Source organism: Saccoglossus kowalevskii, chromosome 5, assembly GCF_978046115.1.
Source record: "Saccoglossus kowalevskii chromosome 5, keSacKowa6.1, whole genome shotgun sequence".
In the NCBI taxonomy this organism is placed as follows: Eukaryota; Metazoa; Hemichordata; class Enteropneusta; family Harrimaniidae; genus Saccoglossus; species Saccoglossus kowalevskii.
Genome location: NC_140645.1, coordinates 30,978,421 through 31,050,509, shown reverse-complemented (window position 1 = coordinate 31,050,509; position 72,089 = coordinate 30,978,421). Strand labels below are relative to the sequence as shown.

The 72,089-nt window shown below is 34.7% G+C and overlaps 4 protein-coding genes and 2 long non-coding RNA genes across 6 annotated transcripts in view; 1 reads left to right on the top strand and 5 right to left on the bottom strand.

Moving 5' to 3' along the window:
- LOC102805504 (limbic system-associated membrane protein-like) overlaps nucleotides 1-7,932 on the bottom strand; it is a 9,808-nt gene extending 1,876 nt beyond the window's left edge. Inside the window, exons 1-2 of the mRNA XM_006814747.3 lie at nucleotides 7,584-7,932; nucleotides 5,938-6,207 (exon numbers count right to left, since the gene is read on the bottom strand). Coding sequence (XP_006814810.3) covers nucleotides 5,938-6,207; nucleotides 7,584-7,932 — 619 coding nt within the window. The remainder of the gene's footprint in view (nucleotides 1-5,937; nucleotides 6,208-7,583) is intronic.
- Nucleotides 7,933-15,631: 7,699 nt separating this feature from the next.
- On the top strand, nucleotides 15,632-18,952 carry LOC144358551 (tetratricopeptide repeat protein 22-like). Its single transcript, XM_085499311.1, has 2 exons — nucleotides 15,632-16,063; nucleotides 16,741-18,952. Exons 1-2 carry the CDS (start codon nucleotides 15,662-15,664, stop codon nucleotides 17,881-17,883), a joined length of 1,545 nt encoding a protein of 514 aa, XP_085355437.1. The 5' UTR covers nucleotides 15,632-15,661; the 3' UTR covers nucleotides 17,884-18,952.
- A 15,232-nt stretch (nucleotides 18,953-34,184) lies between these two features.
- On the bottom strand, nucleotides 34,185-35,347 carry LOC146746042 (uncharacterized). The gene is made up of 2 exons (XR_014929441.1): nucleotides 35,260-35,347; nucleotides 34,185-35,016 (listed from the first exon to the last, which is right to left on the bottom strand). It is a non-coding gene; the product is annotated as an uncharacterized LOC146746042 (long non-coding RNA).
- Nucleotides 35,348-36,904: 1,557 nt separating this feature from the next.
- Nucleotides 36,905-46,416, bottom strand: LOC102807349 (B-cell receptor CD22-like). The gene is made up of 9 exons (XM_085498914.1): nucleotides 46,377-46,416; nucleotides 44,734-45,048; nucleotides 41,041-41,328; nucleotides 40,657-40,935; nucleotides 39,948-40,214; nucleotides 39,591-39,851; nucleotides 38,238-38,525; nucleotides 37,611-37,910; nucleotides 36,905-37,227 (listed from the first exon to the last, which is right to left on the bottom strand). The coding sequence occupies exons 1-9, from the start codon at nucleotides 46,414-46,416 to the stop codon at nucleotides 36,905-36,907; spliced, it is 2,361 nt and encodes a 786-aa protein (XP_085355040.1).
- A 4,762-nt stretch (nucleotides 46,417-51,178) lies between these two features.
- On the bottom strand, nucleotides 51,179-53,561 carry LOC146746041 (uncharacterized). The gene is made up of 3 exons (XR_014929439.1): nucleotides 53,510-53,561; nucleotides 53,296-53,394; nucleotides 51,179-51,656 (listed from the first exon to the last, which is right to left on the bottom strand). It is a non-coding gene; the product is annotated as an uncharacterized LOC146746041 (long non-coding RNA).
- Nucleotides 53,562-54,496: 935 nt separating this feature from the next.
- LOC102807459 (protein turtle homolog B-like) lies at nucleotides 54,497-61,686 on the bottom strand. The gene is made up of 9 exons (XM_085498913.1): nucleotides 61,617-61,686; nucleotides 61,106-61,450; nucleotides 60,178-60,453; nucleotides 57,862-58,140; nucleotides 56,819-57,100; nucleotides 55,955-56,221; nucleotides 55,456-55,752; nucleotides 54,924-55,181; nucleotides 54,497-54,648 (listed from the first exon to the last, which is right to left on the bottom strand). The coding sequence occupies exons 1-9, from the start codon at nucleotides 61,669-61,671 to the stop codon at nucleotides 54,497-54,499; spliced, it is 2,211 nt and encodes a 736-aa protein (XP_085355039.1). The 5' UTR covers nucleotides 61,672-61,686.
- Between the last annotated feature and the right edge of the window lie 10,403 nt (nucleotides 61,687-72,089).

Here is a 72,089-nt window from a genome sequence, read left to right as displayed (position 1 = left end):
TGGAAGAGATGCATGTGTATACATAATATAGAATTTGAGAAATGTGATAATAATAATAAATTAATAATATTGAACAACTCAACAACTGAATTTACAAGAAGAATTTGTGCGAGATAGCCAAGCACATATATGGAGCACACTGTGTGCTTAGGTTCACTATTGTTATTATATTGTAGCATTATAAATACCAGTGAACTTGCCTATACAATAGGTCATTGAGAACAAACACAGAAGACAGCTGAAAGTTGCATTGCTGCTGGCTCTGAATTATACAGCATTCTCGAAACGTAATTGATTTTATTTAAAGGGGAACTAAATAGAGCCTATTTTGGTGTTTGTATTTATCAAGTTAGGTATATTGATTATAAATTTGAAAAAAAAAAAAAAATGATTATCTTCAGAGTTATGATGATTTAAATATGAGAAACCATAAACCTGCGAAGGACGTCCGTTTGCGCCATCTTGCCATAAAAAAACGCCCTCATGAGGTATAAACAGGTAAGGTAACAAAGCATGATGACGAAATAGTATCTGATTAAATATAAGCAACATAGGGAGCCATAGCTGGCTAGACTGGTGAATTGCCTTCTAGTCTAGGTTGTTTCGACTTTTACGTTAATGTTATTTACAAGCATATCAACATACAAACATTATGGATGTCTCGATTGATCGAGACAGGCATTTTGTTTTGTTTTTTGTCTAACTGTCTAATAAATGCTGTTTCCAGTACTGCACTGTGCGGCGTGCAAATTATTCAAAGTATGGATGCTGGAGTATGCAATCGTGAGTTCGTAGGGTGGTGGTGGAAACATTTTCGTCCATGTATTCACGGGGCTGCACTGGCAAATCATGGGACAAGTGTCACAGGAACACCAAGCAGATTGTTCACAGACTTCCGTGTAATTTGAAATAAAACTTTCATCCGAACAAGGGGCATCGTCGACTATATACTCTCATCACTCACACTGAACTGATCTGAATCGTCACAGTATACCGTACATCCCTGATCATAAGCCTGAAGGCATGAACACGTAAAGGAAAAGTAAGGGATGAGCTTGTACTCGAGGACCAACTCAGAAAAAGCCGGGCTCGGGAAAATAATACTTATTTTTGAAAAAAAAATGCGTCATTGATTTGAACGACACTTACAATGAAGAAACAAACATGTTAATAAAAAACACACACATTTCATTACAATACGATTTACATACCGTCTGAATTTACGGTGAAATAATGGGTTGGGTCTGTGAGGAAACAGTGGACGAAGGCATTTATCATTATTTTCGTTTTGGTATGTTTTCGATCGTACGCAAACTCTCGACGCAAAACAATTTTCCACCATGAGGTTTTTCAGCACGATTTGACCTGGAACAACTTCCTTTGACATAACAGGTCATGTCTTTCATTAACCAATCAAAATGATGTGTCGTAATGATGAAATTTTCCGATTATTGACGATGATTTTTTAGCGCAATGCGGAAGTGAATTACCGCAATGTTAAAATGCGATCTGTAGCACTGATTGCAACGAAAAAACGATGATTTTTTTTCCCTAAAAACTGGCGATTCGCAATTTCCGAAATATAAATGACGGTTATTAGTAACCGTGGGTAAACTGAGTGTGGAGGAAGAATTTAAACACCTTTCTCGGTCGCCAACATGTCTCATCGTTCAAACCCTAGGCCTTTCAAGATAAACCATGCCCAATAACCAGGTACACGCCTTGACGATCACATTTTTTGGCTTTTCGAAGGCTACTACTCAAAGAAATAGGATTATTCCAGAATTGCAACATGATGTTCATCCTGAGTAAATTACAGAATAGAAACGATGCGAATCACGTTGTGTACGTTCGCCATGCACTCTGAACTTGAAATTAATGCGAGTTTTCTCATAAAACTAAAAGCATGAACCAAACTAACATGCCAATCACGATTATTATGAAATGAAACACACCTTTTACACGCATATTTTAAAGAATATCGTCGACGCCCAGTAAAAACACTCTGGGCTTATAATCGTGAATGCCCTCAACTCGATAAATACCAAGTAAAAACATAGGGATGGGCTTCATACTCGGGAGGGGCTTACGATCGGGGAAGTACGGTACTTTAACGCAATTGGGCTTTCACTCTCAGAATATTGTGGTTCAAACGCATAAGGCTCTAACCCAAGTTTTAAAAAGCACATTGTGCATATAAAAGTTGAGTTTATACTAATAGTACACAACGCTTGGCAGCATGAACGGCTATGTACAATGGCGTATACGAGTGCAATCAGATACTAAAACGTCATAGCTTTGAAAAGTACCCGGATGTTAAATATGTTCGTTCGTTAATTATTCCCCTCCATGAATGGCCTCCATGGCAAGCACTTCAAATGCCTATCCAAGCTACAGTTATAATTAAAACAAAATTAAACCACTGCAATATTATTTCGAATACAGTTTAGAATATACACAACTATAAATTAAGGCCGCATTTAGGTTCGCTTTAACAGTGATTACATCCACAGATTGACAAACAAATATGAGTTTCAATCCTGTTCTGGATACATTATAATGAGTTTAATTGCACTTATTTTACATGCTTGCCATTTAACTCTTGACTCGACGAGTGACTGATATGTAGATGTTGACGATACCTAGATTAGCGGCGAAATCAACGTTACGTACTACAATGTGATACGCGGTATAATAGGACGTTGATCGTATGACTGTTTCGTATTTTAAAAAAAACGTATCTTCGTCTTACTCCATAAAGCTTTGATAACATCACGATACTGATGACTTGGAATTCATTGTGTGGAGTAATTATTCATATCTAATGACACATTTGCCGGCGGACTATTGACAGTGCACTCGTTAACATTTACCGCAACTGGTTCTACGACAGATGTGACTCTCATATATTGAGGTCACTTTACCATACATACATCCGATACAGTAGTCATATTTTTGCCATTGAAATCTGATGGTCTCATGCCACTAATCAACCAATGACATTTTTTTTCAAGTGGTTGATTACTGGCATGTTGATTTCCCATTTTTGAGCCATGTTTCCAACTTCATATATGCAATTTTCATATAGCAATCTCGTCATATGTTAACATTGTCGTCTATGGAAATTCAATTAGTGGTATGAGCCCTGACTCAAGGTATATGTGGAATTAAATTGTAAATTGGGTAATTCATGCAAATCAGGTAATACGTAAGCACGAACTTAATTTGTTAAGTTGTCCTGCGAAAAAAATTAGAACACACATATAAAAGTCTCACAAAGGTTGTCACGACACACATTGCATTAACATAGTTAGTATAGTTGCATTGTGTGACTCTACATAGAGCTGAGATTTGGACATTATTGCAATTAAACATGGAATTGCTTTGCAAATTTAATTAAATAAAAATGCTAGAAATAACATCACAAATCGTGTGACTTAACATAAAAATGCTTGCGAAGCTTCGGGTTAGTAAATATAAATTGTACAATACCTACCCCCTTCACTAGCCCTAAGCTACGCAGCGTGAGTTAAAAACGATTGAATATTATTGTATGTAATGAAAAATAGTGGGAGTTTTCACTTAGTTAGTAGTGTCATCACTTGATCGATGTAAAGTTGAATGGAAGTTGTCGCAACTTTGTTTAGACACGCATGAACACAAGCGAACGCGCACACGGACAGGCGCGCGTACGCACACATATTACGCATCTTTTATTTTGTCTCGATTCCTTTATGTGGATAAATAATTGCTATAAATTGATAATTATTTTAATATATTATTTTACCATATACATGTCATGCTCTATTATGGACTGACACTTTCAAATCATATTGTTATGATCTGCATACGCCCATTTTGACACAACACTTCTATAAACAGTCGAACTTAATTACCGTTGCATTTTAAATTTACTTTATAGAAGTGAGTCATTCACCATCATATCATGATACAATGGTCTATTTATTTTTCTGTGTTTTGCACTTTTTGAATGAAAATAATATTGTCTGAAATTAATCGTTTTGTTTATCGTCGTTGTCATCTATTTAATTATTGTTCCTGTAATTTGTTTGGTGACCAAATCGTTATCAGGGCTAGATCATTAGTGTTATGTTCATTATTTATTTACAAAAATGGAAAATTGTGCATTCAAATAACGTATTGTGATATTTCAGGTATTGAGATAAGTAATGACCATTTGGTGTTTCGGAGACTACACAAGGTTCGGATACTACACATTAGTTTGTTTCACCAAATTCTATATAAAATATTAGATTATTTAAACTATTATACATTGTAGGTATACACATCCCTGGTCCTCCAACATACAAGAATTTTCATGTTGTATCTTGAGTTTTGATGTAGTAATGCTTCCTAAATGACGTCGACCGTTTTGTACATTACCAGTTTTGTTTGTCACATAATGTGGATCGATATGTATGATTGACACTATATCATATTGATATGATTTGTCATTACACACTAATAACGATTTAGAAAATTGATAAGTAGTTGCTTATCAATCTCATAATAATTCATTAAAGATGTAAACATATGTCATATGAAACTAGATGCTACACCCAAATAAGAGTACAACTGTAAGTGCCTCTATTTATTGACAAAGTTTTGAGTAAAAGCTTGCAATATTCTGAACACATTGAGTACACCAACATAATTTTCAAAATACGCCGCTTTATCTCCAATGTTTGTAGTGAAAATTAATTAACTAACATACAAATAACTACGATTGTGTAAACATAGCAACACACCACAATTTATATAGTTGTACATATTACCATGTCATTTATAACAGTGTGCACACATATTTATATAGAATTTGATTTCGGAATTACATGGTATAGTAATTAAAGCTTATTATATATAAATATTATAACATATAATATGGTCAAATCAGGGCTCGAAAATAACAAATTGATTGTAAGTTTGATGGGGCAACCAAAATAATATTGGGTATTCTATCAGATTATATATTAACTGGAAGCTTAAAGAAAAGTGTCAATAGGAATAAATAAATTATAATTTTGCTCAATTTGTGTTACACATCCATAATTTGGAAACAAATGGGATTATTCAAAAATTTAAGTATTAATATTTTGTAAATTTCTAGTAGTCCGTTGGGCTACTAATTTTGAAAAATGATAGCCAAGGACAAGTTTTGGTAGTCTGTATGCCTGGATTTACTGTTAACTCCGAACGCTAACTGTTCAAACCCAACTATGGGGTGATCATTAAATATGGTCCTCCCCTCTGCCCTATGGTGTGGCATAAGAAAGCTGATTCATCTGGCGGCCTAAATTTATTTACTAAAGAACGCTACTTTGTGGGAATCTTGGTTAAGATCCGCATGTGAATGTGTTTGATTGGACCTGGGTAATGCTAGAATAATGCATTGTGCCATTAGGACACCATGTCTTACACACACACCTGTCAGATTTGTATTATTCTTATTATTCTTATTATTCTTATTCTTATTCTTATTATTATTATTATTATTATTATTATTATTATTGAACATTGCAATACAATAATAAAGTTATATTCTATATGAATTCTTGTAACCGAGAGATACTAATCGAACAACACCACCTTAGTCGCCGCAATGTATATGCTGAAAATTTGAATTTTGTGCAGTATTTCAAGATTTGTTGACGTCGTATAACGATGTTCATTGCTTCTATTTATTCCATCACGGTAATTCTATGACAAGTTGTGTATGATATATATATATGGGTGAATTGCATTACATTTTTCATTTAACTGGAAATGTGTCGTTATATTGCGTTCTAATTAGGTCCCAGTGCAGTTTGCATTGTACAACAATGCTTTCTTCGGGTCGACTAGTCTGTATATCAACATTGGCATGGTTTAATAACACAATATAATAATAACTAGCAAATTACTGTACTAATTACTCACAAATAACTGTCAGAACGGCTGATTTTGAGTCACCAGATCCAACACCATTGTCAGCAATACAAGTGCATGTACCATAGTCAGATTTCACAATATTGGATATTGTCAATGATCCATCAGTCACTGCATATCTACCACCTATATCAATATCAGTGCTGTCTTTCTGCCATGTATATGTAACATCAGGTACACCAGTAGCTGTACACTCAAATGTTACAGATCCATCTTCATTTACTGTCTGGTCAGATGGTGGTGTAATGATATTTGCTGGTTCTAAGTTATCATAAATAAATAGAATATATGATTAGGATTTATCAGGTTTGCCAGTATCTGTACATTGTAATGTGACTGATCCAGTACCTACTATTACTGTCTGATCACATGGTGACGTAATGATGGATACTGGTTCTAAGATATCATAAATAAATAGATTATATGATTAGGATTTATCAGTTTTACCAGTATCAGTACATTGTTATGTGTCTGATACCTACTACTGTAGTGATGTAATGATGGGTACTGGTTGGAGTGGTGTGGTGCATATCAAGCTGATTGGTATAACATTTCACGTGCATTCCAGACGTACAATGACCATTGAAGAACATAGACTGTATATTTGGAAAAGAGTAAAATCTGTCAGTGTGTGCTGGTTTTATGACCTTCATGGTTCAATTGTGGTTCAAATTTGTTTAGGTACGTTTTTACTTAATCTTTAGAAGACAGCTACTGTATGTTGATATCATATGACCAAATATAATATTTTTCGGACCAACTCTCATAGATTAAGCTGATTAGTGATGTCACAATCTCTAACTGCTTGCAAGAATCAACCAAAAAACCATCATTCACAATGATCACATTTTAGTTGGTATTTATATCCTATCATCAAAGGAAACCAGGTATATGAAACCGTAAAATTAGGTCTCACTCATATGAATGAGACGCTTGTAAATTAACATATCCTATTTAAATATCAAAAACCAATGGCGATAAATGGATACCTGCATGATGTATTATGCAGCATCCAAATAGTCCAGTGACCTGTTTTTAAAAGCCACTCACTCTGCGGCTCACATTTTTATATTTTAGCAGGACAGCCACTATGTGGTTTTAGGTACTGTTCTGTGCCAATGTGTGCAAACAATTGTGGCTTCATTTCCTTGAATGAATTTGACACTGAACCGTCACTCCGGCTTGTCAATTTACTGTTAATATACACAATAACTCGCCCACAATTTAGTTAAAATGTTGCCAATATGTCTCTATAAGAGTAAATACATTGACGGGTCGGGGAATTACTTATTTATTTAGCTGCAGCCGATAAACCGGTCACAACGAAAGTAAAAAGAACGGCATTCATAGTATACACAAGTGAATAGGACGCGCTAAGACGCGTTTGGAATATTAAAAATATGTTGACACTTTAATATTGTACTTATCATAATCATGTATCATGTTCTTAGTCAAAGGAAGCTTTTGATATTGCAATGCACTTATTCTTCATATTAAATCCAGCGATTATACAAAAAAACAATGCTCTCTGATACACTTATAGATTATCAGATGAGAAATTATTTGACTGGCCGGACTCATTTTGAGTGGGTTACAACCCTAATACCTAATTTCATATATGCATCGTCTATACATACCAACAATTGTAATATATGCAGAATAATACTGTGGTATTGCATCTGCCACCCTACATTGCCACTCTCCGGCATCACTACGTTTAACTGGATTAATGGTAAGATGGTATTGTCCGATATTCTGGTCACCAGTAATAGAACATGTGTCACATCCTATGACTAGAGGACCTTGTGAAACTATTCTTGTTGGATCCACGGATGTCTGTCTCCATCCTGGCAATAAATTTGGTGTTAAGTTGTCTAGTCCACATAATAACTCCACAGATGTGTATAATTCAACTGCTGAGTTCCTTGGTATATCTCGCCATGTTGGTGCAGATGACACTAAATAAAATACATGAAAGTATGTCATGTTATCATATCAAATATGTGAAATACCAACATATGATATTACAAATGGCGATGATGATAATATGCTGAATATAATAATGATCTGATAATTAATAAAAAGATTGATACCGTTAGGTTTAGATAATAACAAATTATATTAAACACCAATAATATATAATAAACTCAAACTTCGCTAGAGTGTCTAAGTTTATTTAATCTTGTCCGTGTAACAATAATACAACCGAGATAAAAGTAATAAAACCGTTTGCAACGATGGCAGTTGCAAGACATGATTTAATGCATTATTGTGTAAATCCAAAGCTGTCTCTTTGTCTTCATGATAAAAGAGAAAGAGAAAATTATTTACAGAATATTTACATTTGAATTCATATGTTACAGATAAATGTATTTGCTATATTACTACGGCATATTTTACCATTGTTGTAAATCATATATTGCACCTTGACTAGAACTGAGCAGCCTTTATCAAAGTGCAACAGCTGGAGTTAACTGGGTGATAGACTTCTCCCTCAATTCAATAATGTTGGCAAAGGATTCCAAAATAACAACATCAACTACAGCAGGTAGAGCTTCTAACGACTGCGCATTTATATTTCCGATATAATTGTCTGGGTAAACAGAGATTGGGAAGTTCATGACAATGGCAATTTTATGCCTTGAATTATTCGTGAGCAAATGACAAAGCGTTCAATAACTTACTTGTATTTATGTAAATTAACATATGTTCAGCGCTGTGCACTTGAAATGCATGCGACTGCCGATTTGTATTGCTTCTTCAGTGGTGTGAGAAATTAATCTCGTTGTCGTGCACTTGCAACTATACATGCCATAGTTTTTGTCAGTATTTTGTAAACACTCGAGGTCTTGTTCAAAATCAAAAGCAGCTTGGATTCTTGCAGTTCAATTAATTTTATGAATTCCATGCTGCAATTGACCTTTCTATCTGTGTAGTCACTGGAGTACTATGAATATTTTACAGTACGTGAGGTCATACTTGTGGTTGGATTAGATTGCTATATCATAATGCAATCTCAATATTTTATTGAGTGTTCGATAGAACGCCATAACCAATGTGTGATTAATTGTTCACTGTTATATTTGAGTTTCATCAGTTCAATTAACTTGTATTGGCTCTGCAATAAATAAAAGCGAGGCCACTTAATAGCCTTAATGTTACATCGATATACATGACCTTATTAATTCTACCTACCTGTCACTGCTCAGTAACCTGGTCATAATGCACAAAGACTACTTTACGCACCCCTTTCCAACTACACATGACACATGCATTATGTACAAATTGTATATCGGGATCTTACCTTCACTCCACAGAAAAACACATACTACCACTGTGATGTAATCATTCATACTGTGGTAGAAGTAATGACAGCATTACAGCAGTACACTAACTAAGAGTACTTCCTCTTCATATCCGAGCAATCTAACATGAATGACTTCCTGGTTCATGACCCTTGAACCACGATTGTTACTGAACCCTTCGATCGGAGTTCGTGTGACTATACGTTCCTTTTTGTTAAATTGACAAAATTAACGATAGTTATCGTACCATTACTACTTCTCTTAGCGGCTACTTTTGGGGGCGAGGTTTGGTAAAAGTTTCACTTTCACTTGACTAACTCCCGAACGTACGCTGTGATACCATACACGGCAACTCGAAAACACTAATGTTATTTATGTTTGAGTTTTCGGTTTTAGTAAAGAACTTCAAAACAAGACATATAGTTAACTACCGTTAGCATCAGAGTTGCCGCCATCAGTATCTATAAGTAAACATCATACTTTTGTTTGATGGACAAAGATTTGTATAAGTATAAATACCATACAGTCAGTATGTTAACACATGGTGGAGCTAATATATACCATGTGTGTTGTTTATTGACTGATTGAAAATGTAATTCAATGAAATACAAAATGTATTACCAATGACAAATAGGTTCATTGCAGTGTTATAACTTCCCACAAATAAGGTGGTAGGTACCAGGGCTACCAACTCTTGAAAGAAGTTGGTGGACCAAATTGCAAATTGTTTTAAAATCAGTATAATCAATGTACAGTATATTTATATTACAGTATAAATATAACACTGTTAATAATGTGTTACCTTAACACTAATTTATGTGATAGCAATTACACTGATATTTGATTGCTTATATGTTCATAGTGATAGTTTTTGATGTATTAAGTACGTAGTAGAAGTTTTCAAAAAGTAAAAATATATTTCACGAGAGCTCATAATTCACACTAATTAAAAATCCACGTGACACAGATGCAACATTCATGTGTCAATTTAATAAATTAGATTACATCATGAAAATACAAAATATAAAATCTTTCTTTAGATGGGTACTGCCATTGACAAACTTGCCTTACTCAAACTTGCGCATATATTTAGTATTTATTTTCGATTGACAGCGAGAGCACCATAACTTGCAGTAAATTGCCTTTAAATGGTGATCGACTTTTTATTCATGAAAAGTCCGCCAGCCAGCTTATTAAATTTTGCTGCCACTGAACATACTAAAAATGTGTGTATGTAAACATAGGTGGGCTGGAAAGATTCACTGCTGAATAAATATTTTTTTTTAAAGTTAAAGAATATGAGATTATTAAGAGAATACCTCAAAATGTGCACGCAGACAGTACAGCGTCAGTATCGAACGACCGGCTATGAGGTATCCTCGTAATAACTTTATTATTATACATTTTCCTTCCAAGGATACATCATGGGAATGTCGAAATCCAAAAAGTTTAGAACAGAATAAGCGAACTTCATGTGTGAATTTAGGTCAAACCCTGGTGCCAGCCATGTTTGTTTTTTATTATTAGAGGACGCTTACGCAGATAATCATTCCATATTTGGAATTCGAATTTCCTTTTATGATAAGATAAAAATACCCCGTAAAATATTGCAAAATGACGGAACGCCGTAACTTATGGCGTTAGATATGTATAATAATATAATTTATTTAATATGTTCTGCAGAATAAAACGTCTGCCGTAAAATAACATTGGTATTTTCTACATTTTAAAGTTTTCTTTGAATCTGTTGCCAAGGTATTTTGAAAATTATGTGGGTCACAATGAAGTAATTTCTCATTATTTTCACAACAAGGCTCATCCACAGTCGGGAGCCGTAAAAGTCAACGCCAGAAGGAAAATGAAGGAAATATTAAGCAAATGAAAGTCGCTGTAGTAATGATACCCCTGGATGCTGAGTCACGGTCAGGGTTTTGGTGTCATTATATGTCACATGTATTCTTCAGTATAAATGTCAACAATGTGTATACAATAGGTATGTGACAACATATAAGTATTTCATTGCATTAAATTGTTATTCTATCAATCGATCGACACTCAAACAAGCAACTAACCAATCAATCGATGAATCAACTTATCAATGATGTCCGTGAACTAATTCTGTGAACTATTAAACCTTCTTTCAAAAGGTATCACGGGAATAAATAAAGTGAATCATGAACATACCATTATTTTCGAATATCATTTGTAAATATCGTATGATTAATGGCGATACAGTACACAGGTTTGGTAAATAAATTGAATTCACCGCCGATGGCGCTGTTTGATCTCGAATTCATTGAAATATACATTCATACATCACTCATTTAATGTTTATAGCGATAAGATGATGAAACTCGTTGTAGAGGTAATAGCCATGCCATACGTGGACTTACATGTAAGGATTAGAATCATGTCTGTTTTATTTTACATATTAATACATTTTACTCAATTTAAAAGGGAAATAATACAGACATAATACAGTTATAGCATCGATAGAGCTACATCTGTTATTTTACTAGTAAGTAAAATGACAAATATAATGTTCGTAAAATTAATATACAATATACTTGCCATACCACCGAATAAACTTGAATTGGTAAATTAATTGACCTTTATAATCATTTGATATCTTTTATCTGGAGGTCGCACTTTTGGTCAGTATCATGTAAATTACACTGGAAATCAGAATATGACTACGATTAAGGTAGCGAGAGGGGAAACATAATTTATAGTTTAATGGACTTTAGGACTTTCCACACCAGTTACTAAGCATGCAGTTATGACAATGTATATGTTTTCAGAAAGCTGAGATATACCAGAATACGATCATATATGTTTCGTCTTGATATTTGCTCAGGAGATTAAGTTACGATCGTTCCCGTTAACCTCCTAAACGGAGAGTTTTTTTGCGGCATTGGCCATTTTTCGGTGTTCCTTTTTTCTATGTTTCTGATCTTTTCTCTGTTGCTTTATAAGATAATGATCTTTGAGAATGCGTCTCGAAATTTGTATGTGTCCCATAGTTCTGAAGATAAAGCCTGTTGAACTTTATGGACTTAATTTTACGAACGTATTCCTGTTCCCAAGGCCGTAACTCAACGTCAACGGCTCACATAAACTTCCACGAGACATCATATTTTAGCCCATTTTATGGCGAATAGATTGTGTAATTTATACATCGTTAGCGTAGAGAAAAGTGTTGAAAAATGACATCTTCAATAGTTATGATAGTCAAAAATTACTTTCCGTAAAAACTTAATAACACTTTTTTTTCGAATATGGCCACAGATAAACAGCAAATTAATGACAAAATGTCGACCATTTCGATCATACTTTGTAAATATACAAGTATCTGATATGCGTGGTATGTTAGATCGTGAAAAATTGGTTGGTTGTTTCCTAAAACGTGACAAAACTTAGCAGTTTCGTCGAAAGTGGGTGCTAAATTAAGCAAGATGGCGTACCGCGCAATTAATTTATTCAAGTCCCTTTGTTATGTTGAACAGCGTCAACAGTACAATCTGTTCTCAAAACATAGGGCGGGAATTCATGACAGCATATATTTACTTACGGGATATACATGCCTTCAAGTACAGATATGTTTGCATTACTCTCAGCTTATGGAGTGTGTACCGTTATCGGATTTGTTATAATCAGTTAGCTCTAAGTCAGCACTACCGGATTCGGCCGATACCCCGCCCGGGAGATCTTATGGAGGATTTGATTTTTTTTTAGAAAAATGTGGACCAAAGCCCATCTTGTCTGAAAAATAACCCTGCGCTGATAAAAAATGGTCTCAGAAAATGTTTAGAAAAAATGTTTCGCGTTGACCAAATATAAACATTCAACGTATAAATTCAAAGTGTTTTAACACGTTGGTGAGAGATCGCATTTTACGTGAACAAAACATGCACTAAGAAGGAAAAGCAAGCCAAAGTCGAAACGGGGTGCATCATGGACATGACATGACACAACACACGATGCGGCAACTGAGTGATCAGTGACATCATTTTGGGGTGCAATTGAACTTCAAGTACTTCTTTGCGAAACTTGCTGCGCGGCGATGCTGACATCAAGTGTATGTTGACCGAAGTTTGACCCCAAATCACGCACTGAACTGGCGCGTTACCTTAGCAACCTTTTTTTTCGTGCTCCGCGCGTCGATCTAGTAAACTTATATCCGCTGGTACTGTAATTACGCAACTTGTACGCAACTATGTACTTTGAATATATCAACATCGTTTACTTGGTGCACTGATTTTCTAATTACGCAAATTTCTTTACAATATTGTACCAGCTCTGAATATTTCAACTTTGTAATATATTGCTTTCATGATAACTACGCAGAATTCATTTTATCTTTTACTATTGTTAGGGCACTGACCCGGGGTATTGGGTCTGTGAATATTTCAATATTACTTGATAATTCGTTGCATTCATAATAACTACGCAAATATAAACATGGGCGCATTTAAGTCATTAAAAAGGATAGTAGTCGGGTGTCTACGGAAAGTCAAGAAAATATTTTAAATACTTGTGATTCATCGATGTTCCAATGGTGAATTATTTTATTCGAAATGAAGTGAATATGTAATATAAACCATACCGTGCGTCATATTAAATTTTACTATAATATAATAAACTCTTGGCAGCGCACTTCGATCTCATTATTCACGTACATTTCGACTGAACTCTACTAACCACGTGTTTGAATTACGTGCGGCATTGGGTAATGACCTCCAGAGTTCACGTACTGATATTTGAATTCGGACCACCCAGCTTGACCCGTCGACAGAAACCGCTATATCCACTGTTTTTTTTTATCGGTGTCACCACTCTCGTCTATCTCCGCCAATTTTGTTTTGAGTTTTCTTATTTCGTCGGCGGCATCTTGAAATTCTTGTTCTAATAGTCTTTTAGCAACGTCTAAAACTTTCCGAGTGTTTTCTCTGAATGTGGTTCCAGATATAATAGAGAAGGCAGTAATCCCATATAGCTACTAAATTTACGCATTGCGCGACGACCCTTTCCAATGCCACGAGCCGCGATCACCAACTTACGATTCACATCAAAAGAATGTCCACTCTTTTTTGACGCAGGAAAAATATCAGTCACGGAGTTACATTTGTTATTCCACTCAGCGGGCTGACTATAATATGAGCCCAGGTCACTTTCATTTAGATATCTTTTAACGGCGTCAGACATTTTTCGGTGGCCATTTTTTTTTCATCTTAGAACTCCTTCCCATGATATATTAGGTTATTAAAACACCGAGAAAAGCTTGAAATACTATAGTGTAATGTTTGTTTGTGCTTCGATCGCGTAACGGACACTACTTATAGATTACACAGGATATAATTAAGCTGGATGGTCAATAAATTGATATTACTCAACAAATGCATCGCGCAATGTAAATTCGGACCAATGATAATGAAGGTACACAATATAAGGTTGCATAATCCGGGATTTTTAGAAAAAAAAAAATTGTAGTTTTTCCTCTCTCGCTACCTTAAGACAATTAAAAAACGATAATCTCATTTAAAAAAATAACCACCCTTATCACATTTGCAGTACCGGAAAAGACACCCTTTTTGTTTATTTTGACTGATATGGTAATCCTAAACGCGTAGCGGGCGTTAACGTGCTCTTCTTTAAAAACACACACCCTTTTAACGCGTTTTCTTTCACACACATGCGTACCAGATCATTCTTTAAGTCGGATCCTCGGGGAATTTCCATCGTGTCGTAAACACATATACGTCACTATTACCTGGAAATACGAGTGTCCCATAAAACTTCAGTTTGTTAATATGTACAGGTGACTGTTGGACGTTACATAGTAAGGGCAACTCATGAAGAACACATTCTTCAAATTATTAGCGTGAAGTGTGTAGAGCCGCATGCAATATCATCTGTTCTTTTTCACCCCAGATCATATCCTACAGTGAAATGCAGTTATCATGTACACAGTATCGCAATATATGTGTCACAGTTCAGCATTTAAACCTACATTAATCACAAATAAAGACATTGACACTGCACCATAACGTGATTTTTATTGATATTTTGTGTAGTAGCAGAACCGTTTCGCTGTGTTTTTGTGGTTGTCAGAAATTCTATTTACAGAATACGCGGCTATTTGACAGTTTAAACTAGTCTAACCCAAACATATTATTGTAGTTTGGAGCAATTCATTGAACTGTTTATAATGACCCAATTCTTTTGTTCATGGTCTGTTCAGCGTGAAGTCATTTCGTGGAAATTGTGTGTCGAATAAACTCCAGGCTTCATAGAATTCTATATTTAGCTGTCTGTATACATTGTTGTTGAAAAGCTGAAGTATATAAAGACAGACGTTATTTAAATGTTAACTATATCCTAACTGTGCCAGCGTACAACATAGGTTCAACATGGCGAATGCAGCAGAAATATCCCTACCGGAATCGAGAGATGAATGCGGCCATTTTCACATGCATTTGCAGCTTTTCAACACGAGCGAAGCTCAGCTTACGACGCGAGTAGAGGACCAAATTAAGCATTTAGATCACTATGTTACAGGGACGATGCGTCACTGTGTGTACCATATGCTTGGATTACTGGTGTACTCACAGGGCAAGGAGGAGGAAGCGCTGAAACACTTCAAAGACGTGTTAAATGAGAATGGAAATAATTTAAACGCTCTAGCAAATTTGGAATATATCTGCACTGAGCTTGGACGTGATGGCGAAGCTGGACGCTATCGTGAGATACTGGAGGAGTTTTTCACGAATGGAGGGGACAAGGAACAACTGGTGATATCAATTTCTGAAAAGGTAAGTAATACTGGGTGGGTCGGTTAAATGTGTTTTCCATAAAAACAGCATGATTTCTTTACAATTTAAAGGGCGGTGGTCGTCGCGCCACGCATGCGTGAGATATGGGTCTCATATAAACGAAGATGGCGACTTTGACTGTTGCGCAGTACAAACTGAGAGTTTACCAAGCTTTAATTGGGTAATTTGTTTTGTGATTGGAAGGTATTGAAAGAGTCGCCGGCGGTAATTAGTGCAAGTGGCGCTAAAGTAAAAAAAAATACTCGTGATTTCATAAGAAAAGTGCATTGGATTATAGGCAAATCAATGTTTATCAACACAAATTGCATAGATGCGTGGCGCGACGACAACCGCCCTTTAATCTACAATAGCAACGTGGCCATCTCTATACACATAATGTAGAGCTTAAACGGCGGCAGTCCTGTTCGATATGGGACTCATAGCAACGTATACAACGTGTGTAAAATACATTGTTTATTTACATGAAATTCGAACACGCGCTGCGCGACGACCACCGCGCTTTAATTACGTATCTCATTTGTGACAATGTTATCTCAACTCTGAGCTCGAAATACGTTAAGAAGTGCAAAAATATTATACCTAAATGTATGATGTCACGCTCTCGGTCGAACTGAAATATTATGTTAATATAGTATTTTATTTGTATTTGTATGTAGGCATTTGCTTTAGCCTTCGATGCTTATGCTGACGACCGAGAGGAAATGAACTTACATGTACGATGTAAACAATCAAACGAGATGTACACATTTGCACTGGCAGAATCTGAGACGATTGAGGCACTACAAAACGAACGTTATAAATGGATGTTTCTAATGGCAAAGAACAGTTTCCGCGTGTTAAGCAGGACCAAAAATGATAAACAACGCCGATGGAACCTTCTAAACGATTCTCTTCCGAGACTAAAGCATGTTGTTACGACAGACAATTCCGATGACTACCACAAAGGCCAAGCATGGTGTCACATTGGAATGTTCCTGTATCACGGAAAGCCAGAGCTGTCTCAAAAAGGCAAACGGTTACTTGAAGATACTGATCTGTTGTCAAAATTTCAAAACCCGATGAAGTGTTTTGAAGCTGCCGAAAAATATGGAGGGCTTAATTACAAGATATTGACAAGAACGGCGAGATATACCAGCTTTCAAGAAAAGCAACATCGCGAGGCACTCTGTTTAGTAGACAGGTCATTGGATTTGAATCCAGATCCTAAGACCAATTGGTTTGCCTACTCAACACGTGGGCAAATTTATTGCACAATGTATACAGAACTTTCTCGTGGTTACCAAAGACGTAATAAATATGATGCACCAGATAAAGCGTTACTGGTGAAGGCAGCAGACGATCTTCGCAGATCGTTGGAGGGTATTTCAAGTCCTAAAAATGAAGCAGATTTGGCATCAGCTTTGCTACGACTTGGAGTTACACCATCCTACTTCAAGTTTGACGCATTCAGATTAGCTGATACTGGTCGCATCGTGTCTGACATTGAGCAGATCAGCGAGGCAATGGAGTTGTTTGCTTCTGCGGCTACGAACGCCCCAAGTGACGCACGTTTTCGCAAGCAGTATCAGGAAACCTTTCATTTACTGGTCGCAAGTCTTTTCGCCAATCTATATCAGGAAAACGATCAAGCTTCCGCTGAAACCATGGTTACCCGGATTTGTGATGTAATGACACGCCACAAAGATGTATATAAGCAAATTAAAAATAAGCAACCAACTTGCAGTCTTCGATCATATTATCCAAATGAGCACCGCCGAATCTCGCGAGAACTGTTTCGTCAGCACCAGTGGGAACTATAAACAGATAAACATGGGTGTTTATTTAATTGCAGTTACATTGAGTTTCAATTACTTTTATAGAGGGAATAGCGTGTAAACATATGTTTAATAACTTTGTTAGATACAGGGCGAATATACAAAAATCGGCAGATGAACCTGAAAATTAAATTAAGGCTTGATTTTTAAAACGCAGTTTTTATTAAATAGTGATTTGAATTGCTAATTATTATAATTTTAATTTCGAAAATGTAAGAGGACGTGTTCAGAGCATTGACAAGATACATGTAGAGCACATGTGTGCATTTCATCAAGACAGGAGTGTTTTTTAATTATTATCGAATCAATTATTAAATCAATTCTTTTATTCGCGGTGAGGATATAAATGAGTTGATCCACCCTTTGTCTATTATTTTAGACGTAGATAAACTATTTTCACGAAACGTATAGTAAATATTATGCCTGTGAACCATTTCGTATAGTCTACTGTAGAAATACCCACAGAAAATTTGTAGTATATACTTAATTGACTTTAGTTATAAACCCATTGTGTGTAGAAAATATGTCCCAATAAATACTGTTCAGTGATATTTTTCCTACACAACGTGTCGCCACTGCCTCGCCCACACACGCAAACCGGGCCAATCACCTGAGTGGCACCGGCAAGCGAAGGTTATTAACATAAATTTGCCAATTTGAAATTTTGTTATCTTATGGGTGTCCGTATATATATTTTTTTATTGATTTCTAACACCTAATTAGATAGGCAACATAACTACTTAAACCATATGACAATCAAAGGAATTCAGCAAATAAAAACAAATACAGAATACGTGGAATGCTGACGGTTTAACTACAATTTATCACACTCTGTGGTAGTACATAGAATCAACAAATAGTTCACTACTTGCCCTTTGACAGCAGGCAACATTCACTTTAAATGATCTTTTAACAAAATTCGCCACGTTATCCAAATCTTGGTTGCAAATACAACCAATTGATATCTTGTATTGTATCGCAATATGAAAGACAACATTGTCCATTACAAAACAGCACATAAAGCAACTAATAAAACATACTTTCAGAATTTAAATCTACATTCTTTGTTTTTATGATAACGCACTGGGTTAAAATATGAATCGATTAGGAAGAGTAATCTATTATTTACACGAATGTAGAAATAACTCGAACGTGCTTAATATCAAATAATATTTGTTTTCACTGGAAAAGAATTATTACATGCGCAGCTCATAAGTTAATTGTTCATGTAGCAGACAATTGACACGAACATTGTTCTTTGATCTTTGATTGACCTTTAAGTTCTATTACTGTGGTCCAATTGGGTTGACCATAGGCAACCCCAAATACATCAATAACGTAACAGTTGGACCTGTCTAGTATTGTCCAAGTTATTCGCAATAATTGTAATTTCAACTGGTTTCCATGACATGCCATACGCTATGTTAAATAACCCCTAGAAAAAAAAAACTGACACCACACTTTCGAGCCACATTCTACCTAGAGATGTACTAGAAGGTTCATTCTACCATTTTCTTCAGTCAGACCTGAGTTACAGTACCGGTTGCACAATCATCCAATTTCCAAGTTTTTGTTCCTGGACTATCAATTTTATTTAAAACACTAAACAAGGTTAATGACCAGACATTTAACTTAAATATAAGCCTAACACATATAAATTGCGACTTCCTAAGTGGACAGACATACACAAAATATATATCGCATTCATTGTCAAAGCTATTGCACCAAGTTGACCTAGATGATAATGTATAAATATTGAAGCTGTATGGGTGACCTACCACTTGGATATTCTCATTAACCGTATTTAAGTTATGGCCTTTAGAGGGCGATATTCCTGGTAACGCATCTAAATAAAAACGTGTATATAAAATTGGGGCATGGCACTGATTGGATGGTACCTGCTGGCAAGTCAATATTCAGACATTTAACATGGATACCATTAAATTTATTAAATGTATTGTATAGATGCCTGTGATTTAGACTTAACGACTTTGAGAAGCTGTAGTTCAACGATTTTACCTGTATTTAATAGGAATGGCATTCTCTAAACCCTTTGTCGAAAAACTAGTCACTTTCCACACATAATTTCACACGTGAATATCAAAATGTTAAACAGGTGACCATTTAGAATTTTGAGGGGCATGTCAAGCAATGCAAATTAATTGTTCACCTCTCATTTCTTTGCATTTTTTCCTTCTAGCTGGAAGATAATGCTTTCTTTATACATTCCCCATCAGCATATTTTCAGACTATAAAACGCTTTAATTTTTAAAACACAAATATTTGTTAGTCAGTAAAAATCGCGAAAGTGAATCAGTGAAAATTTGATGTGGGTTGTACAATCACCAATCACGAATATTCCTAGAAGAAAACAAAAATAAGTTTACTGTGAGTGACATTTGACATTTTATGTGCAAGCCAAGGAAAAAGTACTAGCACCAATGAAACTGTTCTTTCAGAAGCTTTATACGTCCCTGCAAGTTTTCCATTTGTTCTTGAAAGTCAGTACCCAAAGGCGTTATCAACAGCTAATCTTTTGAATTTACCTAAATTATCATTTTCCCAATTATATAAGTTCTAATTTTTGCATTACCTGGGCTTTTGTTATTTTAAATTCTATTGACTATTATTATAATATTATTATAATATAGAGAAAGAAAGTGGTCATTACTATGAATCATTTAACTTAACAAACAATTTCACCGGCATACGGCTAAATAAAACAGTTCAATTTACCACATTATGTTTTATACTTTGCTAGGAACTGCTGACACTCAATTTAGCATAACACATATGCGCTCAACACCCAACATCTCATTGACTGGACTTCAGTAATTGGTAAATTTTCAGTAAACAAATGCCTACCTTTGTGAATAGTTGTATAAAATAAGGTCTGTCACAAGTCAACCTCAACAACACCTGTACAATATATCGGTCATCAATATTGCCTTACTAACATCAAAATAGTATTTTGGAATGGAATTGCAACTATTCTTGGAGACGAACAAAAGTCAACTTTTAAAAAAAGTGGTTTCTCTCAAATCCTGAAATTACAGCATTATACAGGGAAGATGCGTCACTGTGTATACCATATGCTTGGATTACTCACAGGGCAAAAAGGAGAAAGAACTGAAACACTTCAAAGACGCTTTGTTGGGTAATTAGTTAATGCATTGGGGTATCTGTTTATACCTCCATGGTTAATGGATGACTGACTGTTTCAGGCTATGCCCCAAAACATAATAAATACACGACGACGGAAACTGTGCCCTAACAAAGAAACTCGTAGGAAATAGTTTACAAATGTTTTCCTCCCACCTGGTGTCCCAGATTGTACAGAGACGGCGGCACTAAATTTTGCATGGGATGAGATCTGTTCACCAACCTCGCGCTACTAGGGGGTCCGGGGGCATGCTCCACCTTAAAAGTTTTGAAATGAAGACCCTCTGAAACGCTATTACCTGCATTGGGGGAGGGGGGGTTGCTGACACAAAGAGTTTCAGCTTGATTTTGAAGGGGCGACGTCCTTCAACTTTTGTTTCGAGAGGCGACCGCCCCTCTCCCCCTGTGCCGCCGCCCCTCTCCCCTTGTGTCGCCGCCCCTCTCCCCTTGTGCCGCCGCCCCTCTCCCCCTGTGCCGCCGCCCCTCTCCCCCCTGTGCCGCCGCCACTGTTGTATAATAAACAATAGACAGTGTCAGATCCACAGTATGTACTATAGTTTTGCCCATTTTTCAGGCCGTGCCCTAAACATAATCCATTTTTAACGTAGGTTTTTGCCGAATAATATCTAAAATATTGCCCAAACACATAATCAGAAAATGGCTACATCACGTAAGCCATACCGCTTCCCATTAATCATAAAATGTATAATTCTCTTTGAGACATTATTTATATGTTTGTGATATATGATCATATAACTTTTTAGTCGTGCAATATGTCTACAGATTTTAACTAAATTATTTGCTTAAGGTAGCGGGACTATTATTTGCATACTTTTTTTCATCTTCTAATTGGGACCAAACGACTACAAATAGACCCAGGAAAGTATATATTTTTGGAATCGCCAGACTTCAAGCTTTTTAAAGGTGTGTTTGTCATGCCCGTATCTGCTTTCTACGGTGCGTTACTTAATCAAAAGTGAAAAATTTTTGTAAAAAAAGTAATTACGCATTTATGCTGGTGCAAATAAGTTTTGTTTTCACTTTACCTAGTCGTTCAGTAGTCTGGTAAATTGAATGTGTCTGATCAGTTTTATTCAAGCAACGCGTTTTGAAAAATAGTGTCCTGAATTTTAATTTTTGTTTTAGTCGCATTGACCCCAACTCAAACCACAACACATTGGTAAATAATCCATGAAATAGTTTGTCTGGACACATTCAAGTTCCTCTCATTAATATTGTCACCTTAAAGCTGTGAAAATTTGATGTTAATCCAAGGACAAAATGTATACGTTATTTTTTGTTAAAGGCCTTGTATTTTGAAAAACATAAACTTCTAGAAAACGTCGATGAAGTCACAACAAAGATTTTCAAGCTTGTTTATCTGCACAAGCGATTTGTTTTCCCATCAAGGTCTGTTTTAACATGTGTAGGGGCATCCAAATGTGTAAGGCTATTGGAAACCCCAAACATTAAAGGAATGGGATAGCTATAGTTCGATAAAACGGCAGATGAAAACACTAAAATCAATGATTTTTTTCAGTGGCTGTGTGACCTTGTGTCTGACACATTCATATGCAAATGACTAATCTGTGATATAAACAGGGGCGGAGACAAACCACTCAAATGTTTGGAAACACTCACTGTGTGTCAGATAGCTACTGATAACACATCCTAACATTGCTTTGTCTTGAGTTAATCTTTGAAACTTATAGGCACACAAATTAAACCTGTGTTGTTGATTTTAGAAAACAATTCTGAAGCTGCCTTGCTTCCCTTCAGAAAATCTACATTTTAACCAACTTACATGACATTCTAGGTTACGTTGACTTTGTCAGATGAAAGTTTATAGTGCATTTCATCAATTAATAAATAAATGTGAAAATCGGAATTTTCAACACAAATAATAGTCTCGCTACCTTAAATACGTGAGCGTGATATAAAAGCTGCTGCACACGAAGGTACATTTATGTTAAGTGCATTACAAGATGTGGACATGGAGGACTTCAAACCATACCACAATTGTCGTCAACGCAACATGCAACGTAATTATTCGAATCTGATACCATTGAAGTTAAGCCAATCACTCACTCAAACCTCGCGCCTTTATTCTAGACAGTCGTAGTCTTAGTTCGCAGAATAATTTCAAAGGAACGCGCAGGTCTGTGGAGAATATCCATATTTTTACGTCGTTGAAAGGACCGGGCACCACGGCTGGCATGATAAAAAGATATATTTCGGACAATAAAAATCTTGAATGCAATAACTTTGAGCGATTGGAAACCAGAAGTTCAAATTACAGTTACTAACTCAATGTCACGTGACTCACAGGAGCTGACATTATACTGGTTATTAAGGTAGCGAGAAGGGAAATTTTCACTTTTTTCTTGATTTTTCAAAAATTGATAAAACGGTTACTTTAGAACTTGATACATCACCCCAGGTTTACAAAAGATCGAAATTGTGAAATAACGTTGCTCAAATTAGTGTTTTAAAACACTAGCAGAAAAGACTACAACTGCCGTTTCGTGGATATTTGCATAGTGTTTATCTTTGGAAGGAATTAAATGATAAAATATTATCTGTATACTCTGTTGTTGACGATTCTGATATAACGGGTGATAAGCTTCCAGTTGCAAACAATGCGTGTTTATCTAACGTCCATTGTCCGAATTATTGTCAGTCGAGACTTCGTCGGAGAAACATGTTCATACAGTACTCATTTCGCCCAACCTTCCGCTTTTACATCGACCGTTTATCGCATAATTTCCGACCACGCGGTCTTGTCCGACCGGAAACCGACCGCATTTTAATCGCGTTTTTTTTTTTCGCTCGCTCGCTTATTGAAGACATTGACCGCTCGCCCAACCACTGAAAACTGGCACATGGGTGGTCGAAATGGTGGTTTTGATAGTGAAGTGTGAACATACAACTAGTATTAACTATTATTACATTCTGAACGACACTTCAAATCTAATAGCTGTATTACACTTGTATCGTGAAAGCAACTGAACTGGGACCTCTTGTTACGTGTTTTGGGTGCTTGTTCTAGATGTAATATTTTTATTTTTATTTTAATGAGACATTTACGTGAAAAAAGCCTAGGTAACTCCTTTTGACAGAGCAGAGAAACGAGGAAATGTTAGTGATTAATTCCAAAAATAACGATATCGAATCCACATCGGTCCACGTCTGGTAAAATTTGACATTCAATTTTTAAAATTAAGTCACGATCATTGAATGAGCTCGGTCTATACTGTATACGTACCGCAAAAGTGTTCCCACAAAAAATATTTTCGACTAAAAACGGCCACATGCCCTGAAAAAAATCGAACAGAGCTTGACATGTATGAATAATTTATTGGGATTAAAAGAAAAACGTGTCAAATTTAGTTATAGCCATAACTATTTGGTGGCCAGTCGATGAACAATTCAATGTCCTTCAGGGCTGAAAATCATCGACGCTACTCTGGTTTACTTTATTTCACAACTTGCAGTAAAAACTGATTCGCGTGAGCTCTAATGTATCTTAGCCTAGTATTTTTCTTTTTGAACTAAGGTCAAATTCCATCAGTTTGTCAAAATATATGTTTTTCAGCGAATAATTTTGAAGCCTGCCAGTGTCACAGCACAAACAACTATGTGAATCGACGCCGGTGATTGGATTTTACGACGACCCTTCAATTAGCGTCAAATATGCTTTGTTACAACATCATTGAATGGCTGAGAGTCACCTGATCGGAGCACGAACTGGGTCACAGAACCATATTTGTCCGTATTATGAACAGGACTTTGCAAAATAACCACACCCACATTTTCAATCTTTTTTAGCGCGGAAGTTGCCAACAAATGTAGAAAAAAAATCGTGAATTTCATGGATTAGAATAAAATAAAGCAAGCGATTGATAAGGATGATTATTAATTTTTTTCCCCGATGCTCTTCGAATTTTTATTTTTTTTATTTCAAGGTAAGAAATGGCTAGTTGAAGTTGCATCGTCTTCAATGCGGTTGTTTCACCGCGAACAACTCTAGCTCTGTTTTGGGCATGGTTTAGTTTTGCGATGTAAAATAAAATATATATTAAAATAATAATACTTGATTAATTATTTGGGGTTTCAGCCCACAAATTACGGACATGATCTCCATGAATTACGGTCAATGTTTGTCTTCTCTCGGCTGATTGTCACGGTGTTGATCGACGCCCTTCCTAAACTCAGTATGGAGAAACCAATGGGGATCGACATTCCAAACAAACAATCGAAAGTATCAACGAAAGACGAGATTTTTCTAGATATTTACAAACATACTGTCATGACAAACATATGTAAAATTAACAAATACACAAAAAGGTGTAATATTAGGTTTTATTTTAGGCTTAGAAATATTTTCTTTCACTCAGCCCATGCATGTAACTGCCATTTAGCTTTACGGTCCTTCAGCATCGGGGGAAAACAACAATAATTATACAAAACACATTGCGAAGACTCAACAATCAGGAAAGAAACCCCAGACAGCCATGTCGTACTTGTGTTGAAATACATTTTGTATTTCACGTCAGAATATTGTTTAAAATAAAATATTCAGTCCACGCCAAATCGAGGTCAAAGGGTCAGGTTGCGTGCATATAATTATATATAGTTAAAACAAAAAGTATTTGAACTTTTGTCAGCTGTTCAACATCTATAAAAACCAGAAAGACAATTATAAGACAATGCGAACCTCGGAAATTATTCTGTTAGTCCGAATTTTAAATGCGCACGAGCGAGCAGGTGGGCGGTGATATTTCGGGGTTTGCGCGGTCGAAAAAAAAGCGGAAATTGTCCGGTTGAATTCAACAAGCGGTCGCAAAAGCGAGAGAAAAAGGTGATTGGAAATCGGAAGCGGGCGGGAGGTTGTGCGAAAGGAGTACTGTAACTTTGCACAACTTTCTTAAATCGTTTTATTTTCCAAGTCAATATTCTATTTTACTAATACATTTTTTTTTTCAAACGCAATGGCGAAGAAAAGAAAGAAAGCGTTGACAGACGAGGCAAAGAAAAATCTGCCACTCAGTGTCGCACTCTGACACAGCAATTTTTTTTCAAACATCGGCCATTTTGTTTCACCATGAAAACCGTTTTATTAGATGTCTTATCTGAGACACTTGAAGGATTAGCTTGTTTGTAAACTGTCAGCGTGTACAGTGGGACAGTAATGTTTGTCAGAGGATTATCCCTCGTTGTTCGTTTGCATAACAATGGAAAACCCGAACGTTCCTGGAGTACGGACTCAAATGCCAGCAGTTTTCTTCATTTTTCACGCTCGAGCTTGAAATTATTCATTATCTGACACTCTTTATGAGTTCTATGATATCAGTGGTTAATATGTTTGGCCATTTTTAGTGTATATTTATAATAATGCAGCAAATCTACAGTGGTTTATTAACCAAAACTGTTTTTCGCGTTTTTCTCGAGTAGAAGTTTTGATCGAGAACGACTCATTGGGACCGCCGCCAAATCAAGTGCGTTCGGACTAGAACATTCAAACTCGCAGTTATCGTTCAAAAGATAATGATGGTGCGAAATATGTCTGGGTTTTTAAAGAAAATGTTTTGTCACAGAATAATAGTCTGTTAAAGGTGCCAAGTATGAAATAATTTGGGGACAAAAAAACAAACCTGCATAGAAATCGGAATAATATGTCTTTTGATTATCGGAGACGCATTTCAATGGACTTGATTACGGACAATGCATAACTTAAATTTCACCAGGAAATTCCGCAGTGTGCTCTCGCAATCGCGTACTTAGTCATTTTTACAAGGTTCGCCATTTTTGATGTCACGTGATAATTATGTAAACAATGTCTGTCCAGTTTGTGCGAACTTGCACCTCTATACTTAGTCTTTTGATATATATAACCTAAATTACTGTTCTGAACGAGGCAACAGACAGAGAATGTTTTATTTAAAAACGTCACAAAACCTTCTCGCTACCTTAATACTACACACGCAATGAAATAAAAATATATTTGCACGAAGTTGCGTTAAATGAGTAAAACTGGACGGAGCTTAAATGCCAAAATATTCATCATTGGAATAGGATCAATACCTACTACGATAAATCGCTAATTCACTTTAAATAAACTAAAGACGTTAAATTCCGAAGTAAGATCACGATTGTGTACGTGGCTGTTATTGGTTATGGCGAAAAGGCAATCAATTTGGATTCAAAACTAATCACTCCACCGGCTTATGTATGGTCTTCTCAATGCGCCGTGTTGATAGCAGTGTCTTTGGTACTAGATGTTTCTAAAGTATTTCACAAAGTGAACTAGTCAGTTAATTGGTATCGCAATCAAAATAACTGAGTTAAATGTGGGTACTGTTACAACATGCGTTTTTTTAGTAACCAACAGTGGTTGTAATAGTGAAGGAGTCGTGTCCCCAAACTGTTCATTGTTGACAGAGATGACCTTAGTCGCCAAGTAATGAAATGTCTATCAGCCTTAGTTGTATCGATGACGTGGGTGTTATAGCGCCCTCTATGGAGGGCCAACACAAACTTACACATGTTTGAAAAAGCAATATGTTAATGAACATATTTTATGGCGAAACTGACGAATTTCCGTATTGACATTGTCTAACCACGTTCTCTGCAAATATATTCAATTACGTAATTTAACTGTTTGAAACATGAGAAACCATTAGGTGCAATCTATTGTTCGGTTTTCACTACCCCAATGGTAAAGATTTTCTATCTCTTTGCACACATTTAGTTAGTATATTCTCCTGGCGTCGATTTCGTTCCGTTGGATTACCTGAGTGCTGCACCGTGTCACGGGTGACTATCTGACTGGAACGGTTAAAGGTCAATACTGGCTATTGGTATTTTGGCCGAGGCTGAACCTGCTTGTGATAACGTGTATACGTACTTTTGTAACTTTACTGTGCGTTTTATTTCCATTTTTGCACTAATTGGTGAATCAAAACCCATTGATGGGATAACCACTACGACTAGTCTACGTGTACGGTCCAAAAGTTTAAATTTATCGTTTCAGTGATTTAATTTCACGTTATTTGTCCAGATAAAATATGTCATTATGCTTTATGTGTCTTAGATAAATATGCATTCAACTGGCCACCTACGTACCTGTAAATGTAGGAACAACAAATCAAAATGCAATTACACGTGACATGATCATTCATATTTCATTTGAGTATGTGATCCCTCATAATGAATGAATGAATGAATGGTAATCATAGTATTCAAAATATATCCATATAGTAGAAAGTTGATTTTTCTCATGGTGCAAAAAGATTATAGTTTTCATTTTCAGTAAATTTACTATTTTTTTTAATTTGTTTCACAACTGGGGAGTATATCAGTACGGTTAAAAAGTATTGCATTACACAATTCTGAGAATTATCAAATTCAGTTTTGAACACGAACTTTCAGGCCATGTCATAGTTTGAAGTATGGCTTTAGAAGAGCATACAATAACACAAAGTGCCCGGTACTGAATAATAGCAGACACGTTAATAATTTTTTTTTAACATTACAATTAGGGCCATTTAGCCAACTTGAATTTGATTCACAAACGAATACATGTGCGTATATTTGAACAGATGGGTTATATATGTGAAGGTTATTACTTTAGGTGTGTCCCATGATTACTGATATCAACACTTTAAACTCTACACTATTTCCCTGGCCTGTTTTGTTTTCTTCACACATTATCGCCCTCAGAATTAAGCCTCAGCACTGAAATGGTTAGCACGACTGAACATGTGTTCATGGTAATAATGCACTAGTAGATCAATTCAAAGTTACGCATATTCAGTTTAAAATGGTGCGTAATTGCAAGAGGTAATGTTGTAAAATTACGATGGCACAATATATATATATATATTTTTTACATATGCATTGAACTATGCATTAGAAGTACGACGAAAAAGTGTGGGTTTACAGATGTAACGCCACTGTTTTGGTAGGAGTTGGTTACAAAACTGCACAACTGTGGATTTAAAAAAAACGATAAAATTAAAAGATTCAGAAATCGATTACAATGCACAGCGCTGAACAAATTCAGAAACTATATGAGCAAAATTGTCAATAATGCAACCACAGTGTGCTTGAGTTGTGTATAGGATTCTTTTCACGTTGACCTCAATTCACACCTGTAGCTGTTGGTATTTATGACTGTTTCACTTTTCCACGATTCGTATCGCTGAAAGTGTATGAATCCAACATATCAGCATCTCATGTTTACTTTGCATACATAGTTTCACGCGTAAGTGTAATTTTCTGAAAATTTAAAACCGGTATTATGACATACAACACTGATTTGATCTTTTTTGTATTTACGGCGACACCTTTTTTATTTAAGCACTACTTTTTCGTTGTGCATGGTAAATAGCGACATTTTACACATAATCACGACATATATAAATGAGCGTAGATATTTGTTTTGTCTGTGAATGAATAATGTTTGTGTTTGTGTGTCATTCTTTTGAATGGAAACACTTGTGTAACACTAACCGCTCAACAACCATTAAATACCATGGAATGCGCTATACAATACAGGTCAACACAAAGGTCAATTGTGTTTGAAGTAAAGACTGGCAACTTAGGTTCATGTCCTCCATACCTTTGATATGCAGATTAGATTTCCACAATTCAGACACGGTGTGAGCAAAATTGTCAATACTGCCACCACAATGTGCTTGAGTTGTGTATAGGCTTCGTTGCACTTTGACCTCAATTCATGTCAGATGTTGTCAGTAGTTTGTATTTATGACAGTTTTAAATTACTATTGTTTTTCAATTCGTATCGCTAAAATATTATGAATCCAACATGGCGGCATCTCATATTTAACTTGCATTCATAATTTCTCAATGCCTTTACTTGTAACTGTAAAATACTGTTTCAATTAAACGAATGTAGTTTTTCGTAAATTAAAATCTTAAATTATACAAATCATATACATTGATAGAGCAAGTGATATGTTTAGCCTATTATAATTTGAAAACAATCATTGGAGAATAAATCTAGAAAAAATAAAACTAACAAGTATTTGCCATGGAAAAAATAGTTCAGCAATATTATCCTGATAAAATTAAAAAGAAACAGCTGAAAACTGAAGAAAACAATAAAAAACACCGTTTTTACCATCTTAGAAATGATAATGGCACCGCCAATTCACAAGTAAATAGTATCAGTCACAGCGTCATTAAATGTGAATCACAACAGCGTGCATCTGTTGTGTGCATCTAGTATCCATGTAGTGAGTGATATTATTTATTTCTGCATTGCAATCACTCTTTGTACTGCCTGATCTTTTTTCGCTTTGTTTGCTTTTCCAAATGTTGGTTTTGTGACTATACAATATATATTACGTTGTCTCTTCAAAATCGAAAGTCCAGCACTCGGAGTAACCAATTTATATTTACTGCACGATTTCTCTATTACAATTTTCAACTTTTCATTTTATAGTCTCTTGTTTCATTATTATACTAGAATGAGCGGCGACCTTTCAGAAAACGCACTTACTAACACGTCGCCGTTATTACAATGAATGAGTGGGAGGAAGAAGAAAGTAGACGTGTCCTAACGAGTCAATCTCACCTGTAGCACTAATAGCAACATTTCAATTCGTTTACGTTTAACAATTTATCTTCCCTACAATATCCACTATTTTTGTTACACCACCAGCCTACGAAATCAAGATTGCATACTCAAGCGTCCAGACTTGGAAATAATTTTCACACATGGAGCAGTACTGGAAACAACATTTATCGTCTATGTATTCACCGATTGCACTGGCAAATGAATGGGACAATTGTCACAGGAACACTAAGCAGATTGTTCAAAGACTTCAGCGTAATTTGAGATAAAACTATCATCCGAAAAATGGGCATCATCGACGTCTGATAGATTCTCATCACTCACACTGGACTGACCTGAATCTTCACAGTCTACCGTACTTTTCTGATCATAAGCCTTGAGGCATGAACACGTAAAGGAAAAGTAAGGGATGGGCTCATACTCGAGGACTACCTCAGAACAGTTTTTTGGGGGGTTAAACACTGTAATCATCTTGCCAACAACGACAAATTATCGGAAAAAAATATTCGTTCACCACGCCGGGCTCGGGAAAATAATACTTATTTTTTTATAAAATGCGTCATTGATTTCTACGAAACTTTTACAATGAAGAAACAAACATGTTCAAAAACACAAACAATATGGAAACACCCAAACAGAAAGAAGTGTTAAATTTGGCTTCTGAGATAAATGTTGTACATGCAGATATTTCTCCATAATTGATAGCGTTCAGACTAGTAGATCTGTTGTATACTACTGTTGGTACAACAGTCAGTCACTCGCCATTTTCAAACAACTAGCTTCTATCATGACATATGGATTTATTTCGAGAGGACCAAATTATATTTTCCCCTCAACTGCTGTACATTTATTAGTCATCACCAGTTCTAGCAGCACAGCTCTGGCAATGACCATATGATCGATCTAGTGACATTATGAATTTACGTTGTTATTGTTATCTTGATTTACTCAGAATTAATATTTTCATTGTTTTGCGATAATTTGTGAGTGTTTTCTACATCATATAGAACATATTGAAAATGATAAGTTCGTTTATCAATATACGCTCTTGATTTGTACAGTGTGTATGTTTGATGTCATGTTTGAACCTTTTATTAATTCATATATAATAATTAGATAATAATAAGTGTACCTATTATCTTTCTTCACAACATTTTATTTTGTGTTTTAGTGTCAATTTGTAACGGCCATCATCGAAATATGGACACTGAAAGCATAACATATATGCTATATACATATTTATAAGTTAATTCACTCGTAAATAGAACAATATGTATACGGGAATGCGTGTGGATCTGTAGAGAGTGCCATCTATTGAAATCTAGTTTTGTCAATCGTACATCAGGGCTTATGGTACAAGTTGGCAACTTTTCTGGGTAAAAGTCAAATAGTAGCCATCATAAGGGCCTCTATATCTGGCGACCTGTCGATGAAATTGTATGTGATTTCAACGAAATTGCGGTTACTCGTGAAATTAGCATTGTCTAAGGCAACTTTGCCCATGCAATAGTACCTAACAATATTTAGATTTGGGCATCGTTATGCAGTTGTTTTTAAACAAATCAAATGTTTGAATAAACAGAGTAGAGGTCATGTTTCATTGAATGATGTTAGGTATAAAGCATATTTTTTCAACTGCGATTGTACACATCAAAACTCACCGACCAAGACACACCTTAGGCTGTTTTACACCAAATAATCAACAACTCTCCACAGCTATATTATCACTAATATTTTGTGGCACAATATGTGCGAATTATAGCCAGTTATGATTGATGACACCAAAATTACCACTTTATAAATGGTCACTAAATTATGTTTAATTAACTAGCCAAGTCAATTGTATAACAAAATACATAATATACTGCATTATAACGTTCAGTCAAATCCTTTTCTAATTTAAAAACCTATGGTACGGCAAGTTACAAACCATTTGTAAGCACTCCACGCATACCAGTGTTATCGCATTAATATTTTTTTACCGATAACGAGAATTAGGTAACTATTTTGGGAAGAAATATTCGATAACATGTTATGGGAATGTCAATTCCTCTGTTGTAGACTTCAGGTTTCAAAATTAAGCAATTCTATCGTGACTCGGTGACACATTTGAAGCAGGATGTGCTTAATATTTTCAAAATATCTAACATCAATTCATATTTATCATTTATGTCATATATCTTACTGAGTTGACTGTATGGTGTTTATACTTGTCAGTTGTTTTGCTTCTTTTGTTAAGTGATTATTAAAAGTCGTTTACTTCGTGTTCTTGGACTTAAATTTTCTGTGGGGTATGTTATTTCCGCATTTATATCTTTGAAATCCTTACTGATAGAAACACCGAACAACTGTCTTCGCAATAAAATGTTTTAAATAAATTGGAGGTTGTAATTAAAATTCGTTTGTAGCAAGATGGCACATAAACACAATTGTACTGATCACCCTCATTGTGAAGCCTGGCACATATAAAGCGTGCTAAGTCCGATTATACACATCAAAAACTCACCGACCAAGACACACCTTAGACTATGTTGCACCAAATGATAACAGTTTCAACAGTTATACTATGAATAATTGTATTGCGGTAAATATGGTCAAATGATAGCCAGTTGTTGTTATTGAAACCACAATTACTACTGTAAAATGAAAATTACATTCAATCAACTATAGTAAATATAAAATAAAAAGATTAAAAAAAGATATCATAATGCTTGAGTACTTCCAGTGAAACCACAATACGATTATGAATATATAGTATGGATAATTACAGATAAAAATCATTTGTAAACTCGTCACATATATATCTGCACAATCGCATCAATATATTTACCGATAATAGGAATTTAGGTAACTACTTTGGAATTAAACATGTGATAACCGTTATGTGCTGACAATGTTAATTTAATTTATTGGATACTTCTATGACTACATGCGTTGACAACTACCTCTCTTCTGAATTAAGAGTTTTAAATGAGTTGGGACATGTAACTATGATTTATTCATAGAAATGTTACACATAATGTAAGAAAACTGATAACGCTACTAGTTGGGAAGCCGGATAAGTACGCTTCGATTGTACACACCAAAAACTCGCTGACAAAACACACATATGGTTATTTCGAAAAAAAAATAATAGAAAGCTCTCCACAATTAATTATATTACAAAACACTTATACAGCAAATCATAACCTCTCGTTTGAAAATTTGAATCCACATTTATGCAATCCAAAATGAGTGAGTGTGATGATTCATTTGTAAAGATACTGAAAGTATTCTTATTGCGTGCTCCATATTAATATTCTTTCCCGAAGGACAGATATATGTCACAGGTGTGCAATATTTCGACAAAAGTGTCACTTTTTGAGACAATTACAAACTTCTAGCGAGTAACATTATCATTATATAGGCCCATCAAACGAAAAAAAGGTGGATTCTAAATCTGGAAATTACTTTTCCAATGTGGGAATCAACCAGTTTGTTTGAAAGCAGTTCGACGACAATTACTAAACAGAAGCAACCAATACACGAGGAAGCAACAACAACGTTTATTACATAAATACAACAAGTCTTCTAATAAATTATACTATACACAAAATATATAGGTAAAAATGACCTTCATTAAGTGGCGGGAGAACTTAATCTTCATTGCGACTAGTTCAATAATAGCACTAATGACTGATCTAAATTAACGAGTACTGATTAGTTAATTGGACGCCTTGTCGTATCTCAAATTGACTTCGAACTCGGTAGATCAATAAATATTGTGTTACATATCTATGATCGCTCACTGTGTACATTAATCTAGTATGCACAGTTCAAAAGCACACATGATTAACCAAGCAAAGTTCATAAGATTCAAACCATTGTAAGTATGTCATTTCATACTATTTCTAGTCATTAATTGCCAGTCACTAACATTTTCTAACCTGTATTTAGAATTACTACCATTTTAGTCAATACAATTACATGTAATGTTCGTGTCATTAAAATGATCTTGATTAATGTAATGCAATTTCATCAATATAATATTCGTAGCCTTTAACTAGACCGTGTACGTTATCTGGTAAATTACGTAATCAATAAGCCACGACTAGCTCACTTTTTTTCGATTAATATTTTGGATAAAAACCTCAGACACTAAAATACTAGTAATCTACGTATATATTTCTGCGTAAATAAGAATGTTTATTGATATGTTTATTTTTACCAGTCGAAAAATACACACAATGCTGTCTTGAAGAACAGTTTTGAGTGAAGTTAGTATGGTTCTTGAGAGTAAATCATAATGTCAAGCTGTTAAATTAGAGCGTAGTTTATAGCAATATAGCATACTGCATTAATGTCTATAGTGATTCCTGAAATAGAACAAACACAATAAATAGACTATGAATGAACATTTGTGTACACTTTAATATTAACGCACATATATTTATTCTCTTTCGCTGCTCAATCACGGTAGCATGACACGTTTAGAGTCACAACTGTTAGGTAATTGATGCAACCATGACATTTTGAAAAATAGACAAACGATATACGTATAGATTCGATCACACTTGACTTTTCTGCTAGTAAATGGCTAATACATATTTTAAACTCACCTTTGTTTCCTTTGATCGGGGTATTTCGTAAACTGGTTCAGCTTCTCTCGTCATTGGTGAAAGTGCTGTGTAATTACTGTCTTCTGCATTAGACTGCACATAGGAGGTCATTGACATACATTTATACTAGTGGATGTTCACAATTAATTGCCACAATCTATATAATTGACCATGATAGGTGATAATGTAGAGAAAGTTATTAATTAATGTAATTATAATTGTGTATACTCACCTTATATGGAATTGGCAATGGCGTTTCATATGTGTGTGTCTTATCCCCTATCACGTTAGAGAGTGCTGTACACTCCCGGGTACTATCTGTTGTCTGGGAAATTGAGAACAAAATTTATTTAAACAAAAAAATGTATATTGTGTTATTTCATGATATACAATATAGTTGATAAATGCACAATTATAAGTATGTAAAGTTTTAACACGTTTTACAATCTTGGTCATTACCTTTGTTATTCGTTTATGCAAGACAAATGCAATAGCGCTAGCAGTTACAGCACCGATGACAAGAGAAACAATTACTCCTGCAATTACACCAGCTCTGCTCGAAGAGCATTTAGGATCTGTGTTATAAAAAGGTACATAGTTGGCAAATGTTTTAACATCAGCAATTAATTAATTTTGTTTATTTGCTTATTATCATTTTTCTATTAATTCTTATTAAGCGAACTCAATATCGTAGCAATCACATGGATTTGCACCATTGAATGGAATATTAAACGTGGATGAATGGAATTACTGTCAAACTCGAAATATGTATTATATTGCATCTGACCATAAAGTAGGAAACATCCCAGACAAATATAAATGTGTTAAAACAATATTGATAACGATATTACGCAATGGTTAATACCTGTGTAAGGAACCATAACCTGTGCTTCGAATGTACGTTCATCGCATTTACCCATTTCTGTACAATATGTCATTCTATATTCAGCATACTCGTCATCTATTGTATACGCTAATGTATCTCTGTCAATACACGATTCAAGTACATCCCAGTTATGATCTGCCAATTGCTTTTCTATTTTCACACATTGGTATTTTGTGTCTTCGTGACGTGTCCAACTAATTATACCCGTATGATGATTTATAGTAAGTAGCGGCAGAGCTGCGGAAATAAACATTTGTAGTTAGTTATTTTCGGTATATGATGTTGATGTTGTTATGGAGACACATATTGTATTGTAACAGTACAGACTGTATGCTCACCACTTTCATTTCATTGTGAAAACTAAAATGAGATGTCATATTCTCCATTTTTTGTCCCGGCAACAGAATGATCACATGGCACAATTCGAATTCATTTCAAGTAATTAAAAAAAAACAGAATTTGTTCTTTAACTATCCGTATTTCGAAAGACCAAGCCGAGCGGTTTTGTATTGTCTCTGTGTGACACAGAAACATCTTAAATATATTAGGAGATTACGTAATTGCGTACACTTTGAAAAGTTGATGAGTGGCGAGTGGCCGTGAAGTACACAAGCAATAAGATCAAGAACATATAGCATTATACCTTTATGAAATGTTGCATATCGTCACAATTATACGTAGTTTCAAATGGAATGAGCGAGCGACACAACATATAACATATACTACCATGATATTGATAAAGGAATGTGTTTAAATACGTCAAAAATACACCGACTTACAGTAAGTGTTGAAGACATATATCCTAGACATAACTTTGAATTCATTGTCAGATTTCAACTTTACTCGGAATTCAAAGGTGGTAGACGGTTCTAAGTCATGAACTACAAAAGTTGTGTTTGTTGTCCCCCGTCCATTTGATGGCCAATGTAGAAACGATGCATTCAATTGTGAGCGGTATTCTATATAATATACATTAGGTTCTTTGCCCGAAACGCCATGGACGAACATCGGTATCAGATTAATTGTTAAGCTATCATAGGAGCGATCAATTAGATCAATATTTACTTGTGTCCTTGGTATGTCTGTCAAGCAAAAAGATGTACATGAAGATAAAATAAACAAATTTAATAGATCAATTTATCTTTCAATACATTTTATAGTTTCATTACATATGTATGGTGTTCAGACACTGAATATGCCGCATGGGACCACATCAGCTATCATTCCATACTAAATATTTCGCACATACTTTGTAGTATCATAATAAAGAAAAAAACTATCGTGGCATACAGCAGAGTAACGTAACAGGGGTCTGTTGCAAATAATTATACCACTCGTAACTAGATTGTGCCAGCCATAGGGTTGATATAACATGAATTTGAAGGGCGTTAGGAGTTAATAGGAAATAAGGACAATCACGCTGATAGCATTTTTGAAAAATAAGCCCATAAATTATGATACTTACTTGTTCCATTGAGTGTAATAAGATGGCTATCAGATTCTAATCTATTAACACTTGTACAGTTATACACACCATAGTCAGACTCTGGTAATACATTAAATATCCATAATGTACTACGTTTAATATTGTGATCTACGAATTCTATGATAAGTATTCTATCAGTGCTATTGTCGATTTCATATTCATTATTATTATACCATGTTATGTCAGCAATTGGCAAAGCATCAACTTCACACACAATAGTTGCAGTATCACCTTTACTGGCGCCTGATTTACTGATTTCTTTGTTGATTCGTGGAGAATCTGTTAGATGTACAAGTACCAGAAAACACCAATATAATACAGAAATTATACAATTCATAGTTTGAAGAATTGTTTTGTTTTTCAGAACATGTTACATAACAATTGACGCATATTCTATTTTAAAGATTTTAAAGAAAAGGACAATGTAAACAACATAATGATCTATAAATAGCTTTGCCACTGTATCAATTTTTCGTTTTCTAAATATTCAACTTTTCATCATTATTATGTAGTTCACATCTTGGTTTTTTTAGCAAAAGATAATGACTGTATGTTACATCATAACCGCAAATGTGACATGAAAAAAATGTTCGTGATTATACTCACAATACACAATTATGCTAGTAGTATCTGATGAAATGGATTCTGTATCATCATAGTATTTAACAGTAGTTGTACATATATAAGTACCAGCATCTGAAGGTTCAATATTATAGACCTGTAAAGTATCAGTCACTTCTGATAGTGTTATTATATTGCCTTGATTATCAGTACGATTCCAGGTATATTTAAATGGAGAAGGAACACCAAAATCTGTACAAATTAACTCCAAATCATAACCTTCATCTATAGTGTTGTCACCAAGTGTAATCTCTATGGTTACTGTGGATTTATCTGGAAAATAATTACACTCGCATTTAGACTCCTCTTACAAGATTAGAAAACATTTCATAATAAACTAAGAACAAAATGGTAGTTTCATCGTATGTGTAATGTATTGTTATTGATTTGTCTCGTAAATGCTGAAGACAAGAACCAAGTGTGTTATAGATATGGGTGCAGAACAACATTCATTCAAACAAGCGACCACGTGTCAATATAGATCCCTAAAATTGATAATGTAAAGTATAAATATTAGCATTTGCCATGGTGTTAGTTTTCCCAATGCACTTGCCAAATCATTATGACGGTCGTTTACAAGTATATGGTTGATGCCATGGCACTTGCATTTGTTGTCTCCAAGAGGTCTATCTACCTACATAGCAAGTATCAAAGCAGTTGATTTAATAGTTTTCAGGAATTAGATTTGTTGAGGGCCAACAGATGGACGGACATACAATGTCCAATCACATTAATACATCATAGCTTGACACTAGTTTTTTGAACCTTATTACAAAACAAAGTGACATGCATCATATAGTATATATATAATCTTCATGTTTGAAAGAAATACTTTTTTCTGCTGAATTCTAAGCACTAAAATAGTACTCATTCTGCCATTTAAAAAAACAATCACAAATCGAAATCACCTACTTCTGTATCCAATGATGTAAGATGTATATGTGTGAAGTTTGTGCGTGATCATTTACAACATATCACAGATATTGCCACAAGTGTTGGCATTCTATAGAAGAGAGATGTGCATCAATGTATCCTAATACGCAATATATATATCTAATGTACCAAGTTTGAACAATATTCGACATTGCAGAGATATTGTCCAGTATGAAAGAAATGCACATTTTAGAAGCCTTCAGTTATCTTGAATCAGAGCGTGGAACAAATGCATGTGTGTGTAAAATGTCTTCTAAGATGTATAATTTAGGTTTGATTTTTTTCTATTGGTAAGCAATTTCAAGTTTTGAGTATAATTTTTGAGTTGCTTCTAAGATATGAACGATTTCACACCCAACTTAAATGTAAAAATTCGCTTTTTAAACATATCAAGTATTAAATTACATTGTATTATTAGTTGAGTTGTTGCAGTTCCCGTCCCTCTCTGTAAATTCCAGTATGTATTCTTTACAGTGCAGATATATTCTCCAGCATCATTCTTTGTGACGTCATCAATACTAAAATGACTATTATCAACAACTCCATAGGGTCCACTCCATTGATAATCATCAGCGGCAGGGTTGCCATCATTTGATATACATTGTATGTTAACAGTATCACCCTCTTTCTTTGTAATCATATATGGTACAGTGACTGCCGGAGGATCTGCCAATGGAAATAGCTGAATTAATTAAATAATAATAGATTACTATCAATTGAAAACGTGTGCCATAAAATGTGAGAATGGTACTTTGAACTTACACTGTACATCAACTGTAACTGTGTTTGATCCACTACCCAATGTGTTGTCCCAAAATGTATTCATTGCTGTACATGTATAAACACCAGACTGTGTTCTTCTGATATCACTCCTACGTAATGTACCACTATTGTGTATACTTCCAGTGGGAGTTGTCCATTCAATGGAATTACTAGATGGATTTGATAAAGCACTGCACTCTGCATTATATGTACTGTGTTCTATTACTTTACCATTATTAGTATTTTGTAGAATAACAACTGGTGCATCTGAAAACAGAAAACTAGATCTTATTTTAACATACTGTCTACAGTGTACGTAAACATATTATGAAAACATGAAACAATTGATATTAAAAATATTTCAAATCAGTTATAAAAAAGAAAATAAATTCTTTGGTAATGCCCATAATGTGGGAAATGTCCACATTTCCACAGGAAAAAGATTGATGTTGAACTTTAGTAACAAATTTAAAAGTATACACTTTTGCATATTTTTAAAGCATGGAAAAGCACAATTTATTGATTGTAATCAAATGACACATAAATAAATCAAGGTAATAGCAGTAGTAGTAATGCATTTTACATAATATTTACAACAACATTGTACATCAACATATAACTGTGTTGTTCCTATACTGCCATCAAAAAATGTGTTCCTAGCCTTATATGTATAACTACCATGACAACATTTCCACACAACTGTACTTACATTGTACATCAACATTTAGCTGTGTTGTTCCTATACCTCGACTGTCATCATAAAATGTATTCCTAGCTGTACATGTATAACTACCATGACTTGATCGCTTTATATCCGATAATGATATCATATTCTCATTTGCAGTAAACCCACCGGGACCACTCCACGAGTAACTGTCAACATCTGGATGACTCTCATCAACAACACATGTAGCAACAAAGTCATCATTTTCCTTTATCTGCCCTTGATTATTACCACTTTGAATACTGACACTGATAACAGGGTCATCTAGAAATAATTGAAAAGAAACATTGTATCATTTAGATGAAAAAGAAACGCTTGTCAAATGATATAAACATATTGCTGAATTCATTTACAACAATAATTACTTACATTCAACATCAAATTGTATTACAGACTGACAGGATATATCATTGGTTAGTGTACTGTGTTGTAAACTGCATTTATATAACTTCCCGTCATCTTCTCTTTCTATTGCAGTATTCCACTGTATTGTAGTTTGACTTGTTGTTCCTGTATATTGTACAACCCCATCTCGTAACCATACCAACACAGCTGGGGGTACACCTTGATTTGCAGAACATTGTAATGATACAGTATCACCATGTATAACTTTATTGCCTCCAACACTTCCAGTCACAGAGCAACTTGGTACCGTATCTGAAATAGTAATTTATTTACGAGAGGCTATAAACAGTAAACAATGGAATGCTATTTATTCCAGAGAATTTTTATTTATATACGCTACTGAATACCCAAACGTACTGTGAAATATGCATTAAATATATGTTTATATTGTGTTGCAGATTTATTTCAATTTTTGCTACGTTTTTTTTCCTTTTGCAATGAGTGAGAAATTGCCAATAGTTTATACAAATCATATAATACGGGTACAGTTCTGTTTCATTGCATTCACGCCAATTATATTACAATATCTAGTATTTTTGAGATATTATTGTAGTACATTTTCAGGGGTGACACACGTCGTTATTTGCTTTGTATATTTCGTTCTCAAAGTCCAGGTCTTAAAATGCAACCAATGAACTTACACGTTGGTGGGAGGGCGCTTGAAAAACTCAGCAGCATGTTTAGTATATTTCAACAAGCTTGCAGTAAAACACTTTATATTTTAATTAAGTATATTATACTTAGGTTAATATTTATATTTGAATAAAATACTCTTTCGACACACTCATACAGTATAGCAACTGTATTATATTTGGTAGCGATAGAAGGCTCACAAAAAGATATTACATTTATTAAACAATATCGTGACGCGTGTTATGTATATAAATTTATAAGTCCTATTGCAAAATTTCTTAGAGCCAAATCATCTCAATATTTTATTATTTATGCTAAATACTCATTGCCATGTTATTTCCCCGATGGCAAATGAACTGCATGCTACATTCCACGGGGCACCTAAAACAGCTCATGGTTTGTATTTATTATCTGTTAACTTATATACAAAACAGCAGGGAATGTTAGCATGTTAGTCACAACATTTCATAATAGTAATAATCATATATAGCAGAGATCATAATCGTGACATCAAACATTTTGTTATATTGTGTGAACTTGCTGTCCCAATCATATTCTGCTATCCTATCTAATTTGACAACCCGTTATGTAATATAGCAAGAAACAACATGTCCAATGGTTTTCCATCCCATATACACACACGATAAAAGAAGAATTTGAAAGTAAATACTAGTTTAATATTTACGTTGACTATTTCAAAAGTAAGTGTGATGTCAATAAAATTATGTTTATTATAAAATCATAGAATATTAAATTCGTATAACACATTTAAGTTATAAACAATGCAAGTTATATTATATGATAGATAGAGTAAGATCAGAATGTATGTAACTGTGGTGCGCTAATGTGCACGCTTTGATTAAACTATTCGCGTATGCAGAGCGTCGCTTATAGACATAAATTACTTCTCGTACCACTCTTCTCCACTGATTCAAGCGTCGATGTAAAGCGTTGAATAACCCGTAAGTCGCATGTCCAATGTATGTCGCTCACGTATAGTGAATCTTATTGATTTTGGTATCATTAGGTGAGTGTATAAAACCATATTGACTTGGTTAAATGAGTCGTTATGTTAGTTCATAAGTTTGTTTTAGTTAGACAATAGTGAGTCAGGAATCTCAAGTCAGTCTATAGGATATGTTTAACTACCACTGCCTGATTTGAATAAGAAATGTATTCGAATACAAAGTTATATTTAAATGTGATTATTTGTTATGTTTCAAAATAAAAACAAACAAACATATATTTAACAGTTAATTAACAGTTTCAACTGTTCTGGTCGCGTTTCGTAACGCAGCAGTGTCTCGTGTGACTTCATTTTTAGCTCTACGATATTTATCAGGTCAATATCCTGATTTTGAGAATCTCGTAAACTGTCATCGATATGTTATGAAACTAGGCAATTCCAACAGCAGAGCATACCGGCGATGTAGTCATCGACCAACCCAAATTATTAAAATTACTATAAATATCATTAATTATGTACCGTAAAATGTATCATACTCCATGACGGTATATCGCCCTCTGTGTTCATAATGATCAGCAGATTGTTTGGTTGCAAATTATTTTTAGTAATTCCGCTTTCTGTACAAGTTGTGGAGATATATTTTTGCCAAGCAGTTCAACGCTTTATTGCCCTTTATATACTTTCTCTAATTAGTATATGTTACGATTCATATGTAGTGTTCTGTAGTATCTCAACTAAGTACATTGTGATGTTCGATTCGTTTGTTGCTACTCAATTTTATCATGTAAAACTTTAATATATCACTGTTTGGCTCAGCTGCAGTAATAATCTGTGACATTCGATAATACACGCAATAATAACAATGGCACAAAACGAATACAAAACAAGCGCGTATTTTAAACGTGTTTTTTTTCTGTGTTTCGCGCATTGCATCACTAAAAAAAAATTCCCGGGAAAAAGTAGCAATTATATAGACATGGGCTGTACGAATTGTATTTCAAACATTACTGTTATGTTTTGAGGTTTAATATATTGGTCAACCAATGTACCGTACAATTTGACGGGTTGATGTGTTCCAGTGACATGCGAAAAAGAACAACATAAGTTCAAACATCGAAAAGACGTCGAAAACTACATTTGTACAATTTTATTCGGTGAAAAAACACAATACACGGACGCAACATCTAAGATGGCTGAACAGGCGGTTCATAGCATTTTCTTTACCATTGTGTTCAGTACACCGCGCGTAGTGTGGTTTGTACTTTACTACGCAAAACCCCGGAAATTCGAAAGTCACGTGCTTAGTGACGAATTAAGCCGGCGCGCTGTATTCGAGGTAATGAGAATTCTGCGGCTTACCGATTTTATTTTCCATGCTATAAGACGTGAAATTACAAAGCTATAAAGGTCAGTTTCGCGATTACCGTGATGATAAGTTGCATAAGATAAGATTCGTGAAGATAGTGTTCAGCAGTGCTCAATATTATTGATATTTGTGTAGCACTAATACTGTTCCTAGTGTTATTTCAGTAATTGTGATAGTTTCGTTATTGTATTGTTTTAACCGGATGTTGCCAACAACTATTTATATCAAACATACATTATGTAAATACAATATACAATATTCAGGTATTATCCAAAACAGTGACGTGATTTTATGGTTGTTGCATTATTTATATTTTGTCGGGCTCAGACGTACCCACAACGAACGAAAACAGGCAAATGAGAAATCATCACTCTTATCTTAGGAAGGCGACAACAAAGGCATGCCGGGCACCATTGCTTTTTGTTGTGTGTGTGTGGGGGAGGGGGCGGGGGTAATTTCGCAACAATATGTTTTAAATCATGGTTATAATTTTATAATTTTGGACATTCTGACCAACATCATAGGCACATAATTATATCCCAATCCAAAAGTCTATACGTTTCGGAAAATTATTTTTTCGAACACTATTACTAAGTGTTAATATTTTCTCCGTATTATAAAACTACCAGCTGACTGACAAATGCGCATGTGCAGGTCAAATTTCTCCTTTTCCCTCTAAATAAAATCTTACCTATAACTGTCAATGATGCCTGTATATATGGTGGATCTGCATTAAAGAGTTGACACTGATATGTATGTGAATCACTGACTTGAACATTTGGTATTTGTAGGAAGTATTCTCCACTAGATTGGTCTCCTACTATCTGGTACGGATTCAATACTGATGTTCCATCTGATAACTGCATGTCACTGCCACCAGGTACCACTCTATACCACTTAGGTTGTCTACTTGATACTGTACATTTCATCACCACTGTCTCTCCGACAGACGCCCATGTATCCTCAGGACCAATCAGGATATTAGGAGATTGTGCTGCTGCTAATGCTAAAATGAATTGGTTTCATTATTACCATTTTATTACATGCCGTTGTAGTTTTAAGTTATGGCAAATTAAAATTATAGCAAAACATATTAAAAAACATTGTGGATTGAAATTATAGAACGGTAGTATAATAAAAATGCTACTCAGTAGTAATGTAATACTTTAGTATCAATAAATCATATCATTGATACTTTAAATTATGTCATGATAAAAAAACCACACGTCACTGTGTATTGAAGTGACATCATGATATAATTAAGGAATAAACCCCGTCCTCCAGAGACGAGTATACATAGAGATTTGGAACAGTTTCACGGTATATACACATGGGCGATAGCGGTTGTGTTTATATAGTGAACAGTTCAGATGCGAGTCATATACTCTGCCCCTTGTGTGGTTATTCATATTACAGTAAAGATATACGAATTATATTTTGTTCACTTCCTATACTAAAAAGTGTATTATTTTTGGCTGGACATTTCTTTATTTTAACTGTGGCGGCGCAACTAATACAATACTTTCGTATAAGATATTCAAGGTAATATGTAGAGGTAGTATGCTGTAATATTATAGGTTGAAAATTCAAGATTAGCCACAATGATCAGAACAGTTACCAGTGTCACTATCACCAAAATAAATGAACACAAAATAAACACTCAGGCAATTGGTAACAAGAATCAAAACATCAATCAAATATCACAAATCAATCAAATATTTAAAAATATTTTTAAAATACTAGATTAATGGTAGTTTGAAAATTCAACAACATTCTACACATGCAACCAAGTAATTTGATATGTAACATTTTGATATTTGATTCTCATTGGTATTTTAATGCAATATAACAGATATTTAATACAATCTTAAATATTACAATTTGCATCCATATTTAATGTTGTATTCTACATTAAAATCCGTAGTTTAAAATATATAGTTATAAACTCGGATTAGTTTGGGGTTGTAAGTGTTGTGGTGTGCGTGGTAGTCCCGCGACACGTCAGTTTGCTCGAAACTCGTATTCGGTTTCCAAAATCACGCATCTTAGAGAAAATTCTATATTGCAAATCCAGTGGATCTGGCCAGTGATGATTAATGGTAGCGTAGAACAATTGGGTAAGTTATTATAGGAAGGGTTGTTGAACAGTAATTATGAGAATACATATACACAATTATGTGTACGTATCGAGACAATTCTTAAGCTACACAATTGGTGTTCCTACTTGTTTAATTGTATTGGCTACGCTTATGCTGGATGTAAAAAGGAGTATATCGAAAGCACACAAATCGCAATCACTAAGATCAAAATTATGTAAAGAATACGGCAACTTACTTGAAACAACAACCAGGAAGGCTACACGAGATATAAACATCATTGATCGCTGAAAGTATCGGTGAATTTGTATTTCCGGGTTCATAACCCTTGACCTTGTCACTGGCTTTACGAGTCGCCGTCCATACTCAATCGACGTACACCAACTTGGCAGACAAAATATTCTGTGTTTCCTCAACACGTTGTACTGTCACAAACGATTTGACATCTTTACAGATAGTTTTGGTAACAAATATACAGGTGATTTCTTTTATTTAAAAAAATGTTTTATCAAAAAGGTATAAATTTTGTTTACGTCAATCAAGTCTCTCAAGTGACTTTTGCTAATGCAAAATCGTCTCAGCAGCCTACATTTACGAGATCTCAGATGTTTATACTTATTTTTTACTGGCAAACTGACTGACAGTGGGAGTGGCCGATCGTTGACTATGTTGCAATTTATGTGATTTATTGCATTAGTGAAAGACAAGCCATGGTGTTTCTGGCCACACTTCTCCTGTGTAATATTAAAACCAGCTAACCAAACCATGCAGGTTGTGTCCTCTGCTAAGCGAGCGTCCATTGAATGTTTTACCATGATGCTGTGGGTTCGAAACCTTTCCTTGAGCCTTGTGGGCAGTCATTTGTTTTTCTCTCAATAATTGTGGAACTCTATCACCTCGTCAATTCCAGACGTTGCACCTTGACTAAAACTGCTCATTGCTAACTAAGGTGTAAAGTCTGATTTACAATACCGGTTTACTAAATATGTTAAAGTTATGTAGCTAAGACAATGCGGGTTTACAAAATATGGTACAGCAATATAAATGCAACTGTAGAAATTACACTCTGCATATTAATACAAGGTTGCTTGTTTAAAATGTGCTTAAAAGAGTCACGTGTGGAGAATTTACTAAACTAATTAACGAAAGTAATGTCTTACATAATCATTTATCTATGGCTATGAGTTACAGATACATTCTTATTTATACACTATGCTATCATTGCATATGGTGAACAACGACGTTTTACACATATCCATGTCATATATAAATGAGCGTGTCTGTGTGTAATTTTTTGATTAGAAACGCCAATCTACACCTTCTAACTTAGAGAGCTCAACAACCATTGAATACCATGGAATGCGCTACTCAGTACAGGTCAACACAGGGGTCAATTGTGTGTGAAGTAAAGACTGGCAACTTAGGTGAATGTCCTCAATATCTTTGATATGCAGATTAGATTTCCACAATTCAGACACTCAGTGAGCAAAATTGGCAATACTGCCGCCACAGTGTTCTTGAGTAAATGCTTCATTGCACTTTGACCTCAATTTATGACTTCAGCATTTCATGTTTACCTTGCATACATAATTTCATGTATGCACTCGAGAGTGTGAAACACTGCTTCATTTAAACAAATGTAATTTTCCTAAAATCTGTTTTTTACTGGTGGTTTACAATTAGCATGAGAACAAACAAATATGTGTAGATTTACAAAAATAATTAAATAAACGACCAGAACCGTATATTATGTATTTATGGCTATTCCTATCGTTGTGCATGGTAAATAACGAAATTTCACACAAAATTACGACAAATATAAATGAGTGTAAACATTACATGGTTAAAATTGTGTCTGTGTGTCATTCTTTTGAATAGAAACGCTACATCAACCGCTCAAAAATCCATTGAATACCATGGAATGCGGTACACAATACAGGTCAACACAAAGGTCAATCGTGTTTGAAGTAAAGACTGGCAACTTAGGTTGATGTTCTCGATACCTTTGATATGCAGATTAGATTTCTACAATTCAGACACTGTGTGAACAAAATCGTCATTACTGCCACCACGTTGTAATTTATGTGTGCTTTTTTACCTCAATGCATGGCAACCTTCTTAATCTGATGGTATTTATGGTTGTTTTAAATTCCTGGCTTGTTGTTTTTTCACGACCGTACCACTAAACGTCTATAAATCTAACATGCCGGCATTTCACGTTTAACTTGCGTACATAATTATGCATAGGTTTCACTACTGTTTTAATTAAACCATGAAGTTTGATGAATATTAAAACCAGAAAATATGACATACACCACTGATTTGACCAGGTGCTTTGTCCAACTTATTAAACGCTTATTTGTTGATTATCATTTCTGTCATCAACCGATGATTAATAGAATATTTGTTTGGAAAATAGAAAGATATACCATGTCTCATAGCTTTCTCGCATATTCCAAAAAAATCAAACCGTCCATCAGCATCCATAGCATTACTAAAAAAAACAGTGATTAAATTAGATTTATGTAAATGTAATCCGAGTCATGATAATCTGGAATAAAATAAATAAACGTATTGTAACACAAACACAGGAATATGAACACTGTGTCGCAAATATACGAAGATTAAGAAAGTGAATCTGGTCAGCTGATCTTTTGAGTGTACGTTTCTCATGACATAAATATGTATAATCTATATAAGTGAACTTGAAGCTCATTAAGATATTTTTGTCGGCAAACATTGTGACATACAAATAAGATATTAATTCATATATCAGGGGCTACTTGTTTATTCAATCGTTGCTGTTCAATGCTTGAAATAAATAATTGTAAATCTAAATTAATTTGTTGGTAATTACCGATATTTCACTTAGTTATGATTCGTTTGAATCTTCAAAAGTATATCGTATATCATCAAAAAATGCCCTTCTATTTGAGATCATCTCAATATTTGATGCGAATACGATAGACGGAAATGAATGGATGACCGAAACGCGATAACTTCACAATGTGAAAGCAATAAATGTTTGTGACAGATTGGACGAAAGTTATATTGTATCAGAAGTTATTAGTCCCTGGGTAATTTAACCAATATATTATTGGCTTGTTTTGTTTCGGATTGCCATACCAACATTGAGTATTTTTCACGTCAACCACATGCCCGTATGTATAATGTAAAGCAACAAATAAACTTGCATCTCAATAATGGCTTTTTTCATTCATTCATTGAAATATGTATGCAGCTTTTGTTAAACCTTTGTATAGCGGTAAATTAGTAACGTCACATGCATGAAGTTATCAAGCGGTAATTTAAAATCCATACGAATAACAAAATAATCTTCTTGTTTCGAAAACAAATTATTATTATACATCTGTGAACGCCATAACGCCAATCTGTTCTAAACGTTTTGGGTTTCGTCATTCTCATGATGTATCCTTGGAAGGAAAATATGTATAATAATATGGCTTTTACGGAGATACCTCAAAGTATCAGATAGAGTGTACTCAGACAGTACTGCGGCTGTTTGTACATACTTTTAGGTATCCTCGTAATAATCTCATATTCATACCGGAATATTACTACGCAGTATGATTCGTGCATAACTCTAGAATTAGATGGCAATTTTCACTAAATGAGATCAATTCCAACAGATTACCCATAACTTACCATTCTCATCCAAAATGACATCCTCGCGGTTAGATATGTTGGTAGCCTTATGTTATCAAGTGACCAAGAAATAGAATATGTTATTAATAATATTGTACTGATATTATTCCTCAAGTCAATTCAATAATAAAAAGAGTGTCACGTGACCTCACCTCACCTTGAATTGTTATGTGTAGAAGATATCGCCATGAGTGATGTTCAACATCACAGTTATTTTTAACTTTTCCAGTAATTACCAAATGTTTTTTCTATTTCTTGGCATACAACATCATCAGAAATGTGTAATCCATGCGAGCTGCGTCCTTCAAAATCGCGTGTTATCGCCATTGCATCTCCGAGCATAAGTAAAACTAAATACAAAAACAAAAAACGATCTATTGATGTAACAGCAGACGTGTACACACATATTACAAGTTTTCCGTGAATCTATAGAATGTGACATACGTCATGTGCCGGTCTACGACTTGACGTAACTGTCACTGCATAATTGTACTCACATGTAAAAAATGCAGTACTGTGATATGCAGTCCTTTTTGTAGTGAAACAAGAGAAATGTTACAGTATGGTACCTTATTGTACTGCTTCATTGTGTAAAGTAATTCCATGGTGAATGCATAAATTATTGACCAAAACCGATGTCATGCATGTTTGGATGATAAAAAAGATGACAAAATTAAAATTGGAAAAATATTTGTTATCAGCTGTTGTCAGATCCAGTATCGCAATTGTTACACATTTTTTATAGTCTTTGTCGGAGGAGAAATGCAAAAATGTGAATCTTTAGACATTAGTTCTGTATATGTTATTTCTCCACAAATGTCATTATTTAATACTATCGTGATCGTCTATATCAGCCCAGGAAATAGTGGTATCCTGAAGTTGCTTTTTCACACTGCATACTATTTATAACACTTAGTATTGTAGTTATTACCATGGAATTTTTTAAATCATTATTTTGACCATAAATCTTGAAATAGTTCAACACTAGAGCTGGCCGGAATCAAAGGTCGTGGATTCTAATTCCCAAAAAATGACTCAAACAGCCCATCGTCTTTGCATTTCAAGTGGGTAATCAATCACTTAGTCCACGGTTAAGTTCTGAACCGACTGGGAATTAGCAAACTATATAAACCTATGGTAAACAGTAAGCCAGCTATTGTGTTTGCGGTATACATGTAAGGTGCATATGGGCGTTTTTAAGTTCTCATGCCACTAATTAGCCTAGGTCATTTATTCATGAAAATTTGCAACGAGGATTTATATCTATAATATATTTGATATATAAATTGAATTCCACAACGCGTGCTCTAGGTGGCCAAAGTGTAATTATTGTAAGGTGTCACTCCAGTTTAGTGATAGAAAAGTCAATACTCGTCTTGTGATTAAGGTTTAATTTAAATTCAACCCTTTTACATTTGGTATTCACAGCTGTTATAGGTTTCTAAATGATTCTCTTTCACTAATATACAAAATAATATAACTCATTACATTGTACGTTGTACGTGATTCAATTATACAATATGCGCAAGATGTGTATGTACATAATTATAATAAAAACACAGATAGAAGATAATAATTCAACGTGCAGTTAGAACATTGATATACATGGTGCACTATTAGTCAAGATGAAACTACTGTACAATGTAAAAAAAACACTGTCTTTTTTATAGGCATTTTAATTGCCATGACATGCATAATATAACTTAATATTATTGTCCCGCCATTTATCGGTTGCTTTCTCGTAGTGATGTTAAGAAATGTAATCCTCTGTGCAATATTCTAGTAATTTTATTATAACCTTTCCATTCTGGAAACATCAAGTTCTTTGTTAATGTTGCTAGTTGTGAATATTCTGCGAGAAAACAGATTGTAATTAAATAATATAAATATATAACACTTTTTAAAAAAGACAACAGACTTGTTATAAAAAATTACAGACCAGTCAGTATTTTGCCATTTATATCTAAGGTCATGGAAAATATTATTCACAAAGAGATGTCAGTTTTCCTGGATCATGTATGGGATTCTAAAATTGCAGCCTATAGAAAGGGATATAGCTGTCAACATGTCCTTTTACGACTTGTGGAGAACTGGAGGCTTGCTTTGAAAACAAGCAACAAGTAGGGGGCATTCTAATGGACCTAAGTAAAGCATTTGACTGTCTCCCCCATCAGCTGATAATTGCCTAGCTGAGAGCCTATGGCATTTCAGTGAGTCAAACTATCTGGGCATGTTAGTGACTGGCTCAGTTTATGTAAGGGTGCCACAGGGGTCTGTTTTAGGGCAAGTACTTTTTAATACTTTTGTAAATGACCTTTTTGCAACATCTACAAATATGTCACTTTATAATTTTGCTGATGACAATACTATATCAGCTACTGGTGTAAAAAGAAATAGCAGATAAACAAGTTAACTCAAAAGTCAGAAATGGCTGTCAAATGGTTCAAAGATAACATGATGGAAGCTAATATAAATAAATTTCAAGCAATTATATTAAATGACAAATCTGACAATACCACTTTTAGTATTGTGGGTGTTGCTATTGAAACTGAAACCAGTGTTAAACTGCTCGGGATTAATATTAATCAGAATTTAAATATTCATCATCGTGTCAGATTATTTAGATCAAGCCTCAAGACTATGTATGTTTAGATGTTTTATTTTATCATATTTTACTTATTGTTCTTTAGTTTGGAATTTTTGTGGTAAAGCAAACATTGCTAAGATGGAGCGTATTCAATACAGAGCTCTGAAATTTGTGTACAACGATTTTCAGTCCAGCTATCAAACTTTAGTGGAACGTGCTGGACTACAAACACTAGAGATGTCCAGGAATTTTGACATACTTGTTGAAGTTTATAAAAGTGTGAACAAATTCTCCCCATCTTTTATGTGGGATTTATACAAGGAGAAAAATGTGATGTACAATTTAAAAAAATTCTCATCAATTACAGTTAAAACGACCAAGGACTAAACGATATGGACTGGAGTCATTGTCTTATTATGGTGCTAAAATGTGGAACTAGCTTCCTAATCGAATGAAGGAGTGCAAATGGTGTCATTGTGGTCACCATCATTTTAAGATATTTAATTGATTATTTGTGAAATCTTACTGTTGTTTTTCTCTGTGTTTGATGTGTGTAATTTTTGCTTTTGTTTGATGTAATTTTTAGTAATCAGTGATATTAGACTTTGGCTAGGTATTTCAAACTGACTTTAAACAAATAAATTGAATTGAATTGAAGACTGATTATGTCGAATATAGACAAAGATAAAAAATAAAAAAAATAAAAACATTTTATAAGGAAGTGTGCGGAATTCAAATATACTATTATGTAAAATAATTCTTATTATTTTGCGATCAACAATATATGTTTAAACTCAATAATATGAATAAAACAAACTTGTTATTAATCTTCATATAAAAGTCTTCTCATATATTGATATAATACAATTTCACTTCCGGAATGTATATTAGTTTCAAAACATACCGTATTTACACCCTTCAGACTTGGTAACTCATACTCTGAAGCAGGTTCCATTGTCTCTGGTGAAAGTGTCGTATACGTATGGTCAACTTCAACACTTGGCTGTGTGATTCAAATATAAATATATATATATATATAATGAAATACATTGTATATGTCTTTATTGATAACTATTAGATTGAAATTTACCACATGAACTAATATATAACGTTAGTACCTTAGATGCCACTGACATCGGTATCTCATATGTATGTCCAGCTCTATCTTCATTTAGGGTCTGATAAGAAAAATAAGAATAGGATAACAGGTATCATATACATATATATATATCATATCTACATATATATATATATATATATATATATATATATATATATATATATATATATATATATATATCAGTTCTTTTTATTTAGATAGTGGCAATTTTTTGGTCAGAGCGCCCTCTAGTATTTGTGGAGAATCATGTTCATTTGGAATGCTCTGATTGGATGGAAGTTCAAGCCTAGCAAGGTGGGTACCATTTAATTTCACTACTCTGGCTACGTGTTAAAATGGGTCTGAATTCACTTTGGATAAGTACGTACATAACCGACCAATCTTGGACTTTGTTTCAATATGTTGGTCAGGGTTATGACCCTGTGTATTTTTCGGTGGGTACCATTTAATTTCACTACCCTGGCTACGTGTTAAAATGAGTCTGAATTCACTTTGGATAAGTACGTACATAACCGACCAATCTTGGACTTTCATTTTGCATGCAGGTAAGGTACACCTACAGACATAACTGTGGACATTCAGTTCTTTTTATTTAGATAGTGGCAATTTTTTGGTCAGAGCGCCCTCTAGTATTTGTGGAGAATCATGTTCATTTGGAATGCTCTGATTGGATGGAAGTTCAAGCCTAGCAAGGTGTGATATAATTGGCCTGTTATGTTCAGATTCAAATAACCATGAACCACTAATTTGACAGGGAAGTGATACTTATAATGCAGCAAGCTGTTCTAATTGCTGTTGTGGTAGAGTTTTTCTATTTTCCTGTCAAATGCATTTATTGGTCCACTGAAAAATAAAAATAATGTTCCCTGTAGGGTGTCACAGGTGTCACTATTACTAAGAAAAATGTACTTATATATAGTATATATATATATAAAGAGTAATACATATGTTATACAGGGTGCAGGAATGTCGATACATAGTATTGTTAATAATTTACTTGCTTTACCTGTTTTGCGTTTTTCGTTATGACTCGCTTAATCAGAATAAAGCCAATTAAAAAACCAATTACGCAACCACCGAGTAGTGATACCAATACACCAATAACAATAGCAACAGTGTTACAACTTTCAACACGATCTACAATACATATTATATATTGATTGATAATTAAAACATGGGCCACACATAATCAAGGTATGACTGTTTAGGACACCCGTACGAAATTAAGAACATATACCGATGTCATTGAAAGAGGTTATTTAACAACAATGAGCTAATTCTGGATCAAATTCTTGATTTTCAAACTATTACACATATTCAGCGTGACGAGTAAAATAAAATCTTAATATAAGATTAAATCAAAATACTATTGTATAAAACTAGTCTGCGAAGTTGAATTATTATTCTCGTACCTGCATAATCAGTGCCTTTAGTTGCTTTAAAATTGTGTCCCTCGCATGTATTATCACGTGTACAATACGTCACTCTATATTCCGCTTTGTTGTCTTTCACTGTATACTCCACCACATCTCTGTCCAAACAATTCTCTTCTATAATCCAATTGTCATTTCTTTCCAGTTTTTCTATTTTCACACATTGATATTTCATATCTTCGTGACGTGTCCATTTTATGATACTAGTCTGGTCATTTAAATTAACTAATGGTTCACCTATTTCAGTTTGTAAATGAAACGAAGTAGTGAGGATGATCAAATATAATAATATTGTTCAGCTTTCACTATATCAATGGACGCATTAGTGATGGGAATTTTGCACTACTTACATATGCGATTCAAGTAACTACAAACAGCAGGCATTAATAATATTGTAAAGAATAGTCCCATTCAACACATTATATGTATTTGGTATTCTCAAAATATGGATGCTTTTATCTTATTTGAAGTACACATGCTATGAATGTATTCGTTGGAAAATTATACTTACGATAAGTAATAAACACATATGTAGCAGAAAACTGCCCAATTCCATATAAGTTGCCTGTCTTTGCTTTTATTTCATACGCAGTGGACGGCTTTAACTGCATAATCCATATAGTGGTATTTCTTGTTCCCATTCCGTCAGATGGCCAAGATTGGAATGACGCCTGTGAAGTCGAACGATATTCCAGGTATTGTGCTGTATTTCCACTATATCCTCCATCATACCCGGGTGACAGTAATATAGATAAACTATCATAAGAACGATCAATTATCTCCAAAGATGCAGGTGCTTCGGGCACGCCTGTTAGCAAATAAAATGTAGCTGCTCCAGTACAGTTTGTCTCGCACGATCAAAACAAATCTATGATCATTATAAGTTCAGCTTAAAGTTTACCATCATTAAATAAGTTTATCTTGTTAAACAATTTCTGTCATGAGAATGCTAGATATATTTAATTGTGTCATAATAGAAAATCAAATACATTTCCTAGTACTGCCCTTACCTGCATGATGTAAATTGACCTGGAGTACAACACTTCCAATGTCATTATGTGCAGTGATATTATATACGCCGAAATGGAGTTCCGTGACTTCGTTGATGAATACAGTACTCGTAGAGAATGTATCTACTTTGTCCGTTAAAACAAAGTCATAATTTATCCAATCACCAAACGTCACATGTAATGGGTTGGCATCGACAGATACGCTCATGGATATCGAATCACCAATTCCACTATAATAGTCTGTAATGCCATTTGTCACAGGTACATCTATATAATAAGTTAGAAAAAGCGCCAACCCAATAAAGAACAATAGTATTGAAGACGTCTTTGCAACAAAATATCTTAACATTACATTCATGTATATATACCATCATCTCCTCTTACAATATTACTAACACTAAATAACTTTCAATACACTACACATACAACAGTACTTACAATATACAGTAACTGTAGCTGATGTACTATCTGGTTGTCCTATAACATTACTAGCATGACATGTATATATACCATCATCGTCTTTTACAATATTACTAACACTGAATAACTCTCAATACAGTACACATACATCAGTACTTGCAATATACAGTAACTATAGCTGACACACTATCTGGTTGTCCTATACCATTACTAGCATAGCATGTATGTATACCATCATCTTCTCTTACAATATTACTAACACTAAATTACTCTCAATACACTACACATACAACAGTACTTACAATATACAGTAACTGTAGCTGATGCACTATCTGGTTGTCCTATACCATTACTAGCATAACATGTATATATACCATCATCTTCTCTTACAATATTACTAACACTAAATTACTCTCAATACACTACACATACAACAGTACTTACAATATACAGTAACTGTAGCTGATGCACTATCTGGTTGTCCTATACCATTACTAGCATAACATGTATATATACCATCATCTTCTCTTACAATATTACTGATAGTCAATGATCCGCCATTGAGACTGTATCTACCACGTGTGCTGATATCACCATCGTCTTTCCTCCATGTATATGTAATGAGTGTAGCTGGTTTACCATCAGTGGCTGTACATTGTAATGTCAATGAGATGCTGCCTTCAGTCACTGTCTCATCTGATGGAAAAGTGGTGATTGTTGGTGGATCTGTAATAAAGTAAAAACTATGTGTGTTTATTTTATTTACATGTCTTGTTATGAACGTTCTCGTGGATTAGGTTAATGTAGGCTGTAATGATATTTGTCTGATTTATTGTAATCGTGCATGAAAAAAAAATCATCAGAAAATGAAAAAAATAGTAAGACACAAGTCTGAAAACTTAAAATCATATTATTTCTCAATTTATTATACGAATTTATTTAGACAATATTATAGGAATGATTGTACTGTGTCCTCACACCGTACAGCCAGCGACTTAAGTAGTCAAATGCCAGATTACTACACATCGACATATACATTATTGCGTGTCATGAATATCTTTATTAAATGAAAAGATTCAAAGAGGCATTGAAGAGTTATATAAATATATTGATTTTCTTTAATAGTTATCCAACCCACACTTAATTACCCAGTTATGCTTAAATGAAGACAGAAAAGCTTGTATTTACTTATATGTAATCCACAGAATTCTGATGCGCGTTAGCATTAGCGTGGGTTGCTTGAACTTACAGTTCGAATAAACTACATTAACTTAGCACATTTTACTTTTACAATATTGCAGACTCTAAATAACTTTCAATACACTACACATACAACAGTACTTACAATATACAGTAACTGTAGCTGATGCACTATTTGGTTGTCCTACACCATTACTAGCATAACATGTACATATGCCATCATCGTCTCTTACAATATTACTAACATTAAGTAACTCTCAATACTCTACACATACAACAGTACTTACAATATACAGTAACTGTAGCTGATGCACTATCTGGTTGTCCTATACCATTACTAGCATAACATGTATATATACCGTCATCTTCTCTTACAATATTACTAATAATCAATGATCCACCATTTAGACTGTATCTACCACCTATATTGATATCATCACTGCCTCTCTTCCATGTATATGTAACAGCCGTGGCTGGTTTGCCTCTAGTAGCTTCACAGAGTAATGTCACTGAGTTTGTTTCTTGAACTGTCTGATCTGATGGTGAAGTGGTGATGGTTGGTGGATCTGTAGAAAATATAATATACATATGTTAGTGTGTCGGTAATAGTCAATATTACAAAGTTTTTCAGCATCGCTAATATAAAGTTTACGGTGTCTAGTCTTGGGGTTCTCTATTCTGGGATGGCAATTAGCTGTATTAATCAAACATAATAAAAATAACGAATATATATATTGAAACTGGGTAATCTCACTTGAATATTCTTTTTATTTATTTATTTATTTATTTAATTATTTATTTATTTATTTATTTATTTATTTATTTATTTATTTATTTATTTATTTATTTATTTATTTATTTATTTATTTATTTTAGATACAATACCATAACCTTTATAACATGTATGAGTATTAACGCAAAATTTAAATTTGTAGTTGTAGGTATAATTCATTAAAAACTCAATTGTAAAACATATTTTAAATACTGAATGAGAAAAAGTGGTCTAAATAGTTAGGTGATGCGATCAGTGGTTGTTATCAATAGAATGAGCATATTTGTTGTATGTAATGGATACACACATCGATTAGATGGAATCATTGTACTAGGTTTGATTCTAAAAACATTTACAGTCTACGATTTTAAACAAAATGACAAATAATTCGATAAATTTGATCGAATCATAAAATAACACAACCTACGGTTTTATGGATGAGTATAGTACTTGTATGCAAATTGTCAACTGAACCAGGTATTACACATGTATATTAGTAAGGAATCAGCATGGACATGAATAAATCAAGCAGTCGGCAATTTTGTTCAAATCACGGGGAAGAAATGACGTGCACCTGTAATCCAAGATACTAAACCGCATAACATGGGAATTAACTGAAATAGAAATCAAATTATCAGCAAAATTTAGCAAAACTATGAATGTTGAACCTGACTGAATGCAAAATGAATAAATAACACATATAAGTTAAATTTAGTCGGACTGTAAGTGATATATATGTTCTAATTTTTTCAGAACGAAATAAATATTAGACCTGTTCAAGCCAAAGTGATATGAAAGCTGAATTTTGTGTTTAGTGGAAACTCAAGCTTTCCAAAACTTGCTAGCTGGTCGGTAAAATCTGTCAGAGACGCCAATGTTGCGATGTCACAGATGAGGTGCATTACCCTGAAACCTTGAGGCAATCATAACCTACTTTCAATATGCTATAATGTGTTGCACGACAAATTCCCAAACATAACTGTACAATCCTTGTTTACACCAAGATTGTATACGTAAATTCAATTTGATACATGCATGAAAATGTGTCAGTTGGACCTCTGTTACTGTAACCGTGTGTGACACTGTACTGTGGTTTTACTTGTAGATGTCAAAAACAAGTCACAAAGTAAACTAATTGTTTATCAAAAACATTCATCAAAGTTATTGTTGCAAGGCTTTTATATATAAAATATTGATGCAATTGGGTCAAAGTCAAAAATATACATTTTTACCCAAAATTTTAAAATATTCTCTAAAATTAGAGAAATGAAGGTATCATCACAAAATGAAAAAAATATGAAAAATGTCCATACGAAATGTCTACATATAAAATAACAAGGTTAAAGGGCCAGCCATTTTAAAGAAGCAGTCGAAAATAGCGTCACGAAATGAACAAATTGTGATAAAAAACTGTAGGCCAAATTGCATCATAGTAGAGGTCATTTAAGCGGGTCTACTTTTTTATGAACAAATTTCCATCAACACTCATCAAGGCAGCTACACAACAAAAATCAAACGTCAAACGGTTCAGCGATTTTTGACAAGAAGTCATTTACAGCAATCCAGACTTGAAACGTCAAACACAGCTTCTTCGGTATAGCTCAGTTGACCTAATTGGGCTAAAACTGACTACATAAAAAAGTCACTAAAAATAGAGGAATAATGAAAAAATCTGATAAAGGTCCACCCAAGGTCTCTAAATTGTGTGTATCTAAACAATGGGTCTGTTAGTTTTCAAAAAGCAGTAGAATTTTTACCAAAATGGAGAATTATAATCTTTAATGCGGTCCAAACCCCCTTAAGTAATTAAATAATAAAAATGAATACTTACACTGTACAGTGACTGTAGCTGAATCACTTATAGCTTGTAGTCCGACACCATTACTAGCATAACATGTATATTCACCATCATCCCCTCTTACAATATTACTAATAGTCAATGATCCACTATTAAGACTGTATCTACCACCTATGGTGATGTCAGCACTGCTTTTCTTCCATGTATATGTAATAGTATTGGGTTTACCCGTAGCTGTACATTGTAATATTACTGTATCCCTTTCAGTTACTGTCTGATCTGACGGGAAGGTAGTGATTGATGCTGGAACTTGAAAGAAAGAAACAAACAGTGAATAAATTGCATTTAAGTTTTATTAAGTGCTATTGATTTTGTAATTGGTGTCATAATCTGCGTATCTTATCTTTATAATCGTCCAAAACAGTCGTAGCTTAATATTTTTATATTATTTTTAACATTTGAAATAAATATAGACATACAATTAGTAAACAGTATGCATTAGTAATTCACCATATGTATTTGTTACACTGTTATTTACGTCCAGTCGGTGATTTTAACCATGCAACAAAATAAATATCATCAGTAACTTTTCATAATTGATTTTAATGCAAAGTTTGAATAAAATCAGCCTAGGCATGCCTGTAAAACAGTTCATTATATGCTTAAAATTAATTGCTGAAGATTTTGGAAACAAAAATAGACCAGAACTAATTAACATTTTAACATGTTTCCTCAAGGAGTTAAATTTTAATCAGTATGATAAACATGTAGCCAATTCGGATTGCATTCATCATGGATTGTTATTTTTTATTTAATTAAATTCTCAACTGACATGGATATAATAGATAAGATATGTTTATTTTTTGAAAACGTTACATTTCAGGAAATACAATTTACATGTAGAACAGAAGTCAGGAATCCTAAATTAATTAAAATAATTAAAAGGTAAAGAAATACTTACTATTTACAATTAATTGCGTGGTTACTATATCGTCATCATCAGTCGTATAAATAAAGTCAACATCACATTGATATATCTTTTCATCGTCCACTGATAAATTATCAATTTGTAACGATGCGTCTGAACCAGATAATGATGTCCTTCCTGCATAGTCACCTTGTCCAACTCCTGGGTTATTGTCATACTTGGTGTATACAGCAGTTGTTCCACCGTTGGCTGTCCATTGTATATATGTATTTGACGGTGTCGCTGGGTCGTGATATGTACATTGTAATACAACAGATTCACCTATTATACCAGTATGTGTTGGATTCGTTACTAACTGGAACTCAGCAACACAAACACCTGAAAGAATATAATTGGTTGGTTGCTACTAGTATATGGGTAAGTAAGTGAGCAAGCCGTAAACAAACGGAGCTGCAGTCGTCTGTGCATTAATACTTCAAGGGGCGCCCAACGCACAAAGCCTCATTCAGCCTGCCAAATACTAAATTATGTATCATTTACTCACGATTAAGGTGAAGTAGAAGTACCACAAGTAAAAGAGACCAAGCGCAGTCTGACATGTTGTAGATAAATGTCGAGTTTCCGGGTTCATGAACTTTAGCCAGTATAGTCATGTGATTTTATTGTTGGACAATAGTATTTCCTCACTGTTTTTGTATATCGCATATCCCTTAATCCACACAAATTAATTACAAAGTGGCTTCTAAAACTATCATGAAATCCTAAAATTTTAATATCTGTGATTATTTATGGTGGTACAGATTTCACAACAGGCAGCCATCAATATTCACTGTCATTCTGCAGTAGCCCAGAAATCGGTGATTTTTGACGTTCTGGGCCACTAAAAATAAACGACACAAATGTAGTGAAATGTCAAATCGTTCTTTTATTAGTGGTTAGGAATTGTGTGTTATATATTGTTTAGTCCGTGTTCCGTTGGAGGTGGGTGGTTTTGATTACTCGGCCTCTGAAAGCGAATTTGGAAGTTTTTCACGTACATTATGTAGAAGGAATGCTAGCCGTTGTGTTGCGACTGCTAAACAGCATTATGGAATAACAAAGGGCAATATACAACTATACATTGTGGAGACGGGTGACGGATTGGCATTGTTTTCTGTGATATTAGTTGATTTAAGCTAAGCTCTTATATTTGCATATCGGATAGAACCAATTGCGTTTACACTTCGTTAGCCCGTGCTAAGAATCCATGCTACCGTGGTCTGCTGCATGAAAATCCGTCTGCTACTTTAAAATCCCTCGGCTACATGAAAATTGTTCAGTTACATGAAAATCGCTCGGCTACTTGAAAACAAATCGGTTCGCTACTTGAAAATCGCGCCGCTATAAGAAAATTGCTCCGCTATCTCGAAAATCGCGTTGTATGTTGTGAGGTAACGAAGTTGGGTAAACCACGTATTCTAAGTTGGTAAAGGTGACTGGTGATGCAATGCATATATCTGTTTATTAAATAAAATGAATTCAACCAATCTGCATACTTGAAACATTATAATTACATGTAGTGAATGTATTGGCATGCTGACTTTAGGCTTTGAATGTATTCAGGTTACAAGTCAGTGCGTTATTATTAAATCACAAATTTCACAGGACATACATCAACATACTTCTAAAAATAACGACTCTGCTTATCGTGTATCACGGTTACATCATTGAAAATCCTAGCATTCACGCATTAAACACTTTACTGTTACTAAGTGTGGCCCATCCACACTGTGGGAGGGGCAAGTACAAGTAGCGTTATGAAGACTTGCTATGAGTCCTAGTAAATATCGTGGTCGATGTTTGGTCTATAATTCGGTACACTCAATCATAATTTGATCTAACATGCGGTATAGTTTTCACCTTTAAATGCTCTATGACGAGGTATAGATTAAGGAGTTTGGCTAAACAGCCCTATTACTGTAGCTAAGAAATATGTCCTTTCATGTCAGTAACTCGCCCCAAGACAACTCGTCCAATTGCGTGCAGTATGTGTGTCTACGACTATAAATGCACAGTCGAGACGGAGTCAGATTTTTCCACATTGAAAAAATCCACATGTTTAAATTGTTTTAATACAGTCTGGGATGTAGTCATCACAGGTTTGGTAATCACCGTCTCCCTCCAACTAGTTGTGAAACTTATAACCAATGTATAGGCTGATGAATTCGGTTACATGGCACATTGTTTAACAATAAACACTATTTTGGAAATCAATAAAGAAAAATATTTCTATGCGAAGTAAAATAATTGTTATCACCCAGGAATGAACAAAATCTAACCATGTACTTTGGATACTAATAACGAGGACAGAATCTCTATTGCCTAAATGGATATATGCATAGATCAGATTGATACTCGAGTACTACATGTAGATATATTCAAGTTCAACGACATCGTATAGTAGAAACAAGCCGGGTGAAGGTCCAAAACCAGCAGAACTCCCGGCGATGATGGTAATACATAAACTTATAATTTCAAAACAATATGGATATCTATAACATTTTAATTTCTAAACAACAATAATGTTAGTTACAATAACAGCGAGAATTATATACTAAACTAAGTATGCAAACAACAATAGTGTTAATTAAAAAAATGTCTAAATTATCAACGTTAAGTTAAAGACCTCCGTGTTTATGTCAAGTCATTGCTTTCGATTTGAATTTCAACCTCTCATTATAAGTGTAACAAGCTTTTAGTAAATATATATATACGAGTTTTACACCATGCTGTTATGTAGTTTTAAATGTACATCATAACAAATACGCGACACAGATGCATCATTGTCAGTCCACTGATGTACATATAGTCGACTGTTTCCATTTTAACTTCGTTTGCGTTAACGTAATTTTCAAGTAGCCGGTCGATTTTCATGTAGAAAACTGATTTTCATTTAGCGGAGCAATTTTCAAGTAGCGGATAAATTTCAAAGTAGCCGAGCGACGTTTTTTTTAAATAGCGGGGCGATTTTTAAGTAGCGGATGGTTTTTAATGTAGCGGACCAATTGTATATATGTCCCATATAAAGGGGCCACCGTAGTTGTTGCTATGGTAGGACATTTTATACTAAAACCGGGCCCCTTCACGAAGTTCGCAAAAACATTCAGTCTTTAGAAGTCATTTTACTTTATTGCTAGGACGTATTCATTTGAACACAGCTATTACAAGAATGGTAGGAGGTAATAAATTTGGGGCGAAAGTATTCAGAAATTGGTTTATGGCTGTTGCCATGGCAGTGGTGGGCCAGGATTTTTTTTTTCCAATTAGTGACGTTACGACCTACCATTATGAACAAAATCAGCTAAGCCAAATATGTCATATAGGAGTTACAAGCCGTTGATGGTGAAAAGTTACCACAACTTTCAGGTCAATTTCCTCGGTTATGAAAATATACATAAAAAACAGCCAATGTTTGCCCACACTCAAGCTGAGTAAAATGAGCTACGTCTGACGTGTTGTATCCTAAATTTGTAGGAGAAGATACATTTGGCGCGAAGCTATCGAAAATATAAGTTTTTGGGTGTTGCTATGGCAATGGTGAGCCAACATTTTGTTCAGATTTTTCCTAATAACTAGGATGAAGGTGTGACCTGCCTGCAGGTTTTAGCGAAATCGGCCAAGCCAAAAAAATCACAGAAGAATTAAAACGTGAAAACAGTGAAAATCACACACACACATTAGAGTGATTTGAAGGGCAATCCTAGCGGAGCGGATCGCCAATAAACTCAACCATATACATAGGACGTTATATCGGCATGCTGGAATGATTAGTTCTATTTTACTATAAATAAGCGAACACGCATTTGTATATTGTAATACTAGCAACAGTATTGTTGGTCTTTCTTTAATACAGAAAATTGTACTCATGATATAACACGTACAATGGGGTGTGTGCATAAATTGCCCCTCCTTAGAAGCCTGAATGCGATTAATGCAACGGAATTAATATTTTGTGTTGAAGTGTTGAAATATTTCCATTTCGGTATGTACAAGTTTCAGTCAAATGCACAAAATAATCATAGGTATTATCGAAGAACAAGAAGCCAACACCCAACAATAGTTAATTATTCAAGCTTAGCAGCGCGTAGCTGTCGGTTTATAGCTATTCTTGTGTTGGTCTTTAGTGATTTTGATGGTATTTTAATAATTTCTGATGTACTAAGTCATGTTTTGTTATTTTCAGGTAATATGATTTTTATCGACACAGAAGAGCTATGGTTCCTCCTACATATGTATTTTCTTTCAGTTGAACAAGGACAATATGACTTTACTGAAGAATGTATGCCTGAGAACTTGTTGGATACTCTGCTGAAGCGAACTATTCGTCGTCTACTTCAGATGCAAGGGTATACTGCTTACATTTTATTTTAGATAAATGTAAGAATAAATGTCTTTCCATGCATGTAGGATGCAGGGAAATAGACAACAACGGTGAATATGAATAGTAGCAGGCGACAATGACCTGATATTTTAGCTGTCCCACTTTCCAAAAGAAATTATAATACCGTGACGTCATTCAGCAAAGCAATGTTAGTTTGTCATTAGAGTTACGTACGGTTTAGTGAGATAAATCATAATAATAAACATAGTAGCGATAGGTGACAGTGTCTGATGCGTACTATATACAAATTGTGTACTTTTATCGATTTTTTTGCGATGACATTTTGCGTCGCACGTCTATGTTACGCAAGTCTATAACAAATCCTAATGTCTGTATCACAAATGGCTAAAATACCGTCACCGAGACTATGGACCGGCACAACAAGAGCTATGAATCCAAAGCTAAGCAGTACATCCGTCAGCCGGTTCGTGTTTGTAACTTTTATTCGTTAAAATCTCAACTTTACAGTATTTATCGTCATAAATGATCAATTCATGATGTGATCAATTATGTGATATTCAATGTCACGTACATCCATTTTGGTATGACATAATAGATCCATAAGTTGAAGAAAATGAAACTTTAACAGAGTTGGCATTAGAAGACTTGCAAGGAAATTATCTCTATTGTTTAGTACCGTACATGTAGTATACTGGGCCTTTTATCATCTCCAAGCAAACAATCTTTCTTTGTCCACACCACCCGCCTCAGTCATCAGTGATATTGAATCTTTCTTTCTTAATTTGTTGGCAAGGTCGTCGCCAAGGGCAGCCAGCAGCACTTGTCTACACTCCATTAAAGGTGGCGGTCCTGGTCTTGTACATCCAACCAGTCGCATCAAAGCATACACAAATCAATACAGCATATTTATATTACCTATATTTAAATTTACAACATCCATGCTTTGCTTTTACAGAATATATTCTACAGAATATAAATGTCTGTCACTACTCTAACCATTCTCCAGTTAGAGCAATCATGATCTCACCCATCTCAGCCTTTTGCCAACATTCTCGTCTATAAAATCATCAAAGAAAACACTCCGATTTCTGTGGAGGGCATTTGAAATGACCCGCTTATCAAAAATAACTGCACTGACCGCTAATAATAAAACACTTTAGTTATGCCCATATCACGACTATCGGGGATCTGTTAAATCACAGAAAAAAAAACTCTGTCTAATATTAACTAACCTTAGATATAAAATAGAAATGTACTCGATGAGAATATTACTGACAAGACATTACATCTCATTAAAAAATTGATACCAACACAATTGTTAGCACTACAATTGTTTCTATGAGATGAGGTATATTTTCCCATTAGAAATGGTAAACCTGTATCTTTTTTACCCTGTGTTACCGTTGCCAATGTGGTGCTCAGCTTACATTTTATATAGACAACAGTCAAGTTCTGATTCATCAACTTACAAGGCGCAGTCACCATGGCGCCTGTATCCTTTATTTTATGTTTTTGTCATATTACCTCAAACCCTGGAAATGGAAGTGTGCATGGAATCGTGGGAGGAAACGGTGTGCACTACCATGTGATAACTGTCATAAAGGTGATTGACAGGTCATACTTGTTTTCAACTTTGGAATGAGAGTTGGAATCTACCAGATGTGCTTGGGGTTTACATAACAAAGGGTATTTACAAACTTTGGAAAGAGAATCAGAATCTACCAGGTGTGCTGTTAATTGAATAACAAAAGATGTCTAAGTTGCCTGACGTGACCAGCTGCTAGCAAGATCACCTTCTGATTAGCTCATGTGGAAACCCAGGTGGTGTCACTCAATCATGCCTATAAATTGGACAGACTGAGGACAGTTGGGGTCCATCATTGCAACTTAGTATCCTGTGTGTTGCTGCTACGATATTGTGTGACAAGTAATACAGGCTACAACCATCATTATGTGAGACGTGTATGAACTGCTCTGCGATCTTCAGCTTTCAGTGGTGCCCTCAAGAATAACAGCGTTCCTCTGTAAGCAAGACTCCTGTATTTCTTCGTTGTTGTGCTGCAGAAGCCAGTGACGTCATTCATTTCTACATCATTGAACTGTGAGTTATCACCAATGCACACTTCCCTAAGCTATCCCCTATTTTAGTGAATGTATTCATTGTATTTTCTGTGTTTTATTTCTTGTAATTATTTTGAGAGGTATTAAAGCCAGGAGCTTTAACTCGATATTTTGGTGCATGTGTATTTCATTTCCAATACTAACAACAACCACACTCTGGCGCCCTGTGATTAAAATGAAACCAACACGTTGGAATCAGCTTATCTTTTATAAAATACGGTATCGCTTTGAAATTATTAAATTGTTGAGTTGTACTCTTAAAAGGGTAAACGTTCTTTTTTTTAAAAATCAATATTTTTTTTTCTGTAAATTTTTTTGTCAAATCGTTTGAATCTGTAAATTGAAACTTGTAACTGTGTATGCTGATGCGGACCAATGATAACTGGGACTTAAAATGACAATCAGTCACAAGGGTTGGCAGCCATCTTATTTTGAAATACATTAGATACATACATTAGGCACCTTATACAGGCGGTCATCTTAAAATTATTTAAACAAAAAGCATGTTTTTGGTGTGTTTGCTTGGCATGACATTCTTATTTAAAAGATATCCATAATGTTTGCCTTTGGCGTTCATCGATATTATGTATATTGTCTCAGTGTCATGCAATATTTCGCATATATAATGTCGATGACAGGTAGAATAATCAACCATTATTATTTCGACTCACCAAAAACGATAAATAGTATACTAAGTTCATATGGCTAACCGATCTGACAAATATATAAATAGCCCCTTCGTTACCTACAAATTCATCTTTATTAGGTGTTACATGTAGCCCTCAAAACTTTGATTAACAATCATAATGACAGTGCCACCGCTCGTTATCTCAACACCACATATACGTCGATGACGTCATCACCATTGTGATTCGACTGAAGCCGCCACTCGTTACTAAACGAAGCCACTGACAATTTGAAAACCAGAGGATTAATTTACGTCTCCGGCAATAAAGAAACAAGTAACCTGTAGAATGCTGTGTGGGTAATATTTTTATATTGATTTTTATTGCATTTGCAGCAAATAGGTACCAAACAATGAGAAATCTATAGGATTGGATATACCTCTCAGCTGGCTTCACATGCATAGTTCAAGACTGCCTAACCAGCGCTTATACCAGGATTTAGTTGCAGCACTGTGGTCTGTGGTTACAGCTTCATTTTCCGAGTAATCACAAGAAATTGACATTACAATAGAAGATAAAAGACTGGCACTCCCATACAATTAATAGCAACTGAAATTCCTGGAATTGAAACATAGATTTTGAAGTCACTGGTGTAGGCATTGAATAACTTCAAGTTGGCATAAAGACGAGGTAGTTTATTTAATCAGTGCTGAACTAGAGGTTGAAATTATAATTAAGTTCGTTGTCATATAATTTGTTTATTTAAATTTCTAATGAATTCAAATAGAATACACTGGTGAAAGGATGTTTTGGAGGTGTGGTTACATTGTGTATGGAGTGGTAGGGTTGGGTGTCATATAATTTTTTTCATTTTCAACTCTCATGAAATCACACAGAATTTCACTTAATTTATTTTCGATGAAAAGTTTTCAAGCATACGGTGTGAATCAAATTTTCACTGTGCTGTGTCAAGTCTCAATAGAGTATGAGAGAAATGGCATTTTCACTGGAATTTATTTTAGCGGAAAAATGTTCACAGTGAAAGGAAGTATTCCACATTATTACATATATACTGCAGTTTATTTTGATTCGTCCCTGAAATCAAAATCGGTACTTCCACACCCCATATGCAAATGAGGTCTGAGAGCGAATAAAGTAGTCCGTTCAAGAGTAGCGTTTTTCGAAACATAGCAGAAATAAACAATATTTAGAAGTACGATACTTTACGTTTGAATATATTTGCCGAGTGAAATGAAATTTGAACAACAGTAATGGTACTTCTAAGCAGTAACTTATTTTGACTAAAACTAATTTGCATATCACCCATGCAATGATGTTTTTGGTATTTTCACGGTCAATATGCAAATGAACATGGGATTGGCGATTCGCTCCACTTGGATTGCCCTTAAAATCACTTTAATTTTGTGTATCTGTGTGTGTGTGTGTGTGTGATTTCTAGTGTTTTCACGTATTAATTCTTCTGTGATTTGTTTGGCTTGGCCGATTTCGCTCAAACTTAGCAGGTAGGTCATACCTTCACCCTAGTTATCAGGAAATGTATCTCCTACAAATTGTGGATACAACACCTCAGACATAGCTCATTTTGCTCAGCTTGAGTGTGGGCACAAAGTTATTATTGGTAAAATCTGAAAACAAATTCTGACCACCGTTTCCATGGAAACGGCCAACAACTGAATTGTTTAATACCTTCACGCCAAATGTATCACACCCTACATTTCTATGATTAAAAAGCACGGACGTAGCTCATTCTAATCCGCTTGAGTGTGGGCAACAATTTACTGAGATTTTTTTTGGCTTGGCTAATTTTGTTTATAATTGATAGGCAGGTCGTACCGTCACTAATTGGCAAAACAATCCTGGTCCACAGCTACCATGGCAACAGCCAAAAACTGTTTTTTGAATACTTTCGACCCCAAATTTATTACCTCCCACTAGTCTTGTATTCATGCCTTTTATTTTGGCTACGTTGCACACCGGTAAGAGATCACCGACGCCGACATTGTTACACTATATCAACGTAATCCCGACGCAACTTTGAACTTTGAATGAACTGTAAATGCTGCCTGCAATCTAGAAAATACTATCGGTTGGAAATAATAAATTTAAGGGATTGTTCAGTTACTCTGGCCTGGGGGGGAGTCGGCAGATTGCATTTTGTCAGCTGTAAATCTCAGTTGACCCACCCCTATCAACAAAGAAAAGTGGGCGACCCCCTAACATTATATTTTAAAACATGCTGACCCCCCCCCCGAAAAACAAAGAAACATTAACAGTTTTGGCTCTGACATGATTACAAAATGTATGATGTGCATTGAAAATATCGTGGTTTGCCGTAATTTTTAGTGTTTGCATTTAATAGACCAGTCACCTTAGGAGGGGAGGGGAAGCATAAAGCCAAAAAACGACTACAGAAAAGGCTGCAGGAAGTAGGGAAATCTATGCTGCTAAAGATAGTAAATAAAAACAAAGCTGTGGAGTACTCACTTGATAAACGCCCTTATAAGATAGGAAAAGAGGATTTGAATCTAGGCGGTTTGAAAACTAATTTGGATTTAATATATCTTTCATATCTTATAGACCAGGAAAGCTTTACACCTGAAGCACAGTCTGTGCTTATGAAAACAAGGGACACTTTGATTTTTGTATAAATTTGTGTTGGATTTTGGTATTTTACAGAGCAAAATATGCATATTTAAAAGTTAAAAAAAACAAAAAAAAACTATTTATTCATATACATGAATCCATTTAACTTTTTTGATTTGCTGAACAAAAACTGTCACTGCTCTTTGTACTAATTGCTGTGTTTTTTCCGTCTCCAGCTACAATTGGATAAATCCAGTAAATATCTTATACAATGGTGACTTCAGACTTTAAATAAAATAATCTGATATCACATGGACTTGGGATGTGTTCAAAACTTAACTGTATAATTGCATGGGGCTCTGCCGCATTGCATAATCTGTTAGTTATTTGTCAACTTCAACCCCAAAATATTTAGCCTATAACATTTTTTGCATCAACAAATTTATAGGCAATATGGGTAATAGTTATTATTAAGAACACATTTGTACGATTAACTTTTTAATCTATTGTTCTGAAATAAAATTTAAAAAAATATATGCATAAGCGCGTGTGTGAATTGTGGAAAACGGGGTGACCCCCCCCCCCATTCGCAAAATCAAAATCAGGGTAACCCCCCTACTGATCCACCCCCAGGCCGAAGTAACTGACCAATCCCTAACAACAGCATACGTCCTAGCAATAAAATAAAATGACTTCTAAGGACTGAATCTTTTTTTGCGAACTTTGTATACGGTGCCCGGTTTTAGTTATAAACCGACGTTAGCTTCACGTTCATGTCCTACCATGGCAACAGCCGAAAACATATTGCTAGTTTTTTTTTAGTGGAGTGGATCGCCAACCGGCTTGTTTTCATTGGCAAAATCGTTCAGCAACATGTTTGGCATATTAGGTGTACATCACATGGACTACTACGACTGAGAGAACTTTATGTATGTTGAATGAGTTTTATAAACCCCGAAGGGCTCTTGGAAGATCCACCCGCAGTAAAATTAGCGATTGCCATGGAGGCGCAACCATCAACATCAAAATCGCAGGAGGTTTCTGCTGGCGACGTTACCCAGTTCCAAATAAAGATCACCAACGCCAAATAAGCAACATTTTAACCGGTAATCAAGATTAATTCAATCCACGGCTAACAAGCAACATCACAAGTGAAGTTGTAGCGTGAAGCCTTCACCATTGTATTCAAACGAATCACGTGGTGTGCCGTTCTCTTTCAAACCCGGGATTCGATCAATAGGGGAGTTTCAGTAAAAAAACACATTGCAAATCATGCAAATTCAAC

What these genes read in the sequence shown, in the direction of transcription:
- LOC144358551 (XM_085499311.1), top strand. Translation starts at nt 15,662, where the DNA reads ATGGCGAATGCAGCAGAAATATCCCTACCGGAATCGAGAGATGAATGC. An exon ending in TGATATCAATTTCTGAAAAG is followed by an intron (nt 16,064 to 16,740) that starts GTAAGTAATACT and finishes ATTTGTATGTAG; the next exon opens with GCATTTGCTTTAGCCTTCGA.
- LOC102807349 (XM_085498914.1), bottom strand. Translation starts at nt 46,416, where the DNA reads ATGTTTATATCTCGTGTAGCCTTCCTGGTTGTTGTTTCAA. An exon ending in CTTCCTGGTTGTTGTTTCAA is followed by an intron (nt 45,049 to 46,376) that starts GTAAGTTGCCGT and finishes AATTCATTTTAG; the next exon opens with CATTAGCAGCAGCACAATCT. An exon ending in TACTAGCATAATTGTGTATT is followed by an intron (nt 37,911 to 38,237) that starts GTGAGTATAATC and finishes TACATCTAACAG; the next exon opens with ATTCTCCACGAATCAACAAA.
- LOC102807459 (XM_085498913.1), bottom strand. Translation starts at nt 61,671, where the DNA reads ATGTCAGACTGCGCTTGGTCTCTTTTACTTGTGGTACTTCTACTTCAC. An exon ending in AGCTACAGTTACTGTATATT is followed by an intron (nt 56,222 to 56,818) that starts GTAAGTACTGTT and finishes CTTATTATATAG; the next exon opens with ATGTACCTGTGACAAATGGC. An exon ending in GGTCAATTTACATCATGCAG is followed by an intron (nt 55,753 to 55,954) that starts GTAAGGGCAGTA and finishes ATTTGCTAACAG; the next exon opens with GCGTGCCCGAAGCACCTGCA.